General features: G+C 35.1%; 4 protein-coding genes, 3 long non-coding RNA genes and 1 pseudogene across 24 annotated transcripts; 4 read left to right on the forward strand and 4 right to left on the reverse strand.

The window, feature by feature from the left end:
- Window positions 1–8,408: 8,408 nt before the first annotated feature.
- On the forward strand, window positions 8,409–9,994 carry LOC108845143 (putative F-box/FBD/LRR-repeat protein At1g22000). Its single transcript, XM_018618406.2, has 3 exons — window positions 8,409–9,355; window positions 9,443–9,580; window positions 9,669–9,994. The coding sequence occupies exons 1-3, from the start codon at window positions 8,513–8,515 to the stop codon at window positions 9,945–9,947; spliced, it is 1,260 nt and encodes a 419-aa protein (XP_018473908.1). The 5' UTR covers window positions 8,409–8,512; the 3' UTR covers window positions 9,948–9,994.
- Window positions 9,995–10,805: 811 nt separating this feature from the next.
- On the forward strand, window positions 10,806–13,799 carry LOC108807138 (uncharacterized). Of its 4 annotated transcripts, XM_018579399.2 has the most exons (7): window positions 10,942–11,844; window positions 11,938–12,058; window positions 12,145–12,254; window positions 12,394–12,450; window positions 12,798–12,881; window positions 13,106–13,216; window positions 13,447–13,799. In XM_018579399.2, exons 5-7 carry the CDS (start codon window positions 12,861–12,863, stop codon window positions 13,606–13,608), a joined length of 294 nt encoding a protein of 97 aa, XP_018434901.2. In that variant the 5' UTR covers window positions 10,942–11,844; window positions 11,938–12,058; window positions 12,145–12,254; window positions 12,394–12,450; window positions 12,798–12,860; the 3' UTR covers window positions 13,609–13,799. The 4 variants fall into 4 exon arrangements, with proteins under 4 accessions (XP_018434916.2, XP_018434909.2, XP_018434901.2 ...); XM_018579414.2 differs by having other exon boundaries at window positions 10,806–12,058; window positions 13,106–13,195; XM_018579407.2 differs by having other exon boundaries at window positions 10,940–12,058; window positions 12,145–12,231.
- A 4,882-nt stretch (window positions 13,800–18,681) lies between these two features.
- On the forward strand, window positions 18,682–19,901 carry LOC108807164 (dof zinc finger protein DOF1.3-like; annotated as a pseudogene).
- A 1,525-nt stretch (window positions 19,902–21,426) lies between these two features.
- Window positions 21,427–25,342, reverse strand: LOC108807174 (uncharacterized). Of its 15 annotated transcripts, none has more exons than XR_008946120.1 (5): window positions 23,002–25,336; window positions 22,733–22,885; window positions 22,126–22,602; window positions 21,931–22,031; window positions 21,427–21,738 (listed from the first exon to the last, which is right to left on the reverse strand). It is a non-coding gene; the product is annotated as an uncharacterized LOC108807174 (long non-coding RNA). The 15 variants fall into 15 exon arrangements; XR_008946119.1 differs by having other exon boundaries at window positions 21,931–22,050; XR_008946121.1 differs by lacking the exon at window positions 21,427–21,738 and having other exon boundaries at window positions 21,849–22,602; window positions 23,002–23,114; window positions 23,361–23,398; window positions 23,527–25,333.
- Window positions 25,343–34,155: 8,813 nt separating this feature from the next.
- LOC108852933 (dof zinc finger protein DOF1.3) lies at window positions 34,156–35,743 on the forward strand. The gene is made up of 2 exons (XM_018626407.2): window positions 34,156–34,333; window positions 34,524–35,743. The coding sequence occupies exons 1-2, from the start codon at window positions 34,253–34,255 to the stop codon at window positions 35,472–35,474; spliced, it is 1,032 nt and encodes a 343-aa protein (XP_018481909.2). The 5' UTR covers window positions 34,156–34,252; the 3' UTR covers window positions 35,475–35,743.
- Window positions 35,744–37,513: 1,770 nt separating this feature from the next.
- On the reverse strand, window positions 37,514–39,115 carry LOC108857316 (transcription factor MYB117). The gene is made up of 3 exons (XM_018631292.2): window positions 38,587–39,115; window positions 37,931–38,359; window positions 37,514–37,811 (listed from the first exon to the last, which is right to left on the reverse strand). Exons 1-3 carry the CDS (start codon window positions 38,975–38,977, stop codon window positions 37,564–37,566), a joined length of 1,068 nt encoding a protein of 355 aa, XP_018486794.2. The 5' UTR covers window positions 38,978–39,115; the 3' UTR covers window positions 37,514–37,563.
- Window positions 39,116–42,678: 3,563 nt separating this feature from the next.
- Window positions 42,679–43,245, reverse strand: LOC130508220 (uncharacterized). The gene is made up of 3 exons (XR_008942765.1): window positions 43,150–43,245; window positions 42,958–43,061; window positions 42,679–42,856 (listed from the first exon to the last, which is right to left on the reverse strand). It is a non-coding gene; the product is annotated as an uncharacterized LOC130508220 (long non-coding RNA).
- A 296-nt stretch (window positions 43,246–43,541) lies between these two features.
- Window positions 43,542–44,743, reverse strand: LOC130503899 (uncharacterized). Its single transcript, XR_008941068.1, has 5 exons — window positions 44,645–44,743; window positions 44,432–44,512; window positions 44,216–44,294; window positions 43,730–44,070; window positions 43,542–43,617 (listed from the first exon to the last, which is right to left on the reverse strand). It is a non-coding gene; the product is annotated as an uncharacterized LOC130503899 (long non-coding RNA).
- Window positions 44,744–53,227: the final 8,484 nt, after the last annotated feature.

The following is a 53,227-nucleotide window of genomic DNA, read 5'->3' on the forward strand; positions in this document are numbered from 1 at the left end:
ATAAGCTAGGAATAAAGAAAAAATCATATGACAAAGTACTTACTACTAAGAGCATCTCTAAGCGTGGATCTATATAGCATCTGAGCTGATGATCTCAATGAACTATCAACTGAACTCCTAGTCGGTTCAATCCCTCCATTTTCAGATTTCTTGGCATCCAAGAAACATACTTCTTCCTCTTCTCACCATCATCATCTGCTTGCCCCTGTCTCGAAAAGGAAGAACTGGACATATTCTGTTAGCCACTGATGCTATTACATACAGTTCGACATGAGAAGAATAAAATGGTTAGATCGAGGAAATCGGAGACTGACCTGAGAGAATCTGGGAAGGAGAGACGATCGGGTAGGGTTTGGAATGTATTCTTGGCTTCCCCGAAGAGATTTGGGGGTAAATAACAGAGCAAACGAAAAATTAACGGACGAGTATGGATATCTTATTCTTTTATTTAATGCAGCGTCGGTGTGTGGAGAAGATATAGGAAAAGAGATTTGAAGGTGGAGGTTGGAGACGATAGATAAGATGGAGCATTAGAGAAAATAATAGATGTGGACTCCCGTCTCTCTTCGTGGTTTCCGAACCATATACTCTTCTTACATACAAACTTTTATAATTAACACATTTGGTTATACTCCGTCATCATGATACGGTTTATGATTTGATTGAAATTCATCTTTAATAAAATCTAGCAATGACCGGTTCGATTTTCAACTCTGATGTCCGGATCAAATCCCAATCTGTATAAAGCTCATTCACATTCCACATACTCACCGTTTACCCGGCTATCTCGTTACAAATTTACTATGAGATTAACATGCCTAAATGTGGAGATCTAGGAGATATAATCTCTTTATAAGTAGTAGCTCAACTAATTATAGACGAAAAAGTCAGTTTAATAAGATTTTTGATCATTAAAAAGAGGCTATACTTCTATTATTGGTTCTTATCTCGATTTTTATCATGTATCCACATTTCATGTTTGATTTTAGTATTTTTGCAAAATAAAAAGATATATTTATCGTCATAACTTTTTTTTTTATATTTTAGCCTCGTAAACATTTAAATTTGTAATTACCAATAAATGTTAAATGTACAAGGGTATATGTATTTCTGTCAATTACAAATGACTGTTTGATTTTTTTTTTTGACGTCCAAAGAATTTTATTACTATCACTCCGCTATGCTGGCTATCGAAAGCTAAACAGGAGTATCATCGCTAACATGCGAAAAGGTATCACAACGAGCTCGAGCTGCTTTTGCAAGACAGTCGGCTATCTGGTTATTCCCACGCGGGGTATACGAAATAGAAAAAATATCAAAGTTATAAGAAGAAAGTTCAATATCTTCCACTTCTTTCACCATGGATGGTCATTCCTCCAGTTTCTGAATGAGCTTCAGTAGTTGCGCGCAATCAGTTTCAAACTGAACTGACCGGTAACCTTTTTGCCTTATCATCTTCATTGCCCAGCTGAGTGCTTGCGCTTCCGCGTGAAGTGGAGATGCTGTCATGAGTCCGTTCCTCAGCCCCACCAGAGCTCTCTGATCTCCCTCCCATAGTACGAAACCGAGCCCCGTCGTCTTGTCTTTATGCGTCCAAGAGGCGTCGACCTGACATCTTATCGCCCCTATCTACCAAGTCGGTTCTTCCTCTCTTTCTTCACTGTTCTCGTCTCCGTCAATTTCCATCGCAATGACTGGAGTTATTTGTGCCACCTTCCAGCTCTGTGCTTCTGCTATCGCTAGTTGGAGCGTTTCATGTGGCGGGGTGTCAATTCCATTAAAGATGAAATTGTTTCTGCTCTTCCATAAGAACCATAGTATCCACGGGAACAGTTCGAGAATCTCCTTTGGTACTCCATGTTCCTTGGCCCTCCATAGGAGGTGATCAATGTTGGAGAACAGCGCCATACACGGGAATAAGCCCGGAGGGTTTGGAATATCCGACAGAGCCCAACACTGTCGAGCTGGCGGACATTCAAACAGGATGTGATTAATTGTTTCGTCCTCTGCTCCACATCGAGTACAAGTCTTATCTGTTGCACAATGACGATCATAAAGTTTGCTTGCTGAGGTTACAAAGCCTGATAAAGATTGCCATAGAAAGTGTTTAATTTTCCTTGTAGTCTTTAAGGACCAGATTTCCTTCTTCAAACTTGTAGTACTCGGTTCTTCAACGGGTTGCGCTTGAATCTCTCTCCTTCTTTTGTTCACCAACTCGTATCCTGAGCGAACAGTGTAGGCACCTGACTTCGTGTGTTTCCACACGTACCCATCTTTACGTCTCAGTCTACTAGGTGAGAGCGCAGTGATCTTTGTGACGTCTTCGGGTGCCACCAACTCGCGAATCAGTGGCTCGTTCCAGCACATAGTTTCATGTACGATGAGATGATGAACGTGCAAGTCTCTGTCTACGTTAGGTCCCAACGGGATTGCTGGTCTCGCCTTATCTTCAGGGATCCAGCAGTCTTCCCACACTCTCGTGTCAGCTCCATCTCCAATGGTGCGCACCAGTTCAGCCTGCAACACCGAGCGGGCCGTCCACAAGCTTGTCCATCCATAGGAAGGATTATTCGCCTTTCCGACATTTAGTGGGTTTGAATGTCTATAGTATCGTCCTTTCATCCCTCGGGCAAGGAGCGATTCAGGATAAATAAGTAGGCGTCAGACCTGTTTTGCAAGTAATGCAAGATTGAAGTCTCGGGAGTCTCCAAAGCCCAGTCCCCCTTCCTCCTGAGGTACACAAATTTTGTCCCATGCTACCCAATGTAAGCCTCTATTATTCCCTTTGGTACTCCACCAGAATCTTGATACAGCTCCCGTTAAGTTTTTATGAGACTCTTTCGGGAGAAGGTAACAAGACATTGTATAGGTCGGAACAGCTTGTGCTACCGATTTTATTTGTACCTCTTTGCCTCCTTTAGACAAAAGTTTTTCCTCCCACGAGTTGACTCTTGCATTCAGTCGGTCTTGTACATATGCAAAAACTTGTTTCTTTGATCCGCAGATTTTCTCGGGCATCCCAAGATACATGCCCATCCCTCCTTCTTTGTTGATACCAATTAACCTTCTCAGGTTTTGTTTTTTGGACGCTATGACCTTAGAACCGAACATAACTGAAGACTTTTGTTTATTCAGTTGTTGTCCTGAGGCATAACCATAGACGTCGATGATTCTCATCAGTTCTTGACACTGACTTGGCTCTGCTTTGCAAAAGAAGAGACTATCGTCAGCGAACAGTAGGTGAGAGACCTCCGGGCATGCTCTAGCAATCTTCAAGCCCGTGATCTTCTTTGTTCTCTCTGCTTCTCGGATCTGTGAGATTAATACCTCGGTGCAGAGAATAAATAGAAATGGCGATAGAGGATCGCCCTGCCGGAGACCCCGGGAAGGTATAATGCTGCCTTTAGCATCCCCATTTATCAGTACCTTGTACGATACTGAAGATACGCAGCTCATAATCAAATGTATCCATTTATCATCAAACCCCATCTTTTCCATCAAAGCTCTCAAAAAATTCCATTCCACTCTATCGTAGGCTTTACTCATGTCTGTCTTGATAGCCATAAATTTGGATTTGCAGCTTTGGTTGGTACGAAGGGCATGGAACATCTCTTGCGCCACAAGGATGTTATCTGTAATCAAACGTCGAGCCACAAAGGCTGATTGTGTTTCAGAGATGAGATTCGGTAAAATCTTTTTCAGCCGGCCAGAGAGGATCTTAGATATAATTTTATAACTGACGTTGCATAGGCTGATAGGCCGAAATTCCGTCATAGAAACTGGTCTCTCCGTCTTCGGTATTAAGCATATATTTGTCTGATTTACACGCTCGTCCAGTTCTCCCGTCTCAAAGAAGACGCGAACCATCTTTATAACGTCTGGGCCAACAAGTTTCCAAAAGCGTTGATAAAAGAGGCTAGTCATGTCATCAGGCCCCGGCGCTTTGTCAGGATTGATCGAGAAGACTGCGTCTCGTATCTCTGTATCGGAGACTGGTGCTGTTAATGCCGCGTTCATATCCTCCGTAACTGTCTCGGTAACGCACCGGATACATTCTTCAAACTCATCAGGACTAGTGGTTTCAAATAGATCCTGGAAATACTCCACTGCTACTTTCTCTATGCCCTCCTCTGTTTCCACCCATACGCCCATAGAGTTTTTAAGCTTCGTGATTCTGTTGCGCGCTCTCCTTTGTTTTGTCTTCGCATGGAAATATCTCGTGTTCCGGTCACCTTCTTTTAGCCATATGGCTCTGCTCTTTTGTCGCCAGTATATCCCCTCCTCTCTATATGCAGCACACAGCTGCCACTTGAGCTCCAACTCTGCTTCCGCCGATAAGCTATCATCGTTTTGTGCTTGATCAATTTTTTCTTTGAGCTGTTCGATCAGCTTGACATTATTTGATGGGTTGCTCTTTTTCCAAGCCGAGATAGATTTTCTGCATCGGATTATTTTCTCTACCAGGTCGCCTTGTTGTGCGTATGGCCTTCGTCCCCAGCCTTCTTTGACCGCTTCACCGAACCCCTGCTTACCAAACCATCTCTTATCGAACCGGAAATTTCTCCTTGGTCTAGTCTCTCGAGACTGTATTCGAGCCAGAACCGGCCGATGATCAGAGCCCCATCTCAATAGATACTCCACATTAGTGTGGGAAAAAATTTCATGCCAGTCTTCGTTGCCTACCGCTCGGTCTAGACGGCATTGGATACGGCCGTTCTTCCTCCTACCGGCCCAGGACATTGCATTTCCTTTGTATGGGAAATCTATCATACCACAGTTGGCAAGCATTGTCTTGAAAGGGATAAATGATGTCTCTGCTCTTTTACGTCCTCCTTTCTTTTCTGTATTGTTTGTTATCTCATTGAAGTCCCCTATCATCATCCATGCTCCTGATCTTGCTGTGCCCATTCTCGTGAGCCTTTCCCATACATTATCTCGGTACGCGACTACCGGATCTCCATAGACAAAAGTAATGTACACTTTGTTTCCTTCTAGCTGCGCTTCGACATCGATCATTCTGTCGTTCGAATAAATAATCTGCGCATCCGAGTCATTCATGTAAAACAAAGCCAAACCACCGCTTTTACCCGAAGGCTCCATGGTAAATAAATTATCATAACCAAACTCAAATTGTAAGTCTTGCATAAAAGAAAAAGAATTTTTTGTTTCTGAAAGGAAAAGAAAACTTGGATTAAAACAGCGTAACAGTTCCCGTAGGTGCTGCTTGGTCAAGTAGGCAGCGGCCCCTTGACAGTTCCAGGCAATTGTCTTCATATACGCTTACTGGGTGGTTTATGGGACACCACCGAACCGGTTGCACTGGGTTTTCTACCTTTCAAGGCAGAAGGATACACCTCACTGGGAGGGACATGTGATGGAATACGACTCTGTGTAGCACGAGTCTGTTTCATCGTCTTACTTCTTGGGGAGGATCTTCCAAGAGCCGCGAGCTTCCTAGATGCCGCTCCCCCCTTCATATCCGGGCTTGCTGGGGCCCGTTTCTTCTTCTCTAGAGGGATCAGTCGTGCCTGCCTATCTTCCCTTGCACCTGTAGGTAGGCGCATCTTGCTACTTGGAGGCCTCGCTGTTTCTTTCTCACCAAGCGCGCTATCCTCCTTTCCTGTTTGTTTCGGTGGAAGGCTTGCATTTGTCTTTATCAGTTTAGCTTGAGCATCCAGTTTCTCCTTCTCTAGACGGGCTTTTTCTATTTCTTGTTCCTCCTCCATCAGATCATCCACCTCATCTATGTTAAGCATCTCCTCATCCTCCAAGGGGTTAAACTCAGGCTCAGTAAATTGTTCCACCATTTTTTCGAAAGTGCCATCGTCAACTAGCTCCTCGTCATCCACTACCAGGTTTTCTTCTATCTCCAGGTCCTCCATATTTGTACCATTATCCCTCATGATTTTATTCAGCTCCTGGCCTTCGTTCCTTACTTGCTTGTTGATGGGATTCTCCTGAGTGTTGTGTTCTTCCTGCTGTTCCCTGGGGATCGGATCTCTGATAACAAGCTTTCCCCTCCCGCTTGTGTTGATCAGGTTTTCTCCTGATGTCTCCTGCACAATCGCTTTCCCTTTCAATGCCCTTCTTCTCTCTCCTTCTGTTTCCTCTTCACTTATTTCTTTTTCTGTTCTTTCCTTACCTTCCCCTGCAGAGCTGTGTCTTATTGGCCTCCATTCTTGGTTTAAGCGACCAGGGGATCTGCGGTATTGTTCTCTATTTCCTCCTCCTCCTCGATGGGTCTCATATGGCGCTGTTATGGTTCTTTGAGAATCAGGGGAGCCACGTCTGTGTGAGCTACTTCTTCTACTTATGCTCTGATAATCTCTTTGTGCTGCAGCTCTCCTTGTATCTGCGGCATTCTAGTGTGACGATCCCGAATTGATTTCAAATCTCGGTCCTTCTGTTCCTCTGTTTTTGAAGTTGCGATGGTCAGGAACATTTCTCTCGAGAGACCGATGATAAGGGTGGTACCTCTCCCGATCACGGGGATATTTTGAATCTTTAGAGTTGTCTAATCTTGCCCAGACATTCTTACTGTCTCTCCTCTCAGAGATTCTCTGCCTAAGGTCTCCTTCCCTCTTAGCTCCATTTGCAGGCGAGCTTTTGTGGTATGCTCCTTCATGCTCTCTTCTATCGCGAACACCATCTCTTCCATGGCTCTGTGCCGACGCTATTCTCTGTGCCTGCATCCCCCCACGGTTAGCTCCTATCTTTTGTGGTAAAGAGAAAGCTTCTCTAGTCGCCTTTTCCTCCATCTCCTGTTGTGCGATCCTAGCTAGTCTGTTTCTTTCTCTTTGGTCTTCTGTCAATTCTGGGCATGTTCCTTCTTCATGGGATATTCTATTACAGGTGTAGCAGTGTCTATGAAAGTCTTCATATTTCAGTGCAACTTTGATAACATCCCCATTCTTAAATCCAGCTCTGCGCTCAAATTGTAGGGGTTCGTCCGCATTAACATAAACACGAACTCTTCCCCTATCCACATCCACCTTGTCAACTAGACCCAGTGATAATCCAATGCCTCTGAATGTTTCGTCCTTCTTGTAGTGAATAGGAACCCCTTCGACACTTATCCAGAACAGCATCATGTTTGGGAAATCCTCTCGGATCGTTGGTTCCCATCTTTCTAGTGAGAAACTCCATCTGTTGATGTGACAAGGTCTTCTTTGTAGCACCTTCTGCAAATCTTGCTCAGTATTGAAATCAAATTGAAATTTGTTATTGCCTAGGTTTGTTCCTTTGACCTTGCCTTCCACGTCCCAAATATGTCTTTTGGGCATATGCTTAATCAACGCATCAACGCTACGTCCGTCCACATGGAACATACGTCCCACCAGAGTAAGTTTGTATTTTTCAACGAGATCTGAGTAGTCAAAGTCTGGAATCGGTATGATCTCATCCTCTTTTTTCTTCTCAGGTCTCCTTCTCCATTCCCTCGAGTCCTCTCCTCGATCTCTGTTTCCGTAAGAGCGATTCATTCGTATCAGAGTTGTCGTTACCCTATTATGATCGTAGTAATAGAGCTTGGGCCTCACGCAAAGCGAAAACCAGAGAGAAACACACCACGGGGGTGGAAAACGAGACAACTGCTGCACTGTATGTGATACAGGACGCCGTGTAGGTGAGGGAGGAGTGTTCGATAGTCTCCCTCCCTCTTCTTCTTGCTCGGTTACGCCTTAGGATCCAAAATCGCCTTTGGAGTCGTCAAAACCCTAGGCGGCGCGCTTAGAACATTAACTTTTTAGTAAATGACTGTTTGATTATATTGTAAAGTAACAATATTTGAGGAATGAAATACATGTTTTTGTCTAACTAAATGTTAATATACTGTATGTTCGTATCTTTTAAAATCCAAAGCTTTCTTCTTATCCTTTTTCTTGAACAACGTGATAAGACTTTAGTGACTATAGAGCATTAGAACAGGTTGTTGATGTTCTATAAGACTATAACCTATTTCACATCCAGACAATGCTCAACATAAATAATGAATTTTGGCATATAATAGGCTTCTTTATGGTTTTCAAGACGCCTAAGAAGAATATAGTTTAGGACTGAGTTGACATCTTCCAAGAGAAGCTTGTGGCAAGTGGCAACGATAAACTTCACCGAGAGATTGTGAATGGAAGGCGTCGATCATGCTAAGTGAGTACGCACCTCTTTAGAAAAGTGAACAAGTGGGAGGTGGAAACTAAAAAAAAAAAAAAGGTGGAAACTATATTTTATTTTACTAAAAATATTGCACTTATTTGATTTTTAATCTGTGTTTCTTTGCAACTATTTTAGTGCGGCTTATTTAAAAATTGGGAAATTTCTTCTTTGAAAAGGAAATACTTTTTCCTTTATATATGCACTAATTTAATAGATATTTATAGTATATAGTTTATGTAAATATTTAGAGATGTTAGTGTATTTAGTATTTACTATTTAGGCAAGTCGCATTGACTTCCAAGTAAAATAATTAGGGGTTTCACGGTGCACCCAGCTACGACGAGAAAGAAGTAAAGACGGAATGGAAAACAGGATCTGTGATTTGCCCGATGATTTGCTCTTGCTGATCTTAGCCCTCGTCCCAACAAAAGTCGCAGTCACCACTACAATCTTGTCTAAACGATGGCGTTTTGTCTGGAAGATGCTGCGTCGACTCGAGTTCAATGACGATGGCAGCGAGAGCCTGGGGCGGTTCATTGACCAGTCATTGCAACTCCATAAAGCACCGAAACTGAGGAGTTTAATTGTTGAACTTGGTCCAAGTTGTACTGTTGACGTAGATGTCGGAAAGTGGATTGAGTACGCAGTTAATCGTGGTGTGTACGAGTTAGATTTCAGGCTTCTCTGGACCGCAGATCCCACAAGCTTTCCTAAGAGCCTTTACACATGCGACACTCTAGTTGATTTATATCTTTCCAATGGAATTTTTGTTGATGTTTCCTCTCAGGCTCACCTACCATCTCTCTTACGGCTGAGTCTTCTACACGTGGTGTATAAAGACGAAGACTCTCTTGTTAGGCTTTTATCAAGCTCCCCTATTCTCAGGTTTCTAATGGTTGAACGACACGAGGAGGACAACTTGACAAACTTTACCGTGAAAGTGCCTTCCCTTCAGTTATTGTATTATGTGACTACTTGGCGCAACAAAGATGATGATGATGATCGACTCACTGGGTCGTTGGTAATAGATGCCCCTGCATTAACAAAATTCGACATAATTGACGTTTGGGATAACTATTGCTTGATAGAGAATATGCCATGCCTTGTTGAGGCATATATAGGCTTTGTTCCTAATCCCGATGACAAGTTTTTGAGAAATCTTGTTTCTGTCAGACATCTTATATTGTGTTTGACCAAACCAATGGTAGCGATTTCATATCTCCCTCCACTCTATTTTTTTTCTTTTCCTTGTTTCTTTGTCAAATAACGTGGTTGTTGTTTTTAATCACAGGTTGAGTGTTGTACCGCAATTAAGTTCTCTTGGCTCATAGAGTTGTATTTTCGTCCAGAAGAATCAGTTGATTGGTTGGATTCTCTTATGTTTTTGCTTCAAAATAGTCCTAAACTAAAAACTCTTATGATCAAAACGGTAATTTAGGACCCTCCTCCCTTAAAAGTAACATGCGCATGTAGTTTTGACCAACCTAATTAATTTAAGTGAACGTTTTGATTTCCAGGAACCCGAGAGCGTCGCACCATCCTGGAACCAACCGAAATCTATTCCCGTATGCATGTCGTCTAATCTAGAGGTTTTTGGGTGGGTAGACTATGGAGGAAGAGAGGACGAGAAACAACTAGTTACATACATTCTAGCTAACGCAGAGTGTTTAAAGAAAGTGGAGATATCCTTCTTAGATACCTCTAATCTTGAAGAGAAACAAAAGGAGTTACAATCTTTGCCAAGAATTTCATCATCATGTCAGCTTCTATTCCCCACTCAAGTGGAATGGATTTAACTGAATTTGTTTTTCTATAATGCAAATTGCAAATTGAGTTAGAGTTGTCGAGGAAAAAAAGTATCCAAAGGCTTTTAGTACATCAAAACTGCTTTTTGAACTTCGTTAGTCATATAACACATGTTAGTTATATGTATGATGATGAACTGAACATGTTTATATACAATATGATGATGAATCCTAATCATATGGGCTTTTGACTTGTCATGAATCGAAATGCCCCCTCAAAAAATGTACCAAATACTGTCTGCATATTCCATATTTACTCTTTGAATTTTCGTTTCATGCAATCCTAAAAAGTAAAAAAAAAAAAACTCAAACGTCGCCGCGGTATTTCATGCCGTGCAAACTGCATGTAAATACGTGGTTGTTCTATACGGAGATTGACACGAAAGCCCAAATCGACAGTAGCTTCAGGTTGGGTTGCTTTTACCCTAAGTCCTTTCAAGAAGAAGAAAAAATAGTACACCGCAAACAAGACATCAGTGATTAAGAAAACATCAGCACTCTCATTCAAATTAGGTATTTATTACAGCAAGTAATTCTACAAGTTATCCTGTTTTTGTTCAAGAAAGAACACAAGTTAGCTATATAATAGAATTAAAAAAGTAAATACAAATTTTATCGAAAAAAAAGAGTAGTATATTCAAATCTACATACCGCATGAGGTTGGTTGTAGTTATGATTTATGTATTTACGCACAGAATATGAGAATATCATTATGATTTGTTTTTTTTTTTTTGTCCCATGATTTATAATTAAAAAAAAGTGGTGGGTATAAAAAGCAAGGTACAGAGAAAAAAAATTCCGTAAACCCAGAAGAACAAATACTGTAGTAATTATGAAAGCCCAGCCCAGGAAGGGTGGGTGATGGCGACGCGATTGGAAACCTTGGTAATCGGAACCGAAACAAACCGGATCGAACCGTAATAATTGTTACCTGTTTGATGATGATTCGAGGAAACCGAAAGATGGGAGCTTTTTGTTCGGACAGGAACCAATAATATCAAGATGAGAGTTTTGTTTTGTGTTTTTTTTTTTGCCGGAGAAACCAAGAATTATCAAGAGAGATCTGTGAGCCCGATTTGAGTGGGGAACTTTGTCCGTCACTACAACGGCGTATCGGAGTTGATTTTTCGAGATCGTGTAGCAATTTGATCTGTTTTTTTTTCTTTTTCTTTGGTAGTTGACAAGTAGCAATTATTCTGGTGAAGTGAGCAACTTTTAGTCTGGATCTGCTGATTATAGAGAATGCTGTTGGAAAAGAATGGTTTTGATGTTGATTCATTGGTTTGGTCCTGTGAAATTGTATCCCTTGAGTGTTTTTTGGGCACGGCTTGATTGTAAGTTAAGCACTCGCCATTGTCGCTTTGACAAAATGAAAGTGAGATTCCGGTGAGGATACTGCTCAGAGGATGCCATAAAGGAATCTGGCAGGCATTGTTTCTTTTCTAGGAGACCCTTTGGTTTCAACGGTTGTATCATGTATGTGAGGTTCTTGATTGATTCCTCACACTCATATGATCTGAATACAGCTTGGTCTATGGAGCTAGTGAGAAGCTTAGGTGCTGATTTAGCCATTGATTAATTCCACTAAGGAGAACATCAGAGTTCCTCCATCACATTCTTATCAAAACGGATGCACGCGGAAGCTGATGGAAGTAGCAATGTCCAGAGATGATATCGGTGTTGTCTCGGGTCTCTATTTGCTGAGCAGAACGTCTCCAATGAAGAGAGAGAGAGAACATTCCGTCTAGTAAGGGTGGTTGATAATGCACAGAGCTTGTCAAATTGAGTGAGCTGGCGTTGTTTTGGTTGTCTTAGAAACTAGCTGATGCAAAGGAAAAAAGGGGATTCTTATGTGAGTTCTTCATCATCGCTGGTTCAGACATGGCTTGTGAGTGAGGATTTGAAGTTAATATCCATTCTTTCCAGTGGTTTGCCCACATCAGAACATGTTGTTGATATAGAGGCATCCTTTTCTCCACAGCAAACAACTTTTTTAAAAGAGAATGCCCTGTGAGAAGAACATGGATGCAATATGATGATGTACGTGCTGGAAGAACGTTGTATGCATCCTTCTGAAAACACTGGCTATATGCATCTTTGGGGTAAGATTTTTCTTTGTCATGTCTCTTCCAATATACAAATGACTAGTCTTTACCATTTTGCCTCACCAATGACATTTCTTGAACAGGCAGAAGTTGACTCAGCCAGAGGATGATGCCTTTGTTCGTCCATGATGCTACATTGTGTCCCGGTGACATTTAAGAGAATCTAATCTGTGAGCAAGCTTTTCATATAAAGGTTATCCTTAACTACATTTAATCGCACGTTTGTGCTTTCTCCTTCCTCTTTAGTCTTTACAAAATCATAACGTGTACATATATATTGGGTTTCTTAGTTTCCTAATCCTAAACTCTTCTCTGTTTGTGATATATTGCAGCACCAAAATCAGGTTATAAACACGCACCGTGGTTGCAAATGCTGGTCAAAATTCATAGTAAGTTATTTCCTATAGCTATTTATGTAAAAATCATAGATTTTTAACCGAAACTAGAATGAAAATTTTGTGAAGTTTGTCGTAAAGAATATTCAGATTAAAGATTGTTCAGTAAAAAGAAATAAATAAACCTGTGTTAAAGAAACCGAACTTGTAAAAGAATATATATAATCTCATAGCCTATAGTTACCGAGCTAAGTAATTTTGTAAGTATTAATATACAGAAAAAGGAAAAAGATATTTTGTTTGGCAGAAGATATTTTAGCAATGTTAAGGCCCATTAGTTTTTAGAAACCCATTAGGATTGTTAATTAATATAATGTCCAACGATCACTTCTCTTCCGCAGAAAGCAAAAAAATTCAAAACTAACCGCCATCGTAGAACTTCTCGTAGCTTGAGCTCCTCATCAATGGCGAATGCAGATTTACAGGTAAAACTTGTTAATTTTTCTCAATTATTAGCGTTTGTTTTATAATTTGTTCGCTGTTATCGATGACTGTTGTAAAGGATTGGATAGTTAGAGCTCAATTTTGATTTTTATCCTCAGATTTTGAGATCTAGGAGTAGATTTGTAAATCGAAGAGTCAAATCGAGCGTTTATTAAGCTCTGTATTGCGAAAATCGATGACGATCAGGCTTTTGCTGAAATGACAGGTTGCTGATGATGAGATTCTGATGTCTATCAGAGAGTTGTTTGCTGAGGCTGAGCCTGACGCAGCTGAGGCTGAGCCTGACGCAGCTGAGGCTGAGCCTGACGCCGCTGAGGTGAATACACTCTAACCTTTATGAATCTGAGATATATATTATGATGTGAAGTTTGTAGACTAGGTGAACTGTAGATCTGAATCTCCTCTGTGACTGATTCGCCTTTTCTCCTCAGATTTCAAGATTTTATATTTTGCTTTTATAATTGCTCAGTGAAAGTCATTTCTAAAGTTTATTTAGCTCTTTCATCGATGAATCTCTTAACTGCTCTGTGTTCTATATGCTTTTAGGCTCCAAACTACTTGGCTATTGTACTTGCTCGTGAGAGAGCCAACAAGAAGCCTAAAGGGAGAAAGAAGGACCCACCCCTAACTCCTGAGCAGCGTAAAAGGAAGGAGAGAATTGCGGCAGTTCGAAAGATGGATAGTAAGATTCTCAATGCTAGAGTTTGATGACTCAGGTCCTACACTGTTGAATAAATTTGTCACTCTGACACTATAAAAACTCGGTTGCTTTTCCTTTCATTGCATTTGTATAAAACTCTTAAAACTCAGTTGCTTTTCCTTATCATTGCATTTGTATAAAACTCTTTCTTATGTGTGACATGTGTTGTCAGATAAAATCGAAACTTTGTTGGCTTGAAGATTACTATCTGTTTTTTTTTTAACCTTTTTTTTGTCAAACATTATAATATCTGTTAAAAATAGTATTTAGACAATCATATGTCAAAAAGAATGTGGTAGTAAGGTCGATCATTTTCTTACTATTTTAAGTCTTGTTATTTGAGAAAAAAAAAACTCTATAGAGTTCAGTAAAGAAACGAGCTTTATTTATACATCTTCTTGACTTTCCTTGGTTCTTTTTGTAAAAAAAAAGGCTTCCATTTAATAATAACTAAAAGAACAGAAAAGAGTTGCATTTATAGTGAAGCTTGCAACTTTTAGTCTGGATCTGCTGATTATATAGAATGCTTTTTGTAAATGTATGGTTTTGATGTTGATTCATTGGTCGGTCCTCTGAAATTCTATTCCTTTGAGTGTTTTAGGGCACGGCTTGATTGTAAGTCAAGAAAAACTCAATTATTATTTATGTTTTCATTTAATTTTTACAAATGAATTTCTTTAGAAAATTTCTCTGTACAATATATTCATTATAGAGAAATAAATCTAAAAATCACTCAATATTCTCTTTTCAGTCATATAAAATTAATAAATTACTTGATTAATATTTGCTAAGTGTTTTCTATTTTTCTTTTAATTTTCATTAAAATATTTTGTAGATAACAATCTTTTCAATTATATAAAATTAAAAATATTTGCTAAGTGTTTTCTGTTTCTTTTTTTTTACTTTTTATTAAAATATGTTTTAGATAACAACACAATATATATACACATATATATATAAATTATCTTTTTATTTTAAAATATATTTTAAGACTTTGGATAATTCTATTGTTAATTTTAATCAATTATCTAATCAAAACATTAAATTTTGTTTTGTTGCTAATATATAACTAACTAACTTTCCTTTCTAATTATTATTATTTTATAAGTAATTAACTTTCCTTTCTGATAGATAATTGTATGTTAAAAATTATGACCAAATATAGTTACAAATATTTCACATCTATATTAAGATTTAAGCTTCCACATATTATTTTTACAAAACACAATAGTTTTACATGAAAAGTATTACCTGAGTATTTTCCTTTATTTTCTTGATACAACTCAACTTCTTATTATCATTATTACATTTTATTATAACATAACTTTCAATTTTGATGTTTTTGTTTACATCATATATTAAACAGATATTTTCTATTAAAATAAAATAGTTGCACAAAAATCATAAGGAAAAAAAAAATAATAATTAGTTTTCCTTTCTTTTTTTTAAAAAAGTAAACTTATTTTTCTTATAATTAACTAAATTTATTTTTTTAATAATTATGTGTTACAAAAATATAAAACAAAAATAACTTAAAATATTTCACCTGATATGATTGCGACATGTGTCAATTAATAAAAAATTAGATTTTGAATATGTCAATAAAAACTGACATTATGTGAAAATAACTTTTTCATAAAATCTTAAATAAAAGAGATTTCTAAAAAAAAAAATTTCTAATCTTAACCAATTAACATTTTTTTTTCTTTTTCTTTTAAATCCTAACCGGAGAGAATTGTAAAATAATAATAGTAATTTTTAATTTAAAAATTTAATGATAAACATAATACTAACAATTATTTAATTAACAAGAAAAATTGAAAAAAAAATTAGTGATATTGAAAAAAACAAATTTTGAAAATGCCATCTTTTAAATATAAACGATATTAACCGCAAATAATAGTACAGATAAATGATATATTCTTTTATTTTATAAAACAATATAATAATTAATTACCTAGAATTAAATGTACTTCATTATCCAGTTATTTAATATTTATTTTGTAATATTTAAATTGCATAAAATTATCAACATAATATTTTCTTAATTGTCCTTATAGATTAGAAAATGTATTTAAAATTTATAATAAATATGTAAAAAAAAATAAACTATGTAAAACTAAAAATATATTAATAATAATTGTATGTTAAGTAAAAAAAAATACATAATTACCACTCAGGTTTACAAAAAAACTAAATATTACGATGATGTTTGGGATTAAATTTCTGCATCTATATAAGATTTAAGATAATTTAGCTAAATTTCTATGTCTATTTTGATGCCAATATTTTATATTATATTATTTTAGAGGTACTATTAATATTTTTTTATTTTTTCATTTTAAAATTAAAAAAAAACTAAAATCTAAATATACCATTTCATGATTTCAAAAAAATTATCATTACTTGACCAGTCTCGGTTTGAGTTTTAGCCCAAATGGTTTACATGGTAGAACGTAACAGATGATCGGTTTACTCCTTTGCATTAGTCGGAAGATATTTCAAACTCCGGTCAGACAGTGTGGTAGTCAATCCACTCTGTAGCATTGAGTGCATTCTTTCCAGGATCGACCGTATCAGGCGATAGAGTTTATTAAAAAAAAAATTAAAACTACTGCAAAATAAAAAACTAAAAACCAAAAGATACTGTAGTATCTAAATACTAAAAACTAAAATCCAAAAACAATTAAAACAATCATCACCCTAATCACATTATATTTATATGATGAACTGTACATATTTATATTATGATGAATCCTAATCATATGGGTTTTTGACTTGACATGAATCAAAATGCTCCCTCAAAAATGTACCAAATGAGGGTATGTTTCCGAGTTGAATATACGTTTCCGAGTTGAATATACGTTTTTAATACTCTTTAGGTGCTGACTGGTTTTTCCGCTACCACCCGCAAACGCAGCTTTTGCGGTTCATAGCGGTTGTTGGCGTTTCGAAACAATCACAGAAAACGCTACAAATCGCTTCAAACCGCTCCGAACCTCTTAAAATCAAAAGCTGGTTCCACCTAGCGTTTGCGGTTGCGGGCGGTTGCGGGAGGATAATTTTTTTTTCTTTAAAAACAGAATAAATAAAAATAATACTAAAAATATTCAATAAAAATTTTTAATTGAAATAATAGAAATTTTAAAATGTATTCATATTATATTTCAATTTATTTTATAAAAATTCAAAACTAAAATATTTTCTATAAATTTTTAAAATTGAATAATATGATTTTATAAATATAAATTTTATATTTATCATATTATTATGATTTTTAATATTTTTATAATTACATAAAATATAAATATTGTTAAATTATTATTTAACAGATGTTGCGTTTGGTAGTTTACCAGTCATAAAAGTCCCGCAAACGCAACAATTTCTAACAGTTGCACCAGTCGTACAAATCTCTTAAAAACGCTTAAAACCGCAACCACCCGCACCCGCAAACTCCCGCAACCGCAACCGCAACCGCAACCGCAACCGCTGCGGTTACACCAGTGATGCCCTTAATCTTGCCATTTCTAGCTAAGTAACGCTAAAAACAAAACTGAATTTTTTTTTCTAGTCTTAATTATCTGTTTGATACTAGTTTCATGATGTTAATTCTACTGACAACATAGAACTAGTCAGGACAAGTCTTGAGAGATCATCTGATCTCAACGAGGAGTCAAAAGAAACATCCGAGAACAGCGAGATCAAAACAACTACAGCATCGGACTCTTTGGTTACTGAGAACGGTAAGCATCAATCAAGCTAAGTGAAGATAACTGCTGACTCTGTTTTAAAAGATTTCAACAACTTCCAACGATTTCTTCCCCCGCAAGTAACATCCCCAGTTTCGCCTCCATGGCTTTTCTAGTGTCCTCTTTACCCTAAATTCTACCACATCCTTGTCTACTTGGGATGCATGTTACCATTTTGGTCTATTATAGAGACTTCCACGTGTATAGGGAAAAGGACAAGAGACAGAGCTTCACAGTGTTTTTTTTTTGCTAAAACACATGAAAGTGTTAGAGAAAACAAAGACACTTTTGTAAGAGCAAGATTGGATTCAGCCCCGTCCCTACCATAAGGCGTGTGAAACAATAGCTTGAGGCCACATCTAAATATTTTACCTTTTAGGTCACACTACAACTTTGATAGTAGTGTTGTGAACAAATTAAATCATCATGATTTGTAGATTACTGCGACTTAAGAGATCTAGTATGGATTACTCGTTAGTGTATTTTAATGGTTACTGGTTAGGGTATTTTAAAATTCGTATTAAAATCATGTGTTATTGGTTTAATGATTTATAAATTTTAATTCAAATCAATTCTTATTCAATTATACGGATTTAATAATAGATTTGATGAATTTGTAAAAAATGTAAAGATTCAAATCTGAGGAAAAACTTTTCGATTTCTAAATATAATCCAAGAGAATTTGAAAATCTGTATATTTCACTTGGATTTGTAAATACTTCATGAATTTTCTAAATAATAACTTTTCTAAGATTTTTTTGTGTTTTCCTTTTGGTGTTAAGAAAATCTGTTTTATTTGTCTTTTTAGAAAAAAATCTGTTTATTTTTAATTTTAAAGTTCACTATATTGCTTTGTGGAAGCTTATTTTTCTTTAAATCTAATTTGTGTTCAGATTTTATGTACTATTATTTTTAAAAAATCATTTTCTTTAAAATAGTTTCATCTAGCATAATTTTGGTCAACTATACTTATATGTATGTGTTAATACTATTATAGTTATATGGTGGTTTCTTGTGTGTGTGTATGTGGTTTCTTCGTTTTTTCTTTTCATTTTAGTGAAACCGAAAATCTACGGAACCATCAATATATAATTTTGATTAGAATAAAAATAATAAATTAAGATATGAAATTGACCAAATTTTTCACAAAATGAGAAATACCAATATTTTAAATTTGCTTTAGGCCACCAAATGGTCAGGGACGACACTGATTGGATTCCCAATCTCGAAGTATTGACGTAGCTACGAATAATCGTGTGTTGTATCGTGTATTTGATGTATTTCAATACAAATATTCTTGGGGAAAAAAGTACCGTACTTGCAACGTTTGGTATGTCAGAACTTAGAGATACCCCGGTCAAATTGTTTGGATGGACAATTACACCTTCTCCCTCACTTCGATCACACATGGTACGTTCCCGAGTTGAATATACGTTTTTAATATTCTTTAAACAGTTTAAAGAACGGATTTCGACTATGATTATCTTACCATTTCTAGCTAAAAACTAATCTGAACCTTTTCTCTAGTGTTTATCGGTTTGAAACTAGTTGCATGATGTTTTTTCTAATCCAAGTTCCTTCAATTTCTCAGATGAACAACCAATCTGCTCCTGATAACGGAGAGTAAGACAGAAAAATTCTTCAAAGATCATCTGATCTCAACGAGGAGTCAAAAGAAACATCTGAGAACAGCGAGATCACAACAACAGCTACTACATCGGAAGAGAAAACAACTGATAACTTGAAGGAACCGGACAAGATTCTTCCATGTCCGAGATGCAACAGAGCAGACACCAAGTTCTGTTACTACAACAACTACAACGCTAGCCAGCCGCGTCACTTCTGTAGGAACTGCCAGAGGTACTGGACTTCCGGTGGATCCATGAGGATGACTATGAGGACCGTCCCAGTTGGTTCAGGCCATCATAAGAATAAGGGATGGGTTCAGGTGGATGGGTTTCTTCAGACCATAACATGCACATCAATTCCGAGAATACTAACAGTTACAATAGCCATCGACAAAAATTCTTAGCTTCGGATCTTCGGGCGGAGATTCTTTGGTAAGTGACAATGGTGAGAATCAATCAAGCGACTCTGTTTCAAAGAATTTCAACAACTTCCAAAGTTTTTTTCCTCCTCAAGTAACATCCTCTGTTTCGCCTCCTTGGCCTTACCAGTACCCTCCTAACCCTACTTTCTACCACATCCCTGTCTACTAGGCTGCACGGTACCATTTTGTTCTCTTCTAGAGCCTTCCACGTGTCTAGGGAAATGGACAAGAGAACCTTCACATGAAAGTGTTGAAGAGAACAAAGATACTTTTGTAAGAGCAAGACTGGACTCAAAATCTCAAAGCATTAATGATGAAGCAAGCTTAGCTACGAAGAATCGTGTTTTTATCCAGTCACGTGAGACGGCACAGCAGTTCAGTTTATTCGTAAATGAGTTTGAGACATAGAGCAGCAGCACTAGATTCATTCCTGAGATGTCTAAACCTGCAAGCAAACCCTGCAGCCATGTCAAGATCTATGAATTTCAGGGAGACCATGTAGCGTTGATCAACTTATTTAATTAAAGTGAACGCATCTCACCATCGTGGAACCAGCCAAATTCTATTCCCGGATGCATGTCCTCTCATCTATAGATCTTTGGGTGGGTAGACTATGGAGGAAGAAAGGACGAGAAACAACTATTACATACATTCTAGCTAACTCAAGAGTATTTAAAGAAAGTGGAGACTGGAGATATCCTTCTTAAATATTTCTAATCTTGAAGAGAAACAAAAGGAATTATAGAATATTTGCCAAGATTGAAATTCAAAGGAGTCAGTAGATTTGTTTTAACCATCAGCACTCTCGTTTGAATATTACAGCAAACTAATAACAGTGTCATTTTTAACCATTATTATTCCTTAATTTTTCATGATAACAACCCCTTATATACACTAGATTGTTTAACCGCGCTACGCGCGGTTTATATATTTAAATTTATTAACTTATCATCTTTACTATTATTTAAATTGTTATGTTTAAATTTGTCTTTTAGACTTTTTAGTTAATTTTCATTATTTATTTTCCTAATAAACTTGGAGTATGGCTTGTTAAAAAATACTTTGTACCACATTGTTAATAATGTTGGTATGATGTTTTTATATTTTGTTCTTTTGTAACTATCATTTGAAGCTTCAAATAATTATTGTGTAATTGTTAAGTAAATATTTATTAATAATATTATGGTGAGTATTAATTTTCATGCATTATTTTGATTAGTTTTATAATATATTATATATAGTTAGTTGATGTGGTTTTTATCTGTCTATATATTTTAAGATTAATTTTGTACCAACATATTTTTTTCTGCTTTTTATGTTCAATAATTTGGTGAAAGTATCAATTTTCATCTTATACGTTCTCAGTGATTTTGTCTATATATTTAATATATTAAGTTTGTTAGTTATTGTGATCTTCAGTTTTTTTCTTCTATTTATACGTTTAATCTAGTCGTTTTTATATGTTCAGTTATCTAGTCACTGTTTAGTTACGGTTGTTTTCACTTTAGTTCTATGACTGTTGTTTGTTTAAATTGATATAGTTTTTGATGGTTTCTAAAAAAATGTTCATCTCCTTCTTTGTACTTCTTATATTGATTTAAATACGTATCATATTGATATTGATTTTATGTTTTAAGACATCATCTTGTTTTGTTTGTTGAAATATTTACATGATCTCTAAAAATTTGTATCTCATATTTTCATGGAATTTATATTTGTAATAACTTTAATTAAAATATTTTAAGTTAATTTTAAAGAATTTACATAGATATTAAGTTGATTTTTCTTGTCTTTTTGCAAGTGATTTTATATTGATCCATCACACTGACAAAAAAAAGTGAAAAGCTTAACATTTTCAAAAGTTTTTTTCAGTTAGATAAATTGTTATTTAGTTCTAAAGAATTAGTTTAGATTTCTATTTTTAGTGGGCTGCATAGTTATTTAACTATTTTCTGGGTAAATAAATGACATTAAAACTTTGGTTGCACCAAATCAACAATCAATCCTTTGTTTTATCTCACCTTCGAGAAAGTGAAGAGTAACTCTCATTTCGTAATCATAATAATATAAATGTGTGACTTTAACATTAGAACTACAATTTCGAGAACATGTGTATAAGCCTAGACATTTTTAAAGTAATAGTAGTAGTGTGGAGCACAGAGGAATCAACATTATGCTAAGCTTCCCAAGTAGCATCGTCCCCGCAAAGAGAGCATGGAATCAAATACATTAACAACTTACGACAGTATTACCACTATCTATGCAACCCTCCTATCGGAAAATTACATTTTTTACACATGCAAAACGCCTAGATGGTTTAAAGCTCCTTCTGCGCCAGACTTAGGTGGAAAAAAAAAACCAAACAAAACTGGTCAAGTGTTATCTATCATCAGCAATATATATGTGTCATACTTAATGAATTCTCAATAAGGTAAAAGAGAGAGTAAAAAGTATAAAGTAGAAAAAAATCTTATAGTTCTAGTAAAACCTGGATCATAAGTAGATACAAACTCTCGTGAAGTACATCTAACCTTGTTACAGTATGCAACCTCTAAGGACAGACTTATTATTTTCATTCCAGTACATGGGAAACAATGCCTCCTCACCAAGTTCACCAATATTATTCCAGTTCCTTGGTCCAAGAACATAGACTGGATATAAAGACTCTAAAGGTTCATGTTTAAGTTTACACGAAAACTCTAAAACACTGGAGAGAACGATCGTACCTCATATAGACCACTCTTAACAGGTACACCAACTCTCTCCTCCTCTACTTCATAGAGTAGAAGAAACAGAAGCTTCTAAAGGAGTTTCAGTTGACTGCTTATTCCATTTATTTTTTAGTAACCACGTGTGGTATAGAGCCTTTGCTGCATTCGACATACTTGTTCTTGAGATGTTGCTGGTCTTGTTGTTATTGGAAGTTTGGAGAAAGACACAATTTCGTAGGAGAAAAATAGAGGGCAAGGGTATGACCCTAGTGTGGCTTGTGATGTCTTTGAAGATGTTATGCATGGTTCTTAGATCAGAACTTATGACCACATCCTGTTATGTCACAGACACAATCAATTCAGTGTTCTAGTTTACCCCGGTAGTGAAGAATTGATACATTAGCAGAAGCTACGGTGCATTTTCTTTCCAAACAGTCAGGGAAAGGGTCACGACATAGAGTTAGACAATCATTTCCTCGCCAGCCGTATACTCTGACATCCACAAATGAACAAAAAATTCATATCTTAGAGTTTCTTTGATCATAGTAGCCTAGTAGGTAAAAGGTTTCTTAGCATAGCAATCTTCATAATGCTCATTACAGGAAGACAGATGAAAGGATACTTTTTTTATGGATGTCCTTGTGACTGATCCGTGGTTGGGGTCAAGATTTCCTTGAGCCAGTTCCGGTGCCATGAGCCAGCAACCATCAATGGTGTCCATCTTTAACCAATTAAACCAAATGGATGTTGTACTTTCCAAGCTTTTTATTGGGTTCTGCAAGCAAAGAAATAGAGAGAAAATCTAACATGTTAGAGTTTACGGCAGCCAAAGAGACATCCTAAACAATGATTTTCAGAAAGATTATCTAGTGAAGAAAATGATATACATACATATACCCGGAAGACACTGATATTAACTTTCTCAGAAGATGCAGCACCTTCGTTTCCTGAGCTGAAGTTATCATCTTACGCAGCGTTGCTCCAAGATATGATCCTCCTCCCTCCTGACATTTGAAAGTTCTTAAAAATCATTTTATTATATGGTGAAGAACAATGTAAAACGGATAAAGCAGACAGCTATCAGCTCAAAAAAAATATGCATGATAGGCGAAAACTTTTATGCAGTAATATGCGAAAACTTTTATGCAATTGTCCAACATGAGAAATTTAAGAAGCAAAAGTAACATGAAAAAGAATCCCGCCTTGGATATTAGATGCTCTGGTGATAATCCAATTAGTTACAAACTTACTTTCTAAGCATCATACCTGTGTACCATATGTATTGAACCTGCATTTCAAATGGATATTCATTTATCAATAAAAGATGGAAGAGAGTAACTTAATCTGATCTCATTCTTTAGAAGCCATAACCTGCAAGTGAATTGAGATATTAGTAAAGGTTATAGATTTATTTACTGATAAATCTGAGTAACACGGTGAACAGCGCAGCGATTCCAGTTCCAGTGGCGGTGTTAGAAAACAAAATTAAGCTTTGAAATCTCTCAGCATGATCACTGTATAGAGAGTATTGGTGTTCGTTTCTGTTGATGATCAATGTCTGTCAACACTAACCGCTTCTTTTGTGTTTATTTGGTGAAGACTTGAGACTGATTTCTTTCAGGACTTTTGGAATCCAAATAAACAGTTGTTTGAATATGAGACCACTAACTACTCAAAATGTGTAAAAAGAAAATCAGTCACTGTCAAACCTGCTAAAATGAAAGAGAAAAAACTTTTGACACAGAGAATCAACTCGCAAACAAAAACGTTAAGGCTCAGTGAGAAATTTACCTCTACAAAAGCAGGATAAGTGGTGGTGGTTGCCCCCATTCTGCTGAATATTTTGTCAAAATGAACACAGAAGCAATCGAAAGAAAATCATACAGTTCAGCATTGCTATTTGAGGAGAACTGAACTTGACCATTCCTTAGCATAGAGAAATCTGGATCCATTATATTATTCACCACATCCAAAACTGGTTTTCCTAATTTTTTAATTCAAGTAAAGAACCCAGGAAGCACCATATGGTTTAGCTGAGAACTTGATTTAATAGCCCCTAGCTCCATCTATTCAGATATCATAGACATATCAATTCCTCTGACCTATACAGAAGAAACTCCATTACTTTCTCTTGTCTCACATACTTCTCAGTAAACAAAAAGCTCAAAACCAGAACTTCTGACTCTAATCTATTTAATACATAGAAGCAGCAAGTACACGTAATTGTTGAAACTGAAGAAAAGAAAAACTAATGTCAGAATTTAACAGAACTTAAACTCGCCATCGCTATGTATATACTTTACTTAACTTTTGAGGTAAGTGGATATTCGTGTACCTAACGGATGCCACCAATTTAGTAGTCTGATATGACCATAAGCTCATATCAGACAATCTTGAACTCCACAAACAGAGAGAAGTTCCAAAGAAATCAGACCTAATAATGCTTATTCTTTTTTTTAGACGTAAAATATCACATTTCTGTCTGGGTTATGCTTCTCAGCTTACACAACTGAAGAAATGCTAGTTAAAAATGATCGAACTCGTAAGGATCACAACTCTCCGGCATAGAGACACATCATTGTCCACAAAGAAGACGTTACATATCCAGAAATGAAAGCAATACAGCCAATAGACTAAGAACAGAAATTGCATTGTATATAAATCAAAATGAACGCCTTCTCGTTTCTATGTTCATCATTAACCAACTCAGTTTGGGTATATTCCATAATAACTAAGATTTATATTCTGTTGAAATTAGTTGGTTCAAAAAACCAAAATACCTTTTCGTTGACAATTATTATGAACTCGCCGGTAAGAGGAGCGAGCGAGCGAGCGGCGGAGATCTGTTATCAAAACCGGCGGGAGGATTGTATAAGGATGATCGGGCGTCGTGCTGGAACGAATCGAGCCGGTATGAGGAGGGACGTCTCCATTCTGACTCGGTTCGTTGACTCAGTGTTTTCTCTATTCCGATTAGCTGAGTTTGAGATCCTGTTTGTGCTATTCTTCTTTATAGCCTACGTCATCTTCAAGGATCTGGTAACGACCATGTAGCAAATTGCTTTTAATTCATCTCGATTTCTATTCCGTATGACGTTTTCTTTTTCTCAATTCATCGTCATTGTTTGAACTTTTTAGAGGAGTTTTCCGGATTGAATGGAAGCAAGTAAATACAAAGTGGTTTATAAAAAAAGAAGAAAGAGAGGAAGGTGAAACGAATCTATTAAAATTTGTATTGAGACGAAGTCCATGAATAAGTCGTAGGGTTTCTTTGTTGACTAAGCTGCAGATGACATGGCAGTAAAAAGGAATTTTATTGGTTGATTTAATTAAGTGACGTGGATAGCTTTAGGATGGAGGATATCTTCCTTTTAGTATAGTATAGATTAATAATTTTTCTTGTTAAACCTTTTTAGATATAAATAAAATTATTTCTAAGGAACATCATACAATATTACCTTTAAATTAAAACCACGATTAAAATGTTTCAGATAATCAAAATTACAGAAAACATAAATCATAAGTTATGAGAAAATGTTATATGTCATACACATAATTTAGATAGGTGAATCAAAATATATTACATATCTATCTTATTAATACTCAAGTACAAAATCGGAGTGTTTGGAAACTTGAATCAGAAGATTAAAAAAAATTAAAGTGTTTGGAAACTTTAATAGTAGTCTTAATAAAATTTGTTTGGATATTTGAATAGTAGTATCTATTAATTGTGTTTTCATATTTCACTTAGTTTAACAATTTTATCAATTATATTAACTTAATAATAATTTACATCATTAATTATGTTACCATAATAATAATAGTGCATGTTTTTATTTATTAGTTAATCGATATTAACTCTGTGCCAATTATAAAATCAAAAATATTAAATAATTAGGTTTTACATATGATTAAACGTTTGGTTTAGTTTATTTTACTAAAATATTTTTACTTTAGTTTCAATCGGTGGAAAATTACGTACCCAGAAAAATATTTCAAAGATATGTTTTTGTGAATAAAATAATAACTTAAAATCAAAATTATTAAAATGTGCTACATTTATTGCCACTTAATTTTCACTTTATATAATTATTTTACTTGATAAATAACTCTTTCTATTTCATTTAATTTAGCCAAACGCATAAAAATAGTTTTTTTTATTAATTTATAAAATCAGTTAGACATGAACATTATTTACATGTTGTTCCTTTCGGGTATCGTTTTTTTGTTTTGAAATCAAGTCCCGTTTGAATATTATAAACTTATGTGTGGATTTTGATTTGAGTCATTCTGGATCTGGATGAATTCGATTCTGATGTATATGAACGTAAAAATATCTAAATAACCAATGTATCTAAAAGGAATTCAGATATTTGTAACAAAATAGCCATATAACCTGATTCGGTCCATGTCTTTTGAATATCGTTAGTTATATTATGATACATTTAAAATATATAACGCTAATTATGAAAAATAAATATCGATGTATAGAAAATATATTTCAGGGGCCAATTTAACAAAATATTAGTTGGTTCAGTTGAAATAAATATATTTAAAATATTTATATAAAATTAATATAAAAATACTGTACATTTGGATTCAAAATCATTTCTTTTAACAACAACTACACAAATATGTTGATTTGTATACAAATTTAAATTACAATGTAAATATTTAATTACATTGTTTAAACAAAATATCAATGTAAAAGTATTGTATAGTTGCATTCTAAAATCATTTATTTTAACAACAAGCCAAATAAATATGTTGATTGGAGAGAGATTAAAACAATGTCAGATAAACACATAGTTTACCAGAGACACTCTATGTGTCGAATTTATTATAATGAAAGTTTTACTAAGATAAATACATTCAATAATTACAAACAAATAATATATTTCATAAAAGTGAAAAAATAATACCCGCGCTTTCGAAGCGCGGGTCAAAGTCTAGTCACATTATTATACAGCATAACGTATATATTAGAAAACAAAAAGTGTATATTCAAATCTACACAACACGTAAGTTAATTTTAATCACGATATTTTTACACTCAGAAGTCATAATCCTTGTTAATCGGAACCAAAACGAATTAGATCGAACCATAAGATTTCTTTCTCTTGAGGAAACCAAAGATGAGAACTTTTGGAGAAACCATGAATATCAAGAGAGATCTGGAAACAATTTACAAAGTCGTATTCTGTTATATCAGATTCTAGAGATGTAAGCAGATTTTGTTTTAGGTAAGAGTTGATTTCAAGATTGTTTTGTGAAGTGAGCAACTTTTGGGCAATCATTAGCTAGAACTATGAAACAAAAATATCGACGATTTGTTGACACATGAAATAGTTTGTTTCATACAAACTATTTTATCCTATTAAAGCCACATTAGTGTTGAAACCCACTTGATTAAAATAATATATATTTAACTAATTTTCTTCCGCATAAAGAGTTAAAAAATAGTCGATTGTTTCTGTTTTCTCGTAACTTGAGCTCTCTCCAATGACGAATCCCAATCATGAGGTAACTTAATCTAATGTTTCATATACTTCAATATTAACTTGTTATTTGATTTGTTTACCAGTTTTGATAAATGTTGCTCCTGATGATTGAGATCGATTTTGCTCTCAGTCTTCATATTTCAAGAATATTGAGTTATTTTTAGTTTAATTGATTAGTTTTATACACTGTGTTATTATCAATGTTCAGAATAGATTTGTGATTGCATTGTTGGAGGAACCTAAGTTAGTCTAAGATAGTTCTAGACTCTACAAATCAATCTAGTTCTTATGTTTTTGCATCTTTAGTAAAACCTTAGTTGCTCTAAGATAATTTTAGACTGCACAATAATCGATTATCTATGATATGTTTTACGAATTTCGATGGAAAGTTAGTCAATGATAGTTTAGACTCTGAACGATGAACGCTGATCTGAAATTCTTTTGAGATTGATTGCAATGATCTGAAAATTGGTGTCAATTTGCAAATACTGACAATTTTAGAATTCTTCTCAGTTATCATGATTTCAAATAGATATTTAATACACTTTCCATATATTTTCTATTTGTTTTATTGATTTATTTGACATTGAAATGACAAGTCGTTATCCACTCTATTGTTGAGAAAGACGAAATTCTGACGTACCTGGTTGTGCTGCTTGATAAGGGTGATGAGGCTCAGCTGATTGATGAGGGGGATGAAGTTGAACGGGTTGATGAAGATCAGGTCAACAATTTGAAACTTAGTTTTTATCTAAGATAAATTTAGACTTTGCACAGCAATCCATGATCATTGATCTGTTATTTGCATATTTCGATGCATATTTCAATGGTTTCTGAATTTTCTTTATGATTCCTTTATATTAATGATTTTAAAGTTGTCTCAAATTACAAATACTGATATGCTTTTTAACATGAGGATACCCCTGCACCCATGAAAGGATCAAGACTAATCTTCGTAAGAGTATGCGGTCTACATATGGACAATTTCTCTAAAAACTTAAATGAGGTACAAAACATTATCTCATATCTTTGGGACCATAAGGGTTTAGTCTTGTGGTTTGCTTCCAATCTGGGTTGGTAACAATCCAAAGCCCGCCTCCTACTAGCCCACTCACCTGTACTTAAATTATACTAACATGTTCTTCTCAAGGCTATTGTTGAACCTAAGCCTCTAAATTACCTAGCTGTAGCTCTTGCCCGTGAGAAAGGGAAGAAAAAAAAGGAAAGGGAAAGAAGAAGAGATCCCACAACTCACGTCTGAGCAGGCTTTGAGGAGAAAGATGACTGATGAAATTGAGAGGAATGAGCGTCAGGGTGAGAACACTACTCTCCGTTGAACTGACATTTCCTTGAAGTACATCTATACTATTAAAGGAGAATTTTATTTTTAAAATTTAGGATTTTGTCCTTGGATTTTGATGATATTTACAAGACTATTTTCCATTTACTAATTTTAATAAATAAATTTACAAAACATGACAAATATGAGTTTTCTGACAAATCATAGATATTGCATTAAATTACCTAAAATTTAGCTAATCTAAAAGATTGCAATCTTTCAGTTATTTAATACTTAACAAAAATGATTTTATAAATAGCATATATATTTATTGAATATTCACAAATCTAGGTTAGAAATTATTTGTACAATTTTTGATTTCGTTTGATCTATGTAGAGGACGATTCACTTTCAAAATGTAAAATTTCCAGTGTATCAATTTTCTTATTAATTTTTATGGTTTTTAACTAAATTTACATTATTTTGAACACACTAAGCATGTCAACCGTATATACTAAGCTTTTTATACATGAATTACATTGATTTAATTTTCCATCTTGCTCAAAATAATAAATCTAAACAATGTTTTCAATTTTTAGAAATGAATTAAATATTTTAAAGAAAAAATAAAATACAAATATACTTAAAAAAAAATGATTTTGGTCACTCAAAATAAACCTAAACCGGTCTAAATAGATGACCAATACAATTACATGAGTTTAAATGTATAAAAATATTGATAACTTAAAAGTAAATGAGTTCAAAAGGTCGAGACGTAAATGTGTTCGCCAAAAATGAGACGGATTTAAACAAGGTGGATTTACAATTTTATCATCCTTAACAAAAGATTTGATGAATTTTTATTAGATTTTTATAATGTATAATATCCCGCGTTTTTAAAGTGCGAGTCAAAATCTAGTCTATACTATTAAAGGAGATGATTGTTTATGAATATGTCCCTGGAATTTTTAAATAATTACAAAATTGTCTGTGTTTTTTTGCCAGCATTATTTCTAACAAATCAAAAGTCATTATTTTCCAATAACATTAAAGAGTATTTAATATAATTCAGTTCTTAGCTTTTTCAAAAATTTTGTTTCCTAAATGTTTGCACCATACATTTTCAAAAAATCTTTCACGTTATTAATTATTTGAAAGCATTTATTAAATGAAAACTCAAAATAAAATCAAGATGAAATAACAAATGATTAAATCGACAAAATCATAATACGGGTTTGAATTATCTCAACTCCTTAAAAATAATTTCATTTAAAATAAAATTTAAGTCACATAAACTAAATTAAAAAATTATAGAAAATGTTTTTAAATGCGCAAATGAATTTTTCAATACATAGATTGTTGAAGATATAAAATATTTTTATTTAAATTAAAAAAAATCAGTATAAAATAAGTTTAACTTTGGGTTAAATAAATAAAATCATATTACGGGTTAAAATTATTTAGAGAGTCTTCTAAAATTTAATCATATTTAAAATAATAAAAATAAGTCATATAATTAAATTTTTAAGATAAATTTCATAAAAAATAAAAATATATAAATTATCAAAAATCAAAAATTTATTACGTAAAATAATTTTTCCAACAAAAAATATACCGGTTCTTTTTAAGGACGGGTCAAAATCTAGTACTACTTGATAAAATGAGAATTTAAACAGTCGTATTCAGTTTAAATTAACAAATAAAAAAAATCAAAATAATGTGGCACGGTTATATTCTACTTGAACCATGTACTATATATACTTGGGGGTTTTAACTTATTGAATTTCAATTCTACAAGACTTTTTTTTTTTTTGATAATCCTGGAGTTCCTCATTTCGTAGGTCATTCCCTAGGATCCGGTCAGGCAGCGGTCCACTTCACCCGGGAGGGTATTACCTGAGCTGAGGACAATACCCAACACCCAATACCACTGGTGACACGGAAGAGTAGTTCCCCCGCCTGGCGTCGAACCCGGAAGCATGACAATTGGCTCCCAAGATCCTTACCAAGTGGGCTATCTCATCCGGTCTACAACACTTGTTTCAGACTTGTTTCAAGACAAGTCCCATGAATTCCTTACCATTTCTCTCTATGTTATGGTCAAATCTTTCTGTTTTCCATATCCTATATATGACGTTTGAAATGTGCTCGATCTTCAAAACGTGTACATCGTGTAATTAACTAAATCAATGAACCTATTAATTCACCGAAAAGAAAAATTACGCAGCTTTTTTTATCAATGTCTACGTAGTCCCAAGTTCCACCTTCTTGACCTCCAAAGGCTCTCTTCGGAATAGTTTGGTCACCGTAATGGGAATCTGTTTTTGCATCTGACCTATCTAGGGACGTCAATGAACTTTCAACTGAACTTCTTGTCGGTTCAATGCCACCTTATTCAAATTTCTTGAGTCTCAAGAAACATTATTTATTTCTTTTGGTTTTTCTTCTTCTTCTCAAGAAACATTCTTCTTCCTCTGTCTCTTTCTACTCATCATCTCTGCTTGCGTCAGTCCCAGAAAGAAAGAACTGAGATAGCTTCTACTAACCAATGCTACTTCATAGAGCTAGGCTGCTCTACTCCACTCAATACCTACAAAATACCAACTCCCACCATATAGCACTTAATCTATTACTCACTTAACTTAGTCACACAAGTAACTATCTAATTAGCAGACAACACTGTTGCACCAATTCTTTTACATTCTCCAACTAGCTACTATTGGTTAGAATCAAAATCAGTTGGGTTGGTGACACATTGGCTTTGCTCAACAGTAAATGCGGAGCACTAGACTCTGAATATATTTCCCTTGTGCCTCTATCCTCACCAGTAACTTCCTCTATACTCAAAACAAAAGAAGAAACTTTCAAGTTTCAAAAAAAAAACTATCTAATTAGTCGACAACACTGTTGCACCAAAGGCCTGTTCGTTTGTACATCTGAAAGATGCATCCAAACGATCCTTCTGGATGCCTTATCCAGATGTTTCACATGGATGTTGTTCGTCTCTGCATTTCGTTTATCTATCTAGATGAATTATCTCAATGCAACTATGTTTGTTTGCTTTTTTCTTCAATTTGCATCTACATCGAGATGAACTTTTACTAAAATAACTAAAATAGACTTGTTTTAAGAAAATTGGCAGGAAATTGCATTTTTTAAGTTTTGGCGGAAAATGTGCTTTTTCAGTTTTGACGAAAAATTATATTTTCCCGGTTTTGGTGGAAAATTGTATTTTTCTGGTTTTGACGAAAAAATTGTGTTTTCCAGTTTTGACGGGCGGTTTTCGATTTTGGCGGGAAATTGCGTTTTCTCGGTTTTGACAAAATTTTATATTTTCCCGGTTTTGGTGGGAAATTGCATTTTTCCGGTTTTGACGAAAAATTGTGTTTTCCAGTTTTGACGGGAAATGGCAGTTTTCGGTTTTGGCGGAAAATTGCGTTTTCTCGGTTTTGGCGGGAAATTACATTTTCCCAGTTTTGGTGGGAAATTGTATTTTCCCGTTTTTGACGAGAAATCGTGTTTTCCGGTTTTGACGGTAAATGGCGGTTTTCGGTTTGGGCGAGAAATTGTGTTTTCTCGGTTTTGGCGGGAAATTACGTTTTTCGGGTTTGGCGGAAAATTGCATTTTTCGGTTTTGACGAGAAAATGTGTTTTTTGGTTTTGGCGGGAAATTGCATTTTTCGGTTTTGGCGGGAAATTATATTTTCCGATTTTGGCGGGAAATTGTATTTTTCCGGTTTTGGTGAGAAATTGTGTTTTTCCGGTTTTGACGGAAAATGGTATTTTTTTGGTTTTGGCGGGAAATTACGTTTTTGGGTTTTGGCGGGAAATTGTGTTTTCTTGGTTTTGGCGTGAAAGTGTGTTCGGGTTTTGGCGGGATATTTTGTTTTCCCGGTTTTGGCGAAAAATTGTCTTTTCCCGATTTTGACGATCAATTTTGGCGGGATATTGTGTTTTTCCAACTTTGGCGGAAAATTACGTTTTCCGGTTTTGGCGAAATTATGTTTTCTCGGTTTTGACGAGAAATTGTGTTTTCCGATTTTGACGGAAAATTGTATTTTCTGTTTTGACGGAATTTTTTTTTTGTTTTGACAAAAAGTTATTAAATTTTTGGTGAACACTCACCTTCACCCAAATGCTCCGTGAAGATTCAACCTCATTTAGATGAGAATTTGAAGTGAGTTTGCATAAATGCAATTGGATGATCCATCTGGATGTAGCATTTTAATGTACAAAACGAACATCAATTTGCATCTTCACCCAGATAGATCACCCAGATGAGCAAACAAACAGCACCCAAATCTTTTACCTTCTCCAACTAGCTACACTCTTGGTTACCATCAAAATCAGTTGGGTTGGTGACACATTGGCTTTGCTCGAAACAGTAACTGCAAAGAGTTTCTTGCGCTTCCATTAGCACTTGACTCTAAATATTTAAATATTTTCCTTGTGCCTCTATCTGCACCAGTAACTTCCTCTATATTCAAAACAAATGCAGAAACTTTAAAGTTTCTAAAGTTCTCCTTTTTTTTTTTTGAATATATGTTAAATTTATTCAAAAAGAAAATACCATTTTTACAACAAGTGTGGTAATATTTAAAGAGTTTAAAATATGGCTAAATCATAGAAAGAGTTTGTTATCTTGTGGCAAGCCACAAAGACAATCCTGCTGCAAGTTTGAAGTTTCCTTGCTCACGGAAAGATAGGCAACAGTTTCGAATGCGTCGATCCACCATTTTTGCAAGTGCCACTGCCGGGATGGGTTGCGCTCCATGTCTCCTCTCGTTTCGTTCCTTTCATAAGGAAAAAGCTCTCTCCTTTTACACATTGTTGATTCATTAAGAAGCATAATGCTACTACCACTCAAAAGAATTCTTCGATTCTAGCTATGAAAACAGAGTAGTGTTTCATTTATAATGATCAATAAGTGTTAGAAAAAGTTCGCATAATGCCACGTGATTGTATTGCATGTATAGTTGTATGTATACGAATATTCCCGGGGAAAAAACTTCCACTATGAATAATAAATAAAACATTCTGACGTGGCAAATAAAGTAAAGAAAATCTTTTGAGTGGCACAGAAAGAGATAACAAAAAGAGACGTGATTAAAGATTGCAAAAGCTCACTTTTATTGCCAACAAACATGTGGCTCTCACATCTCTACATGTCCCTTTCTCTCCTGATGTGTCATCTTCCCCACTTTTTTCTCTCTGTGTGGCTCTGTTCGATCCATTTATACCAACCCTATAGTTCTTATACGTTATATACTCATGCCTCACATCTTGTCTAAAAGAAGAAACACACACCACCATCTCACCTTCACTTTCTTCTTTCTTGTGTACCGTACTCGCAACTTTTGGTATGTCAGAACTTAGAGATACCCCAGTCAAATTGTTTGGATGGACAATTACATCTTCTTCTCCCTCACTTCGACCACACATGGTACGTTTCCGAGTTGAATATACGTTTTTAAAATTCTTTAAACAGTTTAAAGAACGGATTAAGACTACGCTAATCTTACCATTTCTAGCTAAGCAATGCTACAAACTAATCTGAATCTTTTCTCAAGTGTTTATCGGTTTGAAACTAGTTGCATGATGTTTTTCTAATCCAAGTTCCTTCAAATTCTCAGATAAACAACCAATCTGCTCCTGATAACGAAGAACAAGACAGTACAAGTCTTCAGAGATCATCTGATCTCAACGAGGTGTCAAAAGAAACATCTGAGAACAGCGAGATCACAACAACAACAACAACTACATCGGAAGAGAAAACAACTGACTTGAAGAAACCAGACAAGATTCTTCCATGTCCAAGATGCAACAGCGCAGACACCAAGTTCTGTTACTACAACAACTACAACGTTAGTCAGCCACGTCACTTCTGTAGAAACTGCCAGAGGTACTGGACTTCCGGTGGAACCATGAGGACCGTCCCAGTTGGCTCAGGCCGCCGTAAGAACAAGGGATGGGTTTCTTCAGACCATTACATGCACATCAAGTCAGAGGATACTAACAGTTACAATAGCTCATCGGCTAAAATTCTTAGCTTCGAGTCTTCGGGCGAAGAGTCTTTGGTTACTGAAAATGGTAAGAATCAATCAAGCGACTCTGTTTCAAAAAACTTCAACAACTTGCAAAGATTTCTTCCTCCGCAAGTAACATCCTCTGTTCCGCCTCCTTGGCCTTACCAGTTCCCTCCTAACCCTACTTTCTACCACATCCCTGTCTACTGGGGCTGCACGGTGCCATTTTGGTCTACTCTAGAGCCTTCCACGTGTCTAGGGAAAAGGACAAGAGATGAAGCTTCACATGAAAGTGTTGAAGAGAACAAAGACACTTTTGTAAGAGCAAGATTGGATTCGAAGTCTCAAAGCATTAATGATGAAGTAGACGTAGCTAAGAAGAATCGTGTGTTTTATCCAGTACCGATGAAACGTGAGAAGACACAGCAGTTCAGTTTATTCGTAAATGACTCTGGAACAAAGAGCAGCAGCAATAGATCCGTTCCTGAAACGTATCTAAACCTGCAAGCAAACCCTGCAGCCATGTCAAGATCTATGAACTTCAGGGAGACCATGTAACGCTAAAGAGATTTCAGTATAAAAAAAAAAGAGATTTCAGTATACAATAATGGTTCGTGTGTTTATTCATGAAGAGAGATTTAGTAGTGTATTAATTGCTACCTTGTAAAGGAAGGAACAAAATAAACTGTAGGTATTTTTGTTGTGTGGTGAAGCTGTAGATATATAACTTTGATATTCAGTATTATCTTATTTATATGCCACAGTAACCGTTTTGTGCATCATCCTAACGATGGATATGCTGAATTATGATGTCATCTTAGGTAAATGTGGCTCGGGTCCTAGTTTACAGAATAATTTGAGAAAGAATAAAGAAAAAATGAGTTTTAATTTTTGATGTAAAGGAGAAAAACAGAGCACCTTAACTCTATGTCCTTGCTCATAGAATCCATCTAGTTGTTAAAGAAGGAAAGCTAAAGGAGGAGCATAAAGTCACTTTCTTTGGGGGGGAAAAGGAAAAAGTCTCTTCATTGGTATCCATCTGTGAGTCTGTGACTGTGAGATGTCTTTAACTGAATTTGTTTTTCTATAATGCAACTTGAGTTAGACATGTGGAGGAAAAAAGTATACAAAAGCTTTACAAGATGGCAACTCCCAAAATTACTTGTAGATCTTCATTATACACACTATTTATGATGGAGTTCCAAAAAAAAAAAAAAAAAAACACACTATTTATGATGAACCTGTAGTTGCTAAAGCCCTATTCATATGGGCTTTTGGACTCGTCATGGATCACAATGTCGGGCTTGGTGTGTATGTTCTAGACTTCTAGTAGGAGCCCGCTCAAAAACGTACCAAATAATTTGTCTGCATATTCCACATTTACTCTTTGAATTTTGCGTTTCGTTTCTTACTCTTTGGTATTTCTTGCCATTCAAACTGCATGTATATACGTGGTTGTTCTACGGAGATTGACACGAAAGCCCAAATAGACACTAGCTTCAGGTTGGACCCTAAGTCCTTCCATTTGTTCCTACAATGCAGAAGGAGTGCTTTTCTTTCTGTAACTTAATGCAGAACCAGTGTTCCAATTTATTACTGATCACAAGATTACAGCTTAAAATAAAATAGCGAGAATGTGAAATTCTATTTATAGATCAAAAACATTTATTACCTTTTGAGATAAAGGATTTGTGAGGTTATGAAAAAGGATGGGAACTATTTTTACTTTACCTTATGTATAAAACAATGTAAATGTAGGAATCCTAATTTAAAATGTTCATTACCAATTAATTAATTAATTAGCATAGTAAATACATCTTTTAATAATTTTTACAAACAATACATCTTTTAATAGTTTTAACAAAAAATACATCTTTTAATATTCTTATCTACTTAGTTAAATATATATATATATATATATAGTCCTAGTACTAGGCTCTGATACCGTGTAAAAATTCTCATTCCGAAGGCTCTGATATATATATATATATATATATATCTTTTAATATTTTCTTAAGAACCAACAAACCCCCTACATTTTACTCCCAAAAATGCAACTGTTCTTTTATGTCTACAACGTGAAAAAAATATAAAAGAGGAAAAGAGGCATGTGGGTCCACGTGACATGTGAGAGAGACACATAGGTAAGGAGCATGAAGAGTGGGAGAAACGGTTTGGAGGGAAGAAACAAATGCAATGTGTGTGTGATATTTGGTGAGCATGTTTCATGTTTGGCCTTTCAGTTGCACAATCTCTGCCTCAATCTTTGGCAGCTCATCATCTCTTTATACGCATCTTCGTCTCTTTCTCCAACTCTTTTACTTTCCCTCCTCTTTCTCTCTCCATATGTTTTTACTCATCACATCTTTAACACGTTTTTACGTCTCTTTATTCCCAAATATTTGACCTTTTCTTACATCAATTCCCCTAGTTCGTAAATACACCAGTTAGTTAGTAATACCAAGAATTTTATAAATTGTTTAGCAGACGACAACAATCTACAGTTTTGCTAATTAACGCAAACACAATGACACGGACCATGGATCTTGTTTGTTTGCTTTCTAACTAATAGAGATAACTTCTTGCCTTTTCTGTAACCAAATTAATCACTGTTATTAACTCATTGTAACAACATTCAGTTCAAGATTCATGTCCCCAAGCCAAGAAAATCGAAAAAATATGGTTGCTGCCTTGCCTTCTCCGCCACTTCCTCATCGACCACTTCCATTCCAATCAAATTCATTGCTTCATTTGGTACTCCTTTCTCTTGGCTCATAGAGTCGACGTACGGAAAATTATGTAATGCTTCTGACGTGGCACCAACATTATCGCCGCCGACCATCATTTGGTTGCTAAACATACTCACAACCATTGAAGCCTCAGTCCTCTCACAACCTGAACGTTGTAGATAGATCAAAATATATTAAAACACACACAAAAATTAATCAAAATTTTCAAATGGAGAAATATAATGTAAGAAAATAATGGGATATAAATGAAGAACAATCGAGCACCTTGAAAGCAATGGAAAGGCAACACAAGCTGGTTATGGTCAGTCGTCACGGACGCATTATTCACCAGTTGGTGAGTCAAATTAAACTCGTGGTAAGGCTGAGTCAAGTAATGCTTAGTAGAGATAAAAGAGTTGTAAATAGGGCTAGGGTTAGGATGATTAGGAAGAAGAGGTTTAAGTGGATTATTAATCACAAGCTTCCTCCTACGGTAAGCAGAGGAGTGTTCTCTATACTTACGAGCCATAATAACATGCCAATGATTCTTGACGGAATTATCAGTCCTACCAGGAAAAAGCCTCGCAATCATTGCCCATTTGTTACCATAAAGCCTATGTGCTTGCATTAGCCTCTCCTCTTCCTCTTCCGTGAAAGCTCTTCGGTTTATCCTCGGGTCCAATTGGTTAAACCACCGTAGTCTACAGCTCTTCCCTTTTTTAACCAACAACCAAAATTAAGTTACTAAAGCTCAACTCTTTGACTAACTTTTTATGACTCAGATTAGACCAAAAAGTAAAATAATTATTTTTTAGGATCTATTTTTATTACCAGATCTTAATAAGTTCGCATCTTTGACTGACCCAGATGGACCAACCACATTGGTTTGATGGAATTTGGAAATTCTATTATAAAAGTTTTAATTTGATTTAGTTAATTACCGGATCTTCCTTCGAGCTTTTCAGCTATTAGGTTCCAATTTTGTGGACCGTAAATAGCAACAAGCTCTTTGAGTTTAACATCTTCAGCTGGTCTCCAATGTCCTCTCCCCAAGACCGACTGTTTTGAAGAAGACGAAGACCAAGACTGTCCACTATCTGTCGTCTCCTTCTTAGCGCTCTCGCTGTTACTATAGTTACGGTTATGATTATTACTCTCTTCTTCGTTAACTCCAAAAGGACTCTTCAAGATATCAAATTCATGACCTGTGTTGCAGCGACCATGAAGCTGAATGTTAATGTCGTTAAAAGGGAAGTCCCAAGAAGAAACTTCTCTCCTCACGGCGGCGATCTCATTCTCATCCATCCATCGTTGCTTTCCCGACATATACATTGAGGTTCTGTTTGGAGAGAGGAAAAGAAAGAAGAGAAGTGTTTAACTGAGATTTTTGAGAGAGATGTCACGACTCACGTCAGCTTTAGACCATCAGATGAGGAGAAAGACTGTGCGGTGCATCTGCGTATATATTATGTATACACCTACGTAAGTGTGTCATAGATCTCTAAATCTCTCTATATATATAGAGAGATATTTTTAAAATATATTATATACTATGGTATGTGTTACGTATGGCATTAGGTATGTGCGTGTATGTACATGTCGCGACCTTGTTGTTTTCTGACGACTGTTAAAAAGGTTATGGACCGTTGTCACGGACTGATTCAAACCCCATAGTTATTTGCATTTTCTACATTGTTATTGTAAGGGATACAACTGTAGTGACAAGTACATATGTAGTATCGGTATTCGATTTTGCTGGGGATTGCTATTCAAAAAATGGCAGGTGTACCTACATTTGTAGAAGGTCCAAAGTTTTTCTAGAATAGATCATTTGCTAAATATCACATAAATTGAGATTTGTAAACAATCAAATACACTACACTTCCATATCTCTAAAATAATTAATGTGGTCAGTGTAGACCCAAAAAATAAAATATATGGTGAATGTCTTGGACAACGTCCAATGGAACACCAAAAGACTAAATTTTGATCTCGATTCATTGGAGTTGGCCTAGGAAAAAAGGTTAAGTTTAAGGAAAGATTAAATGAGAAAACAAACTCTATAACCCACCTATAACAAGCTGTACCTCTAAAATTTAGATTTAAATTTTTGAAATTTTGAAATTGAAAATTTCAGTTAAAAGCAAACGTAAAGGAAAAAACGACCTTTTATTTGAGTAGAAATAAAGAGTATGTGATATTAATTAAGAACATGTAAGATTAAAAAATTCCCAATTTAAGGAATTTGAGCCGCTTAAGTATGCAGTTTTCTCTATACCAAATAAACTAGATCTTGACCCGCGCTTTAGAAGCGCAGAATATTTTACGATGAAAAATTTCACTAATAACTTAATAAATATTTTGGTAATTTTTACAGAGTGTATTTAAAATAGTTTTGCATTTAAATCAGTATTTTTAAATTCAACCCGATTGTGATTATACCGGTTAACCCGGAGATATGACAATTCAATTTAGGTTTTTAAAATATTCATATTAAAAAAATTACTAAAACCCGAGACTAACCGATTGAACTGATGGATGACCGATATGTAATTTAATTTGATTTAAATTGTAATAGTTTCATAATTTGTAACTTATAATCCAAATTTTAAAGTTCATTATTTTGCAATTTATGAAATTACGACGTTTCTACAAAATTTTAAAGAAAAAATGATAGATATAAATTAAGTAATATTAATTATTGTATTGTTTGGAAACATTGATAGTAGTATAAAAATATATTGTTTGAAAACATTGATAGTAGTATAAAGAAATAAGTATATTGTTTGGAAACATGAATATAGTAGTATAAAGAAAGGAACATTAGTGATTTAATTTAAGTTTAACTATAAAGTATAAAAGTGTATTTAATTTAAAAACTTACAAAATAAATGTTAGATCCAATAGAATGTTTCTGTTTTAATAAGATAGATAATTTACTAAGACCGTTTTCGTATTTGACCAGAAGCCCCAATTGGCAGATGTAACCATTATCAATATCAGTGTTGATAAAAAAAAATCATTATTAATATCAGATTCAGAAGTGTCGCAGAGCAGTACGATATTTCTGCACTGAATTAACCGAATGCACTACGTACTCTCTTTTCTCGTTCTCCTCCTCCTTTTTAATCAGTCAATCCAATGGAAACACATATGCATATATGAAATATTTAATTTTCTGAAATAAAAGTTATGCAGCTTTAGATGAATTATTTATCTGACAGAACCAGCATTCATAGTTATTGTAGTTTTCTTATCACTAGATTCGATCTCCGCGCTACGCGCGGATAAGTGTTAAAATTTTAATTTTAAAATCATAAGTTTTGGATTTTGTCTGGGACTGGAATATTATATTTCCCACAATTAGTTGAAATCTAATAGTTATTAAGTACATGTAACCAATTAAAAAAAAGTAAAAGGATTGTTTATAGTAATGTAAATAATATAAAAGAAATTTTAATTATTCTGAAGAATAAAGTTTTTGATGTGGTCCATAATAAAAATAGCCTGAAATGGATAAAAATTAAGTTAGTTAATTTTATTTAAATAGGGTTTTAAATGTAAGGATGTGCTTATATGTTTATTTATTTCATATTATCACTTATTATTAACTATTCTCAACATATGAATAATGTGTTCGAGTGTCCTAACATAGATTTCTCTTTAACGAAAATGATCTATAAATTAGATTATATCATTAGTTCTTTAATAGAAACTACTTCTTCCATTGATGCAGTTTTGTTTTTAAAGTAATCAACTTAAAATTCTGTACATACACGTCTGTGCACAATTCTACAATAGCAACAATGTTTGCACTTGACTATTTTGAAAACTGATCCACTATGATTATAACAAATTTTAGTTGGATTATCCTTGTTGACAAAAAAAAGGTTGGATTATCCTTATTTCTTTAATGTTTTGTGTTGTGTGTGTTTTAAAGAGGTGTTTCCTTTTGGTGTGGCCCAGCCAAACTTAAAACAGTCCATGTGCTAGAATGAAGTCCCTAAAATTTTCAGGTCTCTTTTAAATGTTGTTTAAATAACCAAGCCTCATGTGACATTGTTTTTAACTATCACGTGTTTTCTTCTTCATCACAGAGAGAAAACCTAAACTTTTTCAGGCTCTTTCGTTTTTCACTCGCCATCTATGCTATTTTTTAGAGAGAGGATTTTTTTCTCTAAATTTTGGACCCTTTTTCGAATAAGAAAAACTAAGCAAAATTATAGGACCATGTGCATTTGCACTGTCCGCGTATTGCTTAGAGCCGGTCTTGGTTGTGGTATCTATACATGGCTGCTGGTAATATCTATGGCAAGTTTTTATGTAGTTGACAATGTTTTTGTTTTTTTTTTAACTCACTTGACAATGTGTTTGTTAAAATTATAAGTTAATTTGTAGTCTAAATTATTTTTTATATTGTTGTGGCACAACCGTCGAATTATAAAGTGTATGAAAATCTTATTTTCGATGTTAAAATATCTAAAGTTATATATTTGTGTGATCCATGTGTACTTTGTATTGTAGAACGTTTCTACGTTGCTGTGGGTTTATTATTGGTTTAACGGGCCGAATTAATGGTATTCAACGGATTTATTATTTTTGCATTATCTTGATTTTGAGATTGGGTTTTTTTGGGGGGGGGGAAGGGAGGATGTTATTTATTTTTGGTCTAAAGGTTACTGTGTACCTCCGCAATACGAGTCGTTACATAGAATTCTTGTGGGTTTGAATATTCTAGTGTTTGATGATGTTCTTTTGTTTTTGTAATCTCTTACCTGGTTTAGGCTTTGTTCTTCTGGTTCCATTGTTATTGTTGTACTCTTCTCTTGAGAGAGGTGAAAGCTTTTGGTTCTACGAACCAAAGCAAGGGATTCTTTATTAAGTTAAATGAGGCAGGAAAATGCCTTTCTCCTTTATAATTAGCTGTAATCTTTTAGCTTTTTAATTTTATTTAGGCACACAATACATGTGAACTTTAACCAAAAGAGCTTATTGTTCCAAGTAAAACAAAGAACTTAGAAGATTTTGGGCTTTAAGTGACTGAACAAAGCGACGACGTTGTTCATGTATTACATGCAAACTATGAGATGATATATGGTTAACTGTTACCAAAACGAATTAAGAAGAGAGCAGCCTGATTGTTGGTTTACATTTTGTTCTCGGATCTGGACGGTAGGTGGCTTGGATCTTCCTGCAGGTTGGCTCGCTATTCTGGAAGAGAAAATAAATCTTGTTTACTTCTACTATGTAAGTGTAACCAATCAATGAAATCTGACAATGAGTCGATGACAATAACAAATTACGTGAGTTACCTTGTCTTGATTGCAGTAGTCATGGCCATGAAAGCTTCTCCGACATTGGTAGCATTCTTCGCACTTGTTTCCAGGAATGGGATCCCAAGTTCATGGGCTTAATCCTGTGTTGAAAGAACAAACATAAGAGAAAATCATTAAGACCAGTGTGTCAAAGAACCTCAACTGTGAAGCATCATAAAACGATATTACGTTGGCTGACTCAGTTGATACAACTTTCTGTGATGTGAGATCCCAACCCGGTGCTTGATCCTATTCTCACTGGCGTACGACAGATTTGATCTTGACATTGTTGAAGCCCTCTTGGTCTGTTACATCGAATGCCACCTGACAAAAATGAAGTAAATATGATGGTTCAGAGTCTCATTCACGGATATCAGATAACATAGAGATAAGGTTAGTGTAATAGTGAATATACAATGATTCCATGAGCTTTTCTGGTGATGGCTCTAAGACGTGTTTGACCTGCCAGATCCCACTGAATAATCAGTAATGGTAATAAGAAATGAAAATTCCAAAATATCTTGAGTTCTACATGGATTAAAGTAATAAGTGGAAATACCAAAGCTCCTACATTATTCCTCATTGACAATGCACAGAAGTCTTCTGTTTTTATGTTTATTTTCCCACTGATGCTTCTCTTAATAGCTCCTTCAAAAACTGTAAGAACCACACCAATCTTTTGTCTGAGAATGTTGACTTTTCTTGATGGATGCGTTTCAACGGTATGAACCATATATCAAAAAAATGCTCAAGGATTATCAACCCTTACTTCTAGTCTTGAGATGGGGATGTTTGTAGAAGGAATCTGATCTCTGTCTTCTCTAGAAGAAGAGTCGCAGCCACCACTTTTAGACCTTTATAATGGATAATCATATAACCATTGGTTCTGTTAAGGAAGCACCATGTTGTTGGATGTGATTGGAAGTTGAGCCAATAGTTGTCTGCAGAAGAAACATAGAGCAAATTAAGAGCAGGCTATATGACAACACTGGAGATTATTTGTTTTAAGATTTTTTTTTTTTATCTTAACAGCGTTGGTTTTGAAGGTGGAAGTGGAGTAGAATTGGAAAGCTCAACATTATTTTGTGGTTTCTCTGCAGACTGTAAAATCTGAAACATGTTAAACCCAAAGACCAAAAGACTTAAGATTTACAATAGATTATTTTATGAAATATGTAAGAGAATAAAATACAAACCAGCTTTTCATAAAATAGAATCTTTGGTCTAGCAGTGTTAATCTTTTGGGTTTACTTACCTCAAGATGAACATTCGAATGATAGTTTGATACCAATTAACAAAGTATTTCCTACCACAGTCACCACACTTGTATTTTCCTACATATTTCATCAGTTATTTGACCTTAGTTAGTATAGGATCTCAAATATAAACATAAGATGCACGTAAAATTATACAAATTAAGATGAAATGAAAGACCCAAATGTTTCTGGCAAGATTCAGCATTGGTAAATACCTTCGGTTCAAACCTGCTTGCAAAATCTTCAGGAGGTTGAGCCTGATTCTGAAAGTCATTAGCCTTGGCAAAGATACTACCCTACTCAAAGAAAGAAAAACAAAAGTAGGATTCAATCATAATCGACATAAGCTGCACTTAAAAATACACACATCAAGACGAAATCAAACAACTAAAACTTTATGGCAATCAATATTCAGAAACGGTAAATACCTTGTGTTTAAACCTCCTTGAATAATCTTCATGAGAGTGAGCCTGATTCTGAAAGTCATCAGCCTTGGCAAAGATATTTACCTAGAATATTTTACTGCCAATATCAAATCAATTCAGAGAGTTACCAGAACTTGAAAACCCATAAATCCCACAAAGATAAACTGGATGGAGAAACCAGATGTGACATACCAAAGTCCCGTAAAAGAGTCTTGCGCTTTCCTTTTGAGTTCATCCTCTGCAAAGCTGTAACAAACTCTCCCTTTCTTCTTCACATTTCTCCCTCGGCTCCAGAAACGTCTTCCCAGAAATTTTGCCACACTCCTGTACAATCCATAATCAGAAAATCTGGATATTTATCTGAAATTATGTGCCAAGCAAAGAAACTGAAATAAAAGGTGTGAATCTACCAACCTGTTCTTGCTGACCATGTCTCCGCTAATCAATAACATACATAGTAATAACAGAGTACGATAAAACACATCAACAACGAATTAGACGAAGAACAATGGAATAAAAACATCACCTTATCAACCTTGACGGAGGAAACAACGGTTTTACTTGGTTGAATCGGTACAGCGGAGGAGACAGCGGGCATCACCTTATGGACCTTGGCGGAGGAGACGGCGTTTTTACCGGTTGGTTGATCCAGAACGGCGGAGGAGACGGCATCCTTGCCGTTTGGTTTCTTCACAATCGGTTTGTCAGAACTATGGCTTTCCCGACTTCACTGCGATAACAAATTGAGAGAGTTTTGATTGAAAAAACACATGAAAGAAGAGAAGAAGGCGAAAGGAATCCATTGAAAGAGTTTAATCAAGAAGTCATTAGAGCAGTTAGTGGTGATTTACTGATCGAAACGGATTCGTATAGATGAGAAATGGAAGAGTTAGGGTTTGGTAAGGCGTAGAGAAGAGAGAAGCTCGTGGCTGAGAAAAACATTGTTATTTTGTTTAGAAATAAAGCCCAAACGTGAAATGCAGTTGAAGCCCAATAAAGCTAGATCATGGATCTGACGTGGCCAAAAGCTCTTCTCCTATTGGCTGGAATTAATTTGCTGAGGTGGAGGCCTTCTCCTTTGAAGTTATTTACCTTTTAATATAGTATTGATTATATATATTAAAGTTACATATTTTTTAAAAAATAAAATAGGGACCAATAAAATATGGTGAACCACAGTAATATGTTGTTTTAGTAAAAAGACATAACATTAACAACTGACAAGAGCCATTAGCCAGTGTAGGGACTTGCTGACTTGCTTCGTCTTTTGTTTTGTGCGAATCCACCTTTGTTACTTTGTTGGTAAAATACTAAAATCTAGTACTGGCATTAGACTTTTTACTCATTCGTAGCAATTTAAAATCATTAAGTCGTAAGTTTTTGAAAGTCTGGGTTTGTTAATAATCATCAGTCAAATGTATATATCTTCCTTTGCAAGTCCTAAAGAGTTAATATAAATCGGAGGATGAAAGAACTCGTGTTCAAAACAAAACTGAGGATGCAATCCTTTAGAGAGAAAAATGAGAAGCATGCAGTGTTAGATCATGTCTTCAATGTATATAGAATCTTGTAATAAACTAATAACACGTCATCGGAAAGTATAAAACGTTAATAATACATCTGAATTCGAGTTATCATAGACGATGCAATTAAACTGCCCATTGTAAAGTTCTTAATCAGTTCAAGAAGTATCGGCAGTAGCTTTCCCCTAAACTAAATATTAGTAATGGCTCATGAAAGGTAACACGTGCACATTAACAGTAACATGGGATCCAATTCAATTCAAAGAAGAAGTACTTTCTCTTCAACTGTGATGCGTCCCCATGGCCCGATTTTGGCGTGTGATGTGTTAATGTAGTGAGGGCAGAGAAATAATAGCAGAAAGTAAAACACACAAGTTTATCTTTTCGAATTCACTAGAACAAGAGAGTCTTACACCAATCTTTTCTATTACAAGAATCCTTTAGGATTAGCCTCAATCCTAAGCTAAAACTCACCCTAGAGTCTAGACTTCTGTTTATCAGGATCCTCCAAACCCCGAGCTAAACTCCCCCTGAGTCTAGGTTTCAATTTTCCACTTCACGGAAGTACTTCACCAACTACGTCAGCAACTAACGCACAGCAGTAACACCAAAGGCTTGATCACACAAGCACACACCAAACGATCTCTCAACTCTTCTTTCTTTTTAGCAGAGACACCCTTCTCCATGGAGGCACGTCCTCCTTGTATAGATAACCAGAACTTGCCCCACAAGTTCTTCCAAAAGCAACTTAAGCAACTTTCCATTTTCTCTTTAGGAAATAACTCTTTTGCCTTTTCCTCTCCAAGTAATACCATTTACCTTAAATGTAAACTTTCTGATAAATATATTACTTCTTCTCCAAGCTTAACAAGCCCACGGACATCACAAAACAGGAACTCCAACTCAGCCCATCTTCATGACACACACATGTACTACCTCCTGTAGTACTTCACGAACTGATACAGAATATACATCTTCAATCTCCCCCTTTTTGACTATGCATGTGAACTCATCACCACTGGACATAAGACCACGTCTTCAATCTCCCCCTATGAGTCACATCATTGTCAAAAACTAATATGAAGATCTATATCCTCCAAAGTAAGGAGGAAATCCCATTCCACCATCTCCATAATGATCAAATCTCCTAGACCACGTATTCCTGAGCCCAAATCCTCCATGATTAGCTCCTTGAACTGGCTTGAAACACTCACGTCGAATATGCCCTTGAACTCCACAAGAATAACATATAGGACCATGACTCCTCATACCATAAACACCATAAGCTTGCACCATCTGATTCTTCTCCCTCAGCAACTTGAAACACCTTGGCCTAATGTGTCCAATAATACCACAGTGATGACAAACAGGCCTCCACTTTCGTTGAGCTGCACTCTTCAATCCAGAACCTCTCTCTGGAGCAGTCGCTGTAGCAGTTGCCGTAGCAGTACGCGTAGCAGTCGCGTTCTTCACATCAGTTGCAGTCTTCTCTGCAGTCTTTCCATTAGATGTCTTCTCTGCAGACACCTTAACCTCTGGCTCTGTAGCAGACGTAGTTACAACCTCAGCTTTTCCTGCTGATACAAAAACACCTTCAGCTGTAGAACATTCTCCTTGATATCCAAGGCCACATCGATCACTCTTTCCAATACTAAGGAGATGATCTAGCTGCTTTGTTCCACCATTCAGCATCTTCAAACCCTTCTGAGTTTCTGCAAGTTGAGCACCAGCCAGTCGTGCTTCTTCTTCTTTCTCTGAGGCATACTTAAGTGCTTCAGCAACTTGAGCTTCTAGCTTGACCTTCTCCTTAGCAAACTCTGAATTCGCTTCAACTTGCTTGAGCCAATTCTCATACAGCATCTCATAATTCCTACCAAGATCAAAGTCTCCATCATCGTCATCACCTACAGTATCATCATCACTTCTACATGAACCTCCTGACACAGACGCTGTTGCAGATCCCGTAGCAGATCCCGTCGCAGATTTTGTCTCAGACCTAGAATCCAAAGTTGTGAACGCCACCATGTTCTTCAACTTCTCACCATCATCTGAATCAGTACCAGATTCATACTTGACGTCATCCTTCTTCTTTAGCTTCAGTAAATTCCCACAATCCTTGCGAACATGGCCAAATCCATTACACTCATAGCATTGTACCTTTGATGATGATCTGCCTGAATCACTTCTTCTTGCATTCCTTATCCTCTCTTCTCTTTGCTTCAGATAGCCAGCAAAGTTTCTTGACAGCAACACCGTAGGATCTTCAGAAGATGAACTCTTCAAAGCAATTCCATGTGGATGTTCTTTGCTTTTCACCTTTCCACCATGTAATCTACTCAGCTCAAAAGCTTGAAGAATCCCAACAAACTCATCAAAAGGCATCTCATCCAGATTGTGAGATTCTTCTACAGCAGAGATCTTTGACTCAAACTTGGATGGCAACGATCTCTTCAGCTTCTTCACCAGCTTCTTGTCCTTGTACTGCTTTCCAAGTGCAAAACATTCATTGGAAATATCACACAACTTAGCACTAAACTGAGCCACGGTATCCTCTTCATCCATCCTCAGATTCTCAAAACTTGATGCTAACATATCCAGCTTGGTACGCTTCACACTTGTAGTACCTTCAAACATATTCTCCAAAGTCTTCCATGCCTTCTGAGCTGAAGCACATTGAGAAATCAACTTGAAGTAGCTAGCATCAATAGCATTGTAAATTGCAGTCTTCGCCTTAGAGTTGCAACTTGAAGCCTTCTTCTCTGCAGCAGTCCACATATCTATTGGCTTAAGAACTTCAACTTTCTCATCATTAAGCATCACCGGAGGACTCCAACCAGCTTCAATAGAACTCCAACAATCCTCATCAAGCCCACTGATAAAAGCTTGCATACGAACCTTCCAATACCCATAATTGGATGAATCAAGACGTGGGGGTTTTGTCATAGACGTTCCCTCTTGATATGCCGCCGTCACAAACTCTGTTCTTCTTCCTGACGCAGTCTCTGTCACTCACCTTGATCTACTCGAAACTAAGTCGTTAACTCTATCGAGCCCCGCTCTGATACCACTTGTTAATGTAGTGAGGGCAGAGAAATAATAGCAGAAAGTAAAACACACAAGTTTATCTTTTCGAATTCACTAGAACAAGAGAGTCTTACACCAATCTTTTCTATTACAAGAATCCTTTAGGATTAGCCTCAATCCTAAGCTAAAACTCACCCTAGAGTCTAGACTTCTGTTTATCAGGATCCTCCAAACCCCGAGCTAAACTCCCCCTGAGTCTAGGTTTCAATTTTCCACTTCACGGAAGTACTTCACCAACTACGTCAGCAACTAACGCACAGCAGTAACACCAAAGGCTTGATCACACAAGCACACACCAAACGATCTCTCAACTCTTCTTTCTTTTTAGCAGAGACACCCTTCTCCATGGAGGCACGTCCTCCTTGTATAGATAACCAGAACTTGCCCCACAAATTCTTCCAAAAGCAACTTAAGCAACTTTCCATTTTCTCTTTAGGAAATAACTCTTTTGCCTTTTCCTCTCCAAGTAATACCATTTACCTTAAATGTAAACTTTCTGATAAATATATTACTTCTTCTCCAAGCTTAACAAGCCCACGGACATCACAAAACAGGAACTCCAACTCAGCCCATCTTCATGACACACACATGTACTACCTCCTGTAGTACTTTACGAACTGATACAGAATATACATCTTCATGATGTCGCACTAACATCATGTGTGTTCTCTTTCTTGTACAACACACGCGCACGATCGCAAATAATCTATCAAACAGTCGCAAAGACTTTGGTAATATGCTTGCTTTGGTTTCGGTTCGGAGCAAAAGGAGAAAGGAGAAGAACATACACCAAAACAACATCGAACAAACTTGGAGGTTTTTTTTTATGTTTAAATTGGAAAGTGACTCCTATAAACATGGATTACAAAGAGAGATTCAATTCAAGTATTGGTGTAGCCATGAATATTAACTTGTTAGTTCAAGTAATTCAAATACTAAATAGTCACCTTATTCGCCGCTCAAAAGATAATAGTTGCCTCATTCAAAATATATTAAATTACTTTTTTTTTGGTAACCATGTTAAATATTATTAACTTTACTTTTTCTATATTCATTATTTATGTTTGGAGATATTTAATAATAATCTTTGGTTGGTTATATATTCAAACATTTAACCAAGCTCAATTTTATCACTCTTCAATTCTATGATATAATATAGCTAAAATAAATACGATTCCCCACGGTTAAGGGAACATCCAAGTTTTAGCACTTAAGAAATATTTGTCCCAAATCTGTTGCATTAGGTCTAGTTGGTTTGGTATAGAGAGATTTTTGTAGCAATTAGGCAACATGGCGAGGATATGGTAGTCAAAAGAAGAGATGCTAGCGAGGAAACAGAAATGAACAAGGAAGAGTGAGTAATCAAAGAAGTGGAGAGACAGAGAGGATAAATGCTGGGAACAGATCACGAAGACACGAACAAACTCATACTGTTTTTGGAGTTTCCAAAAAGAGATGACGTGAAAGGTAACCCAACAGTAAAGTCTATCTCTCTCAATTTTCAAAGGTGAATGAATCAATGACCCATCTAATCTTATAGCCCTCTTTGCCCCTACGAACTCTCTAGACCAACCTATTTTCACATCCACCAACAAAGTTTGTCTTAAATTGTACCCTCTTTCTTAACCTCATTGGTATATTTGGTTACAATCACACTACTTATTTATTTCCATAACCGGAGTTACTTATCCAAATTCTTAACTTAACCGGTCCCTTCAACTAATCATTTGGTGGTTTTCATGTAATATTTTAGGGTTTGAATGAATCAAATAGTCCATATGATTTGCCGAACCAAAGAGTTAGTTCATTTTTTCATAAAATAAGGTGGGTTATACATGCAAATTTAGTAAAAAAATACTGTAAATAATATTAAGTGAAGTTACAAAAACTGATATTTAGTAAATTTACAAAAATAATATATTGTATTTTTTTCACCAGATCTGTTTATTTAAACAACGATCTTATATGGTGGGGGCAGCATATAAAATAAGGCTCTGCTGAACTTGGTACGGTTATTTTCTGCGTGTGTATATATATAAAATTGTATGGAAGGACAATAATGAAGAAAAATTTGAGGCTAAAATAAAATAATTACTTTATGAATAATATTAAAGAATAAAAACGAAAGAATGTGACAAGTAGTGGGACGTAAGGGAGCAGCAGACGACAAAGGCTAATCCATGAGATTCTGTTAGGTGTGTTCCCTTGACAGAGCCATATTTTGAAGTTTTCCTTGCTCTGAATCTCATAATCCTACTAATTTATTATGACATCCAAGTCATGGGCTGGTAATTTGTCTTGAATTTTATTGATGATTAGAGTTTTAGTTGCATGGCAAAGATTCGATTTTGACGGATCCTTGATTTTACTATCCTGATTCAGATCCGAACGTTTCGAATATCCTATTTTCTGAGCGGATCCAGAATGGAGTTCGAATCGAATCCAGATCCCGAATAATAAGTCTCATGTCTACCTCCAACAATAATCTAATTATTAAGAGAAGTTTTATGTATTTAAGAAAAAAGAAAAATAATGAAATTAAGAGAGAGAAGACAAAATATTCCAATGTTATCGGTTTATAGAAACTATTAATAACCCCAAAAACACAAGTCACTATATAAGAGAAAATCAGTATTGTTAAACCCGGACCAGATCGGCGGTCGGACCGGGTTCAACCGCGAACCGGACACCTATCCGGGTTGGTTTAATGTCAAAACCCAACTAAAGTTGAACCGGTTAAAAACCCATGTTGAACCGCTAAAAACCCGGGAACCGAGTGACCCAACGAACCGACGAAACCCTGGTTCGTATAAAAATCAAAATTTTGTTAATAAAATAATTATTTTTTCTCCCTTTTTAACATATATACTATTTTGTTTGTCACAAATTGCAACCAAAATAGAGTTTTGTAACTAATGTGTATATAATTTTTATAGGTGATGAAGATTTAGAAAGACAAAGATTTGGAGAATAAACTTTAAATGTTTTTTTTCCTATTGACTTTAGATTTGAACTATTAATTTTTTTTTTTTATTTTTATCACATTTCAATTTGTTATTTTTGAAAGTTTTCTAAACATTATGACTATTTTTTGAAAAAAATATATATAATATTTATAAAATAATAAATTCAGTTTAATCTAATCGACCCCGGTCGAACCAGGTCGAACCACAATGACCCGTGACCCAAAATATTTCTGGTTCGTTCCCCGGTCCGGTTTTAAAAACACTGGAGAAAATCAAAGTTTTTGTTGAATAAAAAATATAATATAATTGACTAACTATAATACTAATATTTCTTTTAGAAACTTATAAGGTTTTTTATTGTTGGACTTGTTCTAATGAGACACCAAAAGTGACACTATTCCACTAAATTTGGTGTACCATGAATAGTGTTAGACCAAATTTAATATAATATTATTCATCACACCAAATATTTAATATGCATAGTTCATTATGTTTCATTTAATAATATAGTTCAACTATTACTATCAATCAGTTCAAAATTGTAACTAAACATGAATATGTTGTATTATTTATATTTTTAAATTATTATTGTATCATTAAATTATTTTTTTTAAATAAAAAATCACTAAATGATTATTATAATTTACTTTATTTTGTAATGTATTTTAATTTTAAAATATCGATTATAATCTTTATTTAAGTTATATTTAGTGAGTAATGAATACTTAATTATATTACATTATTGTAAAGTTAGTTTTAATAGTAAATAATTAAAATTTTATGCAATACTATTAAATTCACAAAATATTACATTATTGTAAAGTTAGTTTTAATAGTAAATAATTAAAATTTATTTAATACTAATAAATTCACCAAACATTAAAATAAAATTTTTATTTATTTTATTTTATTTTATAATATAGTTAAACTTGTATTAATAACTAATACAATTTTATCAAAATAAATATATTATTTTATTATGTGGTTTTCGTAATTAATAGTTTGTAATTTTA

Source organism: Raphanus sativus, chromosome 1 (assembly GCF_000801105.2).
Source record: "Raphanus sativus cultivar WK10039 chromosome 1, ASM80110v3, whole genome shotgun sequence".
Classification (NCBI taxonomy): Eukaryota; Viridiplantae; Streptophyta; class Magnoliopsida; order Brassicales; family Brassicaceae; genus Raphanus; species Raphanus sativus.

What these genes read in the sequence shown, in the direction of transcription:
- LOC108857316 (XM_018631292.2), bottom strand. Translation starts at nt 38,977, where the DNA reads ATGTATATGTCGGGAAAGCAACGATGGATGGATGAGAATGAGATCGCC. An exon ending in AAAGCTCGAAGGAAGATCCG is followed by an intron (nt 38,360 to 38,586) that starts GTAATTAACTAA and finishes TGGTTAAAAAAG; the next exon opens with GGAAGAGCTGTAGACTACGG. An exon ending in GCCTTTCCATTGCTTTCAAG is followed by an intron (nt 37,812 to 37,930) that starts GTGCTCGATTGT and finishes TACAACGTTCAG; the next exon opens with GTTGTGAGAGGACTGAGGCT.
- LOC108807138 (XM_018579407.2), top strand. Translation starts at nt 12,861, where the DNA reads ATGGCGAATGCAGATTTACAG. An exon ending in TGGCGAATGCAGATTTACAG is followed by an intron (nt 12,882 to 13,105) that starts GTAAAACTTGTT and finishes CTGAAATGACAG; the next exon opens with GTTGCTGATGATGAGATTCT. An exon ending in CTGAGCCTGACGCCGCTGAG is followed by an intron (nt 13,217 to 13,446) that starts GTGAATACACTC and finishes ATATGCTTTTAG; the next exon opens with GCTCCAAACTACTTGGCTAT.
- LOC108845143 (XM_018618406.2), top strand. Translation starts at nt 8,513, where the DNA reads ATGGAAAACAGGATCTGTGATTTGCCCGATGATTTGCTCTTGCTGATC. An exon ending in TGTGTTTGACCAAACCAATG is followed by an intron (nt 9,356 to 9,442) that starts GTAGCGATTTCA and finishes TTTTAATCACAG; the next exon opens with GTTGAGTGTTGTACCGCAAT. An exon ending in AAACTCTTATGATCAAAACG is followed by an intron (nt 9,581 to 9,668) that starts GTAATTTAGGAC and finishes TTTGATTTCCAG; the next exon opens with GAACCCGAGAGCGTCGCACC.
- LOC108852933 (XM_018626407.2), top strand. Translation starts at nt 34,253, where the DNA reads ATGTCAGAACTTAGAGATACCCCAGTCAAATTGTTTGGATGGACAATT. An exon ending in CCTCACTTCGACCACACATG is followed by an intron (nt 34,334 to 34,523) that starts GTACGTTTCCGA and finishes TCAAATTCTCAG; the next exon opens with ATAAACAACCAATCTGCTCC.